At 52.6% G+C, this 70,733-nt stretch overlaps 1 protein-coding gene across 1 annotated transcript; it reads right to left on the bottom strand.

The window, feature by feature from the left end:
* Positions 1-23,897: 23,897 nt before the first annotated feature.
* Positions 23,898-41,236, bottom strand: CTTNBP2NL (CTTNBP2 N-terminal like). The gene is made up of 4 exons (XM_009819978.2): positions 41,110-41,236; positions 30,288-30,518; positions 27,852-27,959; positions 23,898-27,045 (listed from the first exon to the last, which is right to left on the bottom strand). Exons 1-4 carry the CDS (start codon positions 41,206-41,208, stop codon positions 25,564-25,566), a joined length of 1,920 nt encoding a protein of 639 aa, XP_009818280.1. The 5' UTR covers positions 41,209-41,236; the 3' UTR covers positions 23,898-25,563.
* Positions 41,237-70,733: the final 29,497 nt, after the last annotated feature.

The following is a 70,733-nucleotide window of genomic DNA, read 5'->3' as shown; positions in this document are numbered from 1 at the left end:
GGTCACAGCCCTGCGCGGGAGGTGCGGGGGACCCCAGAGCTGCGGGGGTGCGGGGGGGTGTCACAGGGCTGCGGGGGTGCGGGGGGTCACAGCCCTGTGCAGGAGGTGCGGGGGACCCCAGAGCTGCGGGGGTGCGGGGGGGTGTCACAGGGCTGCGGGGGTGCGGGGGGTCACAGCCCTGCGCGGGAGGTGCGGGGGACCCCAGAGCTGCGGGGGTGCGGGGGGGTGTCACAGGGCTGCGGGGGTGCGGGGGGTCACAGCCCTGCGCGGGAGGTGCGGGGGAGTGTCACAGGGCTGCGGGGGTGCGGGGGGTCACAGCCCTGCGCGGGAGGTGCGGGGGACCCCAGCGCTGCGGGGGTGCGGGGGGGGTGTCACAGCAAGCATCAGGAGGTGTGGGAGAGCTCCCCGCCCTTGTTGCCTTTCTGAGCTCTGGCTTGTTAGTGTGACTTGGTGAGGGATGTTATGAGCTGGTGGGGGAGCCCCCAAAATGCTGCTTTACTGTCAAAGTAACTGTGTTCTGCTCTGTCTTTTAGGGCAAATGGCTTTTGAGAAGACTAGAGGTGCTGGCAAGAGCTGGTGACGTACTGGCTGATAAAGCACATTCCCAGCAAGGTGGCAGAATGAGTGGGACCTGGGATTATCCCTCAGCCACAGGTAAGGTGAGTATGGTTTGACCTGTGGTGTCAGCTATAGCAGGAATTTTCCTCTGGTTAATGTAAGCTCTGCCCAGAGTTAATGATGCTCACAGCTGTGCACAGTTGTGTGTGAAGAAGGAGCTGCTTGTATCTACCAAAATATCTGGTAATGCAAATAACCAAAAAAGTCCCAGTGTTTTATTTCCATATGCATCTCCCGATCCCTTCAAAGGTAGGGACAAAATACTGCAGCTTGTCCTGCTGCAGGCTCTGTGTTGAGCGTGCTGGCTTTGTTCCCTGGCTGGGGTTAGGATGCTCCAGAGACGGATCAAGTCTCCTGTGCAGGGTATTTTTCAAAACAGGCCTTTTATTTTTCGTAGAGCAGCTGTGGGACATTTCAATGTATAAAATAATTTTTTCCAGCTATTTTGGCAAAGCAAAGTCTTTAATACAGATTCCCTTCAAAACTTAAAAGAACTTTTATCTTTTTTTTTTCTTTCTGTGGAAGCAAAAGTCACTTCCCACTCTTGTGCTCGGTCCTCTGAGCGGCGGTCCAGCTGGGATGGCTCTCCCACACCCAACTCCATCCCGCTGTCAGTGCACTGTCCTCTGCTTGATCTTCTCGGAGCCTTTCAGAGCCATAATCTGTGTTTATTCAGTGGTGCACCGTTAACCGTTCCTCACTGGTAGTCTAATGTCTGTAGGAGATAAAAACCTGCCCGTGCACAGCGAGGGCACGTGTGGGTGCACACGCCTCCATCCCTGTCTTCTCCAGGGTTTAGCTTGGGTCTTTCTCTCCCCACTCCAGCCCCTCCGAGACGAGGGGGTGGGTTCACAGGTGAGCACCCAGGACTGGGTGCTGTGGCCAGGACAGACACCCTTCTCCAGCCTCACCCCTGCTCCTCCCTCGCCTCCTGCCCACCGTGAGAGATGGTCACCAGCGAGGAGGCTTGGGGAGGAGATGGCTCTGGGTGCCCTGCTCTTGCACGCCGGTGGTGGGAAGACGTAGGCATGGGGCAGGATCCCACCGCCGCTCCGGGGGGAGACAGCCGGCGGCGGCACAACAGTCCGCAGCCATCAATCGCGAGCGCGAACTCTGTGTTTGTTTTTGTAATCCCCCTTTTTTTTAATTGTGATTTTAGCGGTGGTGAAAGGTGCTGGATTGACAAGCCCTGGAGACGGAAGGGCCTCTGGACTCCACTGAAGTTTACATTTACAAAGGACACAGAGAATAAATAGAAGACAGTGTTTAGAGTCCTCTGTAGACACTTCAGACTTGCTTATAATTCTGCGGCAATTCCATCACCTCCGAAGTGATTGATGCTCTCTATAAAGTCTTGCCTTAAAACATTTTCCTATGTGTCAGGGGAAGAAGTTTATTACACTTTACCGAAAGGGCAGGATTTGAATTGTGCTGAAGGCTGAGTCCTTCCCAGCCCCATCCTCAGGATCAAAAATAATTGGAGTGCTGGAAAAAAAGAGACCGACCCAAAGCGCGTATGTGGCTTGTGGTTAGTCAGGTCTGAAGCTGGGTGTTGAGATGGAGTTCTCCGTGGGTGCTACAAACAGGGGGAGGTTTAACAGGTTTTCATCAAATTGTTTTTTTCTACAAGCTTATATTTTTGTTCAGTGGAAACATGAAATGTGTCTGCTTTCAACAGAGAGGAGGTTATATTTTTCATTAAATCACCAAATACATTGGAAAGAGAATGCTTCGGGACAGAGCTGCTTGTGTTCTGATCAAAATACAACAGATCACAGGCTTTAGGTCTAAATTTCAACTGAAGAAGTTGTTTTTATTTTTTTAATATGGAAAATTCAGAGCAAGGTTATACTTTTTCTCCCCGTGGCAGGGTATCCCCAGGCTGCAGCACCGGGGGGGCTCTGCAGGGAGCTTGGTTGCTCCCAGGCACTTGCAGCAAGGCAGTGCAGGTGAGGTTGGGAGCTTGGATGGTTTTGCAGATGTAGCCCTCATTGGGAACGAGGCTTCCCTTCTCACCCGGCTCTGCCACCCCGGCGCTGGCGGGGGGCTCAGCAGGGCGCCTGCGGGAGGGCACCTCCGATGCCTGGCCGGGCTGGTGGTGGTAAGCGCCTGCTTTAAAAGACAAGGAAAAGCTACGTAAGGAGTCACTTGGTGATGAAATCATCCAGAACAGACGCGGCACAGTCACCGACTTCACCTCTGCTAAAGGCGGGATCCTTTGGGGATGTTAATTTTATAAACCATCTGAAAACAGCTCACATCTTACCGCCCCCGACACTGGCTCTCGGCCGACCCCGACGTTTGCCCAGTGTGGCAGGAGACGTGTCAAGAGCAATGAAGAAAAATAGCGGCGTGTGTGGAGCCTGTCAGAAGAAATAAATCTCCTCTGCTGCGTCCCGGGTGGGGGTCTGCTTTGGGAGAAGAGAGCTGACAAATGCAGACCGATACCATGGGGATTGCTTCCATCCCGTCTAGTACTCATGGCGAGAGGGATGCGACCCTGGGGACCGCGAGGGCTGCGCGGGAGCTGTCTCATCCCCAGCCCCGGCCAGGGCTGCCTCCCTGGCGCAGGCAGGGCGGGCAGGGCAGAGGGGCTCCCAGCCTCTTGCCTGGCCTCTCCCTGCCTTCTGGAAGGGGAACTTGGGACTAATCCAAGTTTGCTTGTTTCTACAGGCTCATAGAACTCTTAGGAAGAGCAAAAACTGTTTTTGGGGCAGGACAAATTGCCGTAAGCACTAGATACCCTTTTTATTCCCCTCCGCCGAGTAGTTTCTCTGTAAAGGACGTGCCCTCCTCCAAAGGCAGGACCTAAATACACCCAGGCTTGCCCTACCAGTGCACTCTCTGTGTATCTTCGCAGTAAAAATTTCCAGTCAAGCATGCTCCTCGTGTGCCTCCGCCCAGCGGGATCGCTGGCTTTGCCGGCTCCGCAGGGCTGTAAGAAGCAGGTTTTTTGTTTAAAGCAGGGAGAAACAGCGGGAAGGTTTCCTGGGTCTAGTCCGGGCTCCAGAAAAGGGGTGCCCTCGCTGCCAGGGAGGGCTGGGGTGCACAGACTGCTGGAGGGACTTCCGTGGGCACGAGCGCTGTGGTGAGCGCCAGGCGGCCCTTGGTGCACACACAGCCCCGTGCGAAGCTCCGTGCGGGTGAGCTGGACTGATGTGGGTGTCAGAAAGGGACAAGGTCCACAGGCAGTGTGACCTGCCTGGGCGGGCAGCCCTGCCGGGTCCGCCTGTGCCCCACGGTGCTGACGTTCACTAACCTGGGGCTGCCAGCAGTTCTTTTGCCTTTAATACAGTAATTGATAAAATACCCGTTTTCTTTAAATACTTGTTGAACAAAGTCAACCCACATTTCAAACCGAAGCACACACAAAGCCCTTTGTCACTGGCTCTGGAAATACGGAGCAGATGCTTTAATGAGGCATTGTTTTTTGAATCGCATACTTTTGATGATTGCCTGAAACAAGCGCTCGGTGGCTTTTGGTGGTGGCGCTGGCGTCATCCTCCACATGTCTGGTTGCTGTGCTGGCCGTTTGCATCGACCTCGCTCCTTGGCCTTAGAAAGCAAACTGGGGAGTGCTGACGTGAGGCTGATGGTGCTGGCGCTGGTGCTGGCAGGAGCTGGGGTCTCTCCCGTCCCGCTCCTGTCCTGTAACATCGCTGGGGATTAGGGCTGTATGTGTCTCCCTGCTGCCTTCTGCAGGGCAGCCACAGGCGCTGATTTATCGCCAGACCCACTGGCAAGGAATTAGCCATGTCTGCTTACGTTTAATCTCTGTTTTGATGTTTTAGGGAGAACCTGATGTTAGTTCAGCTAATTGTCTACTAAAGACTCTGCTCCTTCCCTGCTTTCGTGCTAGATTCACCTTTTTTTCTTTCCTTCCCACAATACCCTCAGGTAAAAGACAAATTGCAACATATAGAAAAATGACCCCAGTCACTTAATTTGAACCAGAGAAGACAATAACAGTCTGGATGTAGAGCTGGATTTATGCCTTTCTCTCCAAAGGAGCCCCCCTCCTCCAATGATGGCTGTCGAACGGCGCGAGCAGCATCTGAAGCAAATTGCGGGTAACCTTTCGTACCGCACGGATCTTCCAGCCGGGTTTGCCGGTCCCAGGGACATCTGCAGGCCGCATGTTGGATTTTGGCAGCCTCCAAGCCCATTGTCAGCCAGTTCCATTGCATTAGCTGGTAATGGATAGAAAGACGTCTGCCAAGTCGGCCCACGCACGTGGAGCCACGCGTGGCTGGGAGCATCCCCACCCCACGGCTCTCGGCAATGGGGCGCGGGGACGGTGCTCAGGCACATCCCTGGCCGTGCCGAGTGTGCTCGCATCAGGGCCTTTGCAGCTGCATTTCGCAGTCTGTTCACCCACCCCACGCCGCAGCGCTCGTTCTTGTCTCACCTGTTGAACTCCTGGGCTGAGCGTGTGTGAGCAGGTCCCTGCTCCCCGGACCTGGCACGGGGAGGAGTGGGGAAAGCAATTAGAGTCTCGCCCTGCCTGCTAATTCAAAGGGATTTTTTTCCTTTTTTTTGTTTTGATTGTGTCCAACAACATGGAAAAATGTGAATGATGCAGATCAAAAAGAGGAACTGGGAAGCTTAACCTCTGGCTTGCAAGCTGTTGGACCAGCAGCTCAGGGATAAGAAGCCAAATGTCAGACACATGATGCCTGTACTGCACTTGGGGGTTTAGGGGGTTGTTAATCAGTTTTTCCAAGTTTTGAGATGTTTGACTGTGCATCAGTCACAGCTGGGTCACTACGACAAGCTCCCTCTTACACCTGGTCCTCGGTCCCGGGGGAGAGGACGGGCTGTCCCTGCTCCAGTGCCTGGTGCCAGGGCTGCAGGTTCCCCTCCAGCGGAGGAGAGGCTCAGTTTTACTTCCAGGGTGAGATGAGAGGCAGTGTCCAAGTGCTGGCCATGCTGCTGGCTGTGGGCAGCCAGGCCCTGTACCTCTATTTCTGGCTGGCCCCTGCAGTTGGGAGGACACGGTTCAGACTGTTGCAATTAGCTCTTGGCCAGCTCTGCGGCGGCTGCGCCTGTCCCTGGTAAACACCAACCATCGGCTGCTCCTTCCAGGGAGCCCTTGCGAGGCAGCGTGCTGCAGCCCTGAATCAGTCCATAAATCACGCGCTTCAATGTGGTTTCATTTTGATCCCTTGATGTTTGCTTCTCTTCCCCGGCCAACTTTCCCCCGCCGCTCCCCGGGTGCCAGGGGCCGGCCGGCTGGTTTGTCACACCTGCGCACCCAGCCGCCACCGCGCTGGTGCCGTGGAGCTGCTGCAGGCGATGGAGCCACCGGGCTTGGTGCATTCCTGCGGCTCTCTGCGCTGCATGGGGTCCCCCCTGGGAACACGGGGCAGCCTCAGCCCGGCAGCCCCCGCTCCCCTGCCGGCCCCTCCACCCTTGCTGCATAATCTGCATATCATCAAAACTTCTGTTGCATATTAAACAAGCAGCAGCAGGCAGGGTTGGGGCTGGCGCTGGCAAGGGCACGGGGCTGCTGAGCTGCAGGGAGCACCCGTGCATTGGGGGCGGCGATTCCCTCCCACTTGGGACTACACCTGTGGGGCGTTTCCTAAGCATGAATGTCACGACTGCAGAACGCCGGGGACAAGCAAGTGCTGAACCCGCCAATATCCATGTCGCTTTGTTGCCCTCCTGGCCATCCCCTTCCCTTCAGTTCTCCAGCTCCAGCTCATTTTCTGATTTATGATCAAAATCATACAGTGACCGAGGAGTGCCATCAGGACACTTTATAAAACATTTTATTGCATTTCATAACCTCTTTCCATAAACCATCAGTGGCGTGTTTATAAACTTCCCATCTCGTTTCCTGGCTCTCACAGCAAACGCCCGCAGAGCTGCGGCTGTGGGGCTGTGACTGTGGTACCTGGGGCAGCACCGACTATAGCTGCGGCCATGGGAAAGCCTGGGCTGCTCTGTGCTCGGAGCTGAGCCGGGCTTTCCTGGGGTTGGGAAGGGCTTTGGAAGCTTGGATGACAAAGTGACAAGATCCTCTGAAGTCTAAATTCCTGTTTTCCAAAGATACAGACCAAAATGAAATAACCCCCCGTGAGCTGAAGAGGCATCAGCATTGTTGCAGCCAAGTGGTGCTGCCAGGAGGGTTTTAAGATGACTGTTGTGGACAAGCGCAATGCACCCATAACCCGGCAGCGTGGCAGCGGTGGCACAGGGGATGCTCGGCAGGACGAGGGTGAGCGCTCCCCTGGCCTCACCAACTGAAAACTACTCTGAGCAGGAAATTGCTGTCTCAGTGCTTGTGGACTCAGTCCTGTCGGCTTTACAAACGTTCCCGTGGAGCAATGCAGCCACCCTGCGGACCTCGGTGCAGAGCTGTGCCCTGCATCTGTCTGCGAAGAGGGCTTGGGTGGAACACCCCTGGGCAGAAGGGGCTTTCTTAGCCTGTGGCAGTGACCATCATATCTGGCTGCTTTGCTAATACTGTCCCTCTCACCTCCAGGATTTTTTTCCTCAAGGACAAGGACTGAGGTAGGGATACTTTCACCTCCAGCCTGATTTCTTACACTGACGGATGATCCAGCAAACAGTGAGTTGGAGGGGCAGGGGGTCCTCCAAGAGCACAGGTCTCTGGAAGCCCTCCTTGCCTCTGCCGAGCTCCTCCTGCCTCCTGCCCTGCTGCTGCCGCCCCTCGAGGGCACCTGAAGGCTGCCGTGATGCTTCGTCACCCCTCAGGGACACGAGCCCAAATCTCCATCAGCCCGTCTGTCCAGCTGTGATTTCCATGAGCCCTGGTCTCTGCTCCGGGCTGGGACTGTCTTCCTTGTGCCTTGGCTGACGGAGGGGCAGGTCAGTGAAATGTCAGCCCCATCCCCGACCCCAGGAAACAGCCGCGTCTGCTGACACCCGAAGGCGCAGGCACGCTGGAGGGGTGCCCACCAGCCAGCTCGGCAGCCTCGCAGAAGTTTTGCTGTGTCCCCTATTGAGGCCCTGATAAATCCCTACTCCTTTTTTAGCTTGGAGGATTGCTGCAGCTCTCCACTGCCTTTCAGGGTTTGTTTGTTTGTTTTTAGCACAATATAAGCAAACTGGAGATTGCAGTGTCCTCAGCAAAGTGCCTGACTTGTATGGAGGAGTTTTTCCACACAAAAAGTAATGACAAAATAATGGTCTCATTCCCCAGGATGTGAAATGTGCACAGATAAGTTTTATCCAGAAGGTCAACAACTTTTAACTTTCAGCTGTTCAAATCCAAGCCGCTTTCCCAGGAAGTTCAGCTGCGGGTGGCTCAGGAGGCTGCAGGCGCTTTGGCCAAGGAGCTGCGAGAGGCTGCTCCAGGCTCCATGCTCCATGCTCGATGCTCCATTGCTCCGTGCTCCATGCTCCATGCTCGATGCTCCATTGCTCCATGCTCCATTGTTCCATGCTCCATGCTCCCTGCTCCATTGCTCCATGCTCCATTGTTCCATGCTCTATTGCTCCATACTCCATTGTTCCATGCTCCATGCTCCACTGCTCCATGCTCCATTGCTCCATGCTCCATTGTTCCATGCTCCATGCTCCATTGCTCCATGCTCCATTGTTCCATGCTCCATGCTCCATTGCTCCATGCTCCCTGCTCCACCGCTGCCTGCACACCGGCTGCAGGGTTGGCACAGCCGTCAGGGCTGGGTTCCCCTGCGCACTGCAGCCCGGCGCTGGTGCTGCTCTTGCTCTCTGCTCAGCAAACGTCCCCTGCGCTGCCGGCCTCCCTGCAGGCAGCCCCGGCTCCGGGCAGCGAGGACGGGTAGATGGGGCGACCGGAGGGAGGGCAGCAAAAGCCTCGGCCCCGGGGTTTCGGCTGCCGGCATCGGGTGCTGGCAGGGAGACGGCTCGCCCGTTCAGCCTGAGCCCAGCGCTGTGCTTATGGTGCTGCAGTAACGCTGTAACATTATCAGCAGCAAATGGCCCTCAGTGTGTCACTTATAGGAAGCAGAAAAACAAACAAATCCTGAATAATAGCCAAAACATCTTTTGTGGGACTCGCAGCTTTCTAACTTTATTTAAAAAAGAAGGAGAAAAAAGTAAATTTTCCCTGTCAGAGAATTGCTATCATCACGCAATGGCACTTAGGAATAGTATAAACAACTGTGTCGGTTTATAGGGCTGAAGACGTTTTCCCGCGGCTCGCACAGCTTCCCTCTCCCAGGCGAGCGAGGCAGGACGGCCAGGCGGAGCTGTCCGCCCCGGGGCCTGGGAAATAAGGGATTAGCGGAGGGGTTTGTGCAGACATCAGGGCTTCCCATCGGTGCCTCGATTCCTCCTGAAGCTCTCCTTGTACTTGCTCTCTGCCCCCCTCCTCGGCCACGAGCATCACTTGCCCTGGCCGGCTCCTTGCCGGGGCTGCGGTCCGCCCCGCACGGCTCTGAAACCTCCCTGGCAAAACCCTCCTCCTCTCCCGATCTGGTCCTCATTTTCTCCCAGATCAGCACTTTCTCTGCTTGTAGCTCTGTCAGATGGCAGGCTGTAAATCAGAGCCCAGGCCGATGTGGCTGGGCTTTGCACGGCCAGGGGGGGTGAGGAAGACATTGTTTTAGAGGGGCCGGAGGAAATTATCTCGGCAGCGAAGGAAACCACCCCGGTGCGTGTTGCTCTTGTCGTTGGCCCTCGCTGCACACTCAGTTATGGTTTCCTACACAGGCACAGCTGCTGCGTGAAGGGTTTTTCCCTGCAGCAGAGCACCGCCGCTCTGGGCGCTGCCGGCTCGGAGCCTCGCGTGCGATGTCTGTAGAGGAGGACGGATGCGCGCGTCCCGCCGGAGATGCCTGCGAGGGCACCTGCCCCTCTCTGCTCCTGTTGCGCTCAGAAAGGAGCGGGTCTGCTGCAGGCCTGCTACACAATGCAAAAAAACCCAAACCTACTTTATTCTGCATGTCCGGGACTGCAAACCACGTGCTCTAGCTGGATTGCTGCGCTCGCTTTCGCCCCTGCGGTCCCTTACCTGGCAGATGGAGCGTGTAAGACACACCCTGTAATGCTCTCACATCGAGCTGCGGAAGATTTATAAGATCAGTACGTGACTGACAGATAAGGGACTCCCACGGAGCAAAGATGAGAGCGGGGGAACCAGCAAGCTGTATGCTTGGACTTGATTCAAGGAATTTGCAGCCCCTCTTGTTCAGGCAGGTTCTAATAGAAAATTTGCCAAATCAACCAAACACCATAAAAACGTTTCTTGAGGAAGGGTTGGGGCAGAGATGGGTTTACAAAAAACACCCACCAAAAGCCCTGTGTCCCACCCTGGTATTTATGAGATGCACACGGACGGTGTTGATAGCAGAGACATTTTTGTAAGTCAATAAAACGGAAAAAGAGATTCCACTCGGTTAGGAGGGGTGGTGACTTTGAACACATCGAGGGCAATGAAGGAGATCATTCCATTGTTTTAAGATTTCCATAACTCACTGTGCTTAAGCACATAAAAATGTAGACATTTTGGCAATAAAGTTTGGGTAATTTTTGAGTATGAATCAAAAATCTCTCCCTCATGCTCCCCTCCCCTTCTGCCTTTTGTTGTTGCTGCAGGCAGCTGCCCCCCCGCTCCACCCGCTCCACCCCGTGGCCTCATGAATGGAAAAATGTCTTCAACAGAAACCTCCCAACTTTTAATTTTCTAATCGGCAGCATCTGTGCCCAGCCCAGGCGCTCCTGCGGGCTGTCATGGCGTGTCCTTTCCCGGGAGCTCACGCATGCACGCGCGTGCAGGTTGAGCCTCTCTTCCCGGGCAGCGCGGCCGACGGCGGCGGCACCGGCAGCCTCGCCCGGGCTCCCACCGCTGCCTGCCACCGCCGGGGAGAGGGCTTCGGCCGGTGGCTGGAGGCGAGGTGATGGTCGCTCAGGCGGAAAGCAGTGCAGGGCTTCCCGTCACCAGGGCGGCTCTCCACCACCCAGCCACCTGCCCGCGGTTTGCACTCCTTACACCCTGCAGAGAATTCCTGCCGGAGAGATCAGGTTTGGTTTTTTGTTTTGCTTTTTTTTCCTTTGCGGCACTGGATGCAGAGCCAGGACGAGCTGCAGGGCCGGGTCAGCACCCCCTTACCTGACGGTGACGTGGGAAGCCCTGGCCCCTTGCAGGTAGCGGTGAGCGCGGTGGCGGCAGCAGGAGTGCCGGGGCCGGGTTCCTGCTCCCGCTGAGGCCACTTTCCCCATGTGAAGGGCGCATGTGGCAGCGAGCCCGAGGTGGATGGCGGGTGCAGGTCCCTGCAGCGCCCCGGGTGCAGGCAGCGAGCGCTGTCCCGGTGCCCTGGGGTCAGCAGCTCATCAAGCCCCGACAGCCCTGGTGACGGCCACTTCACCACTGCTGACCTCTTCGGTTTGCCAGATGGACACTTTTTCACCAAGAAACTGGACGGATGGGGGGGTTTCGCAGTGCCCCGTGGCAGGGGACGGGCAGGCTGCCCGGGGGCTCGGTGCCCGTGTGCCTGGGGGTCCCTCCTGCCAGCGCCAGCCGCTCTGGTGCAGGGCTGCTCCTGCACCGGCTGTTTCCTACCAGCTGTTTGCGTGAAGGGCTGAATATTAAGTCCAAATATTTTCCACAAAGAGCAAACTTGTTTGGGTGAAAAAAAAATTGTTTTGTCAACATCTAATTTTCATTGGAAAACTAGTTTCCTGGGCGGGGGGGGTCTGGCCAGCGCTCCTGGTCCCTCTTGGGCGGCCGTGGCACGCAGCTGGGCCCACCGCCCCAGCACGGAGGCGGTGTGGGATGGGGGGGCCGCCCTACATCCCCCCAGTCCCAGCTGCACTGCTCCCCCATGGCACATCGCCTTCGCTGCTCTTCCTGCCCCACGCACACCTGCCCTGGTGCTGGATGGGGCTCAGCCCCGTGCCGGCATGGCGGCAGCTCTGCCGGCCCTGTGCCGCGGCTGCTGGAGCACAGCAGTACTGGTGGTTTGCGTTATGCAAAACAGCGAGGTTTTAAAAATCCGTGTGATTGAGAACAAACGCCACCTCCACCCCACCTCGCTGCCTCCCAACACCACCCGAAAACGCTGGTGTGTGTGTGCGTGTGTTAGCGCGAATCAGGACGGACCTTACGAGAACCAGATGATGGCAGAGCCAGGAATGCGCTCGCCCATTAGTCACTTCAGATAAATAGAGTCATCTGTTTCAGCACTATGAGGCCTTCGAGATGAGCCCAGAGGGGCAGCGCACGCGCTCCCGGCAGGAAAGCTGCAGGAACCTGGGCTGGACGCGAGGCGGGAGATCAAAGGGCCATGGGTGACACACACACGTTGTGCTGCTGTTACTTCATCTTGCACTGTGCTTTTAGCCTGCTCTAGGGGTGAAAAAGCCATGGAGGCTTCAGCCGTGGTGTAGAGCAGGCGCTGGTGGTGCCAGAGCCATTGTGCCCGGTGCTGGGCGCATGGCAGCGACAGTGCGGAGCTGGGGCTCTCGTGATGCCCCATGTCTGAAGCACCCCACTCCTGCCCAAGTGCTGGTGGCACCCCGGCAGGCCCTAGCACTGCGCCACTTGGGCTTTTTTTTCCCCCTTTTTCCTCTCTTTTTTTTTTTTTTTTTTTGCAGTGAACAACTTTATTTCCCACTTTGACATTTTCCAGACCCACCTGGGAGCCTGCCTGCCAGAAGGAGAAATGGCACAAGAGGAAATACATCTTCACAGCCTTGAGAGAGGAGAGGGTTGGAATCCGAGTCCGTAAACAGCGTTGCTGTGCAGTGAGCAAAGGCAGAGCAGGTTGTGCTCTGGAGAGTGTAAACCCACCTCCGCTGCTCCTCTTCTGAATTAAAAAATAAATAGGAGAAGTGGAGCCTGTTTGTTTGTCCCTCTCAGACTGGATGCTGAAGGCTTGGGGATGCCGCGTGGGGACGGCCGGAGAGGAACCGGCTGGGCTGCAAAAAGCCCTTTCACAGACTGTTTGGGGAGCTTTTGTCTTGTGACCCCCCCCGGGGGCATGTGATGGCTCTGACCTGGCCTGGCTGGGACCCGCGGGGGAGCCGCTGGGCCAGCGGTACCTCTCGGTGCCCATCACTGTGGCCTCCTGGACAGCCAGGGAGCTGGCACCCACGGCTCCCAAAAGCCAACATAGTGGGCACAGGAACAGCGCTCCGCAGTGGAGAGGCAGCTGGGAAGAGCAAACCCACAGGCATGAGATGGGGACACTGCACCCTGAACTGCGCAGCGCACCCGGCATCCCACAGGGCAGGCAGGTGCCCAGGATGAGGGCCTGCAGGATCTCGGGACGCAGCGCAGGTGGCTCGGAGCGAGCCACCCCCCGGAGCCGCGCCGGTGTCTCAGCCAAGCTCGTGGCGCCTGTCAGTGTGGTTGATGCTGCGCAGCACTGCGGGTGCCCTGGCACAGAGGTGAGAATAAACAACTCCCTGCGGCACAGCCAGGCTGGCGGGAGGGCGGCAGCAGCATCCCCCAGGCAGCAGCATCCCCTGGGCATCACGGTCGCACGCCGGTGGCACCGAAGGACACTGTGGGCCAGGGCCATAGGACACCTGCAGTGTGTCGGGTTACCGACCGCCTGGCCAAATCCAGTTTCTGCCTCTCTGGCTGCATCAGCCCGGCGCACGGTGATGCTGAGCGGCCAGGGAGGTGACGGAGGGCAGCCACATCAGTGGCCACCCCTGTGAAATACTTCCCATGCCAAGGGGCGGCGAGGTACCTGGTGCCTGCTGTGCCCAAGGGGAGCTCAGGGCAAGCCTCACCCTTCTCGAGCACGTGGTGGGACGAGGCTGCCAGGCGTGCAGGGGGCTCTGAGGACCGGTCTTGCAGTCTGTGCATGGGCTGCGGCGGGTGCTTGGGGCAGAGTGAGTCCCAGCGGCACCAGGACATGCGTTTTGCTGCAGAGCCCCACGCAAACACCTGATGAACAAGGCTGACATCCTCCCAGGACGGGCTCTGCTGTCACCCATGTCCCTGCCACGTGGCCAGCCGGCTGAGCCCCAGCAGCTCACCACACAGCTCCGGGGTGGGACGCGGGGCTCCCCGGGGGTCGGGGAGCTGGCTCCAGTGAGGAGCCACGAACAACGCCCGTTTCTGCCCCGATCCATCGGCCCCACTCCTTCCACCACCCCGAGCGTGGCCACCAGTGGGAGAACACATGGCCGCGGCCCCCCCTGTGAGCCGTGTTCTCCTCCTGCTGCCCGCGCTGCTGCTGCCCTGGGTCGGCACCGCACCGCCTTTTCTGCTGCCCACCGGCGGGGAGGTTTGGCTTAATTGGAGCAGCGCTGTGGCAGGGGTTTACCTTTGATTGAAACAGGTTTTCTCTGGCTTTGAACAGGGCTGGTTAGAGCGGTGGTTACCCGTGGATGGCAGGGAGGTGTCAAGAAGCTGCTTCCTTCAATGCATTTCTTCTGAGCTTTTTCCGCCTCTGATCTCTCTCCGCTCGCCTTCCCTGGGCTCGCTGGGTTGCCCTCTCTTTCATCAGAAGTGAACTTTCAGCGCTGGAGGAAACCACCTGAGGACAGGCCAGGGGACCACGCATGCCTCCCCCCCCCGTCGCCTCAGGGATGGCAGGGATGCTCCTCCATCGCAGGGCCAGTCGTCCCCGCAGCCCTCCCCGGCACTGCGCTGCACGGGCAGGGTGAGCTGCACTGCCATGTCCCCCGCGGGATCCTCCAGTGCTTGGGGAGGTCCGCGCTGTCCTGCGAGCCTGGGGAGCCTGCACACGCACATGGGGCTCCCACCACAGCGCTTTGTCGCATCACCTGCCACCATCCGTACCGACGGCCCAGAAAACATGAAAAATCAGTCTGCAGACACACTGGTGTCAAAGTCTGATCTTGATTAAAGCCCCTTTGCAGCGTTGCTGGTGCCGATACCTGGTAACCCGGGGCTGTCCCCGCCAATGAATTACAAAAGTATGGAACATAATTTACTCTCCCCACACCTTCACCTACCACAGTGCAATAGCATTTTTCTGTGTCCGCAATTGCCAGGATAACCCTGTGCATTTGTCACGGCCGATACTGAAATGACAGATGTGGCACGGTCGGGGAGGAAGCGCTGCCAGGGCTCCTCGCAGTCAGACCCCGCAGCCCGCGCCGTCCTGCCCCGCCGCAACTTTTATCCCTTCACCTCTTTTTTCCAACTCACTGAGCAGCAACTGTCATGTTTATAGTCTCGCCCCCCAGTCCTGCTCTACCTCAAGGATTAAGCTTTCATCCTTCATTATGAGCTTCTCCCCCAGGCAACATTTTCCATGAAGAAAAAGGAATTTCTGGGATTTTGCTTTTAAGAGATTATGTTACTAAGCGTGTGTGTTTGTGCTGCGGCGAGGACCTTTCTGCACACACACTGGTGATTTGTCACATCCTGGGGCAACGCAGCGAGCGGGGCGGCTCTGGCGGTGGGGCGGTTTGGGGAGACAGGCCCCCGGGCGCTGCCCGGCCCCGGCGGCTCACGGCCCTTCCTCCCCGCATCCTCCTCTCCGGCTGCTGGCAGGACAGCAGCCCCGCGCTGGCCGGAGGGTCTGGCCCCGCAGCCCTGGGGACCGGGGGGTGCCACCACTGCGCTGGCGCTGTCACCCCTCTGGGATGGGGGATGGAGCATGGGCATCGCAGGGGATGTGGGAAAGGAGGGGGCTCCGCCTTGCTCGCTGTTTTGGGGGTCGCTGCTGGGGCCCCGCCATTTGAGCCAGAATCACCAAATCTCGGTGCTTTCCCCCTGAGGCTGAGCTGCTGCAGCTTCGTGGCTTTCTCCGTCCCCAGCACCATCGCAGTGCTCCCGGGGGGCTCATGCCCCGGCAGAGCTGGGAGCCACCTCCTGCTCCTGCGGGGCGAGCACTGACCTCGCTGCGCTCTCGCCCGTGCTTACACAAAACCTCAGCTACTTACAAGGAGCTTATACCACGCCTGGAGGCTTGGCGTTAAAAATATTTGGCTGTGCAATAACTGTTGAACAAGGTTGTGCTTTCGTTGGCAATGGCTCTTGTTATTAAATCCTTTTCAGGAGCTCATCTAAGCCCAACAAATTAACATAAGGGAAACATGATAGCTGGTGTCAACCTACCAAAATAATCCAAATCTGTAGTTACAACAGGGAAGGCGTAAACACAGCCTAGGAAGAATAACTGCATCACGTTTAGCCTCAGCATCTGGGCTGCTGCTGCTTAGAAACCAGTCCAGTTTTGCTAGGAAATAACCAGGAGAAGGTCAGGTGCCACCTGTGAAAACTGCCAGCCCCTGCCAAACCCTCGGGCACCCAGGGACGCGGTGCGGGGCCCCTCTGGGGACACCCCAGGACAGCCCCGCCACGGGCACAGGGGCAGGAGAGGCAGAACCCTGAGAGCCGCGGCATCCCCACCCCTGTTTGCATCCTTGCATGGGCCGGGACCCTCAGCGGTGCTGCAGCCCTGGGGGACCGCGGGGCAGAGCCCGACCCGGCCGCCTGCGCCTCCCCACCCAGCGCCGCAGAGCCTGGACTGCGAGCAGCGGCTTCACCCGGTGAGTCACAGTGCTGAGTCAGACCCTGCCCATCCTCTGCGCATTAAATACCGCTTATCCTGCGTGTTCTGGGGGACAACACGAAGATATGTTCCTAGAGAGATAAGAAGCTTTTCCGTTGCCTTGACTGTAGCCATTACACGCAATAATTAAGCTGCGGTAATTGGTGATTGCTTACTCTGAATGCCCAAGCGTGGCCAGCACGCTGCCCTGCTGCCGGAGCAGCTGCCGTGACCCTGCTGTTGGGAAATTAAACAATTACCAGCTCTCCGCTGCTTTTTGATAAGTTGTTTTCAAATTTCCTTTAGAAGTCAATAAATAAAAATAGTAGACTCTGATGGCCCTCAAAAGATGTTGAGCTTAAAGGCATAAAAATATCCTTTCTTCTACACAAACCTCCCTGGTCTTTCTGACAGCACAGTGCCCTGCAGAGCTCAAAAACAAATGGGAAAGTACATGGAAAAAAGGCTCCTGAATGCACAGGCAGCCTGCAGACCCCCCCTGCCCCAAACCAGGCATAACAGTAGGTCTGTATCACACATGCAGACACACACTATTGTGGGTATTAGAGAGCCTAAATCTGATTAAAGCCTTTCTATCCCCACCAGTGGTCAATTCCAGAAACCAGCTCACCCAGGAGGCCGAATTCATTTCATCCCCGTAGTCTAATTAAAGCCATTAGTGTATTCCTTGTCTTTCTGATAACATCAAAGCATTCCAAGAGCCAGTCATTACCTTATTTTCAAGACAATTATACAACGTATAGCATCGATTTATTCTGCCTCCAGCTGTATGCATTTATCTCTGTCTATCATCGGGTAATCTGTACCATCAGACACAGCCCAGCCCGGGCTCTCAGCTGACAAGGGCCCGTGCTCGCCGTGCTGGGTTTCTTTTCCACCCTCAGCTGCAAATTAACATCCGAGGCATCGCTGGGTGTCCAGACCCCAACGCCCATGGCCATGGTGGGACATGGGCACGTCCAGGCTACCGTGGCGGTGCTCAGGCAGCCAGCAGTGACCGGCTCCTACGGCGCACGCTGGGGCCATGGAGAAGTTGGGATGCCCGCTCCCCCAAAATGCTGCCCCCGGGTCCCCTCGTCCCCACTGCCCCCTGCCTGACCCCGCACAGCCACGGCTTTGGGCAGGAGGACGCGGCTCTGCAGAGCCGGGAAGGCTGTCCTTGCCACAGGGACCCATCACGGAACCAAGGCGCTTTGCCCAGCCCCGCGCTGCCGTGGCTCACCGGGACCAGGGGCTCAGCGCTGGCGGGGGCCGGGCAGTGGGGCAGCGTGCACGGGGGTGCTTTCCCCTCACATAAACACATCTCCAGCAGCTCACGGCCCCTGCAAGAGCAGAGCTGTGAATTTTCATCTCTCAGCTAATCAACTCGCCTGCTAGTCCAAACTTGTCAGGAGCTTTATCCCTGCCCTGCCAGCCTCCTCCCGGCCCACGAGTGACAGAAGACGTTCCCATCCCTCCCCAAGACACATCCAGCTGCTACAAAAACAAACATCCTCCCGATGGCGATTCCTCCTCGTCAAACAGCCCTGACCCCGCTCCCCGCGGGCAGCCCCTACAATAACATCTGCGCTGCGCCCGTGCCCAGCAGTCGGCACATCCCGAGTCACAGTCAGTAAAAGGGCGATGTTTACGGCGGGACGGCAGAGCCGTGTTACTGCCTAAGCCGGGGGTTTATTAATTGCTGGTTCTCCCTATTCCTCTGTGACAAAAGATTAATCACTGGGCCACGGCTGCGCTGCCTGTGAGGCTCCTGCAGATGAGAGGCAGCTGTGGCAGAGCCGGGCTCCTGTGCCGGCTGAGCTGCTGGCCCCTCGCTGCGGCCGGGGAGGACGGGGCTGCCCCCTCACCGTCGTGGGGCTGTGCTTTCGGGAGACTCGGCAGGGTCTGGGCAGGTTGCACACCAAGAGGCTCCCAGGAATGTGGCTGGGAAGCTGCTGTGGGCTGTAGGGGAGAGAAGGGGGGGCCGGTCCCGCTGCCCTCGCGCTCATGGCCAGGCCATGCATCTGTCTCGGTCCATTTTGTCACCACGCCACCTTGCATTAAACGCCCTGAGCGCTGCGCTCTTGCTTGGCCCAAAATGTGGCTGTGGGCAGCTGTGGCTCCAGGACAGCCTGGAAACCCCGCTCACCGTCCTCCGTGTCGCCAGGGTTTATTTGGGGTTTGCAGCCCTGCCGGCCCCCATGCACTGGATAACGTTTCACCTTTTCTGGCACCCAGCTGTGGATGCTGGCGGCAGCAGACCTATCCTTGGCCGGGGCGGGGAGCAGGTGGGGAGCACTGGGCAGCACGGGGGCTCGGGAGGGGTCTCTGCCCGTGGTGTGCGGGCGCAAGGCAAGCTCGTGCCCAGGCCCAGCAAACGTGCTGCTCCTCAGGCTCTCCACGAGCAGCACATGGAGCTGCTTCATTAACATGTAAACAGCTCTTGGACTCCCACGAAACAAATTCCCCTCTTGCTTTCAGAGCAGGATGGAAACCATCAGAATCAGCTCTTCAGCCGGATTCCCTCTTCCGCACGGCACTCGAGAGCCGTTCACCCCGTGGGAGCGTGGCACAGGGGACGGGAGCCTGTGGCGGGGCACTCCGCAGTCCCCTGCCCGGGGCAAGCCCTGCGTGGCCCGAAACCCGCCTGGCCCGGGAGTGAGCTGGGACCAGAGCAGCCAGCCCGGATCCAGCACCAGCTTCAGCTTCCAAAGCATCGCCCGGGCGCATCCAGCGCAGCTCTCCACGAGGCTCAGCAACCCGCCTGACCACTCGGTGCAGAGCTGGCCCCTCGCCACCCCTCAGGTCTTTTGGCCAGAGCCAAGAGCAGTCTCGAGGCACACGGTACATGGGAACAGTGGCCCAGTGGAGCCAAAATTGTGCAGCCATGGGGGAATGTTTCAGCTGGACATCCACCGATTCCTAGTTAGATGAACCAAAACTGGTTTGTGTAGCGATTACATCCCTACAACCACCGCTGCAGCCATGCACACGGATTTTACAAAGGCAGTTTGCAACCCTGCGGCTACAGGGCAGGAACTGCCTGTGACCACTGAGCAGGTACAGCCGCACGGGGCCGAGCAGAGGACCCAGCACAGGGCAGTGCTGGTGAGCACACGCCAGCAGGATGCACAGACTGGAAGCAGAGGACTGAAACCCAGGCATGTGGCATTTCGACCTCCCAATCCAGACCTGTATTTGCTACTTTCTCTGTCCTCGTCCCAAAAGATATGATCATCCCCAAACTGATTTTCCCGGACCCTTTAACCTGCTGCTCCGACTGCTGCGGTGGGTTGTTGCCCACGACTGGCAGCTGACGGGTGATGAGGCCGTGGCGGTGACTGCGGCGCCTGGATGGCGCCCAGGGGTTATCAGCAGCGGTGGCCGAGGCTGAAATAGCAGGGCAGGAAAGCGGGGTAAGCAGACCTCAGCTTCTTGGCATGTTTGCTTGTGCTAAACCTGTAGCATGAAAACTTTTCACAACAACACTCAGCGCTTGAAGCCTTCCTTGGCTGTGTGCGCCCCGGCGGAGGGCGAGAGCCAGGTCTGGCTCACGGCCTGGATTGTGCAAACAAAGTGCGTCCGCAGGCACCACAGCCGGGACAGCCTGAAGCCGATGCTGCAGGGTGAACGCACACCAAAGCAAAAGCTCTTTCTCCCAGCAGAATTGCAGGTTACGGTGTCCGGGGGACAGCCATGCTTCTCAAGGGACGCTCCCGGGAGCTGCAGTTACACGACACGCTCACCCTGGCCCCGCTCTCGCCACCACCCAAGAGAGCCTCACCAGCACCCTGCATCCCTCAACACCCCACTGCAGCCCCCCCCGCAGGTTTCTCTCCCCAGTGCTCTGTCATTGCTCCAGGGTTTTGCTCACCCTGGGCGTTTCGCACCGCTAAGACGCTCTGAGCAGCGCGGCCGGGCACCGCGGCCGGGCACCGCACCCGCCTGTGCGCTGGGGCTGCTGACTGACCCTGCAGCGCGAGCTCCCAGCCCCGGGGAGAGGTGCGAGCGTGCAGCTGCCCCGAGCACGTGTGAGCTGAGCCCAGACAAATCCATCCCTGGTTTGCCAATGAATTTAGCAAACCGAAGCTCCTGGCACCTGACGGGAGGGCCGGATTGGTTTTGCCGAGTGATTCGGTTACAGTTTCTCTTGGCACTTCCGTGATTACTCTGATAACAGTCGCGCTGATGGGATCAGCTGGTCAGCCATCACCCGTTTTCCAGGGAGGAAAACTGCCAAGCGCAAGGCCGGTAGCAACGCACAGCAGCTCTCGCAGCCCCGCCGGCGGCATGGCTCCTGGCAGAGCGGCTCTGGGCCGCCCTGCCCTCCCTGCCCGGCAGCCGTGGCCCTCCCAGCACCCGGCATCACCCCGCCCTGCACCCCGCGTCCCCGGCCGTGCTGGCACTGCTCGCAGGCTCTGTTCCACACCGCTCCCCCTCCGCTGGCCGGAGCGGGAGGGCGGGAGGTGGCACTTGAAGCCAACGCCTCGGCAGGACGCGCAGTGTCCCGCCAGCAGCAGCCCCGGGAGGCGGCACGTTTTCTTGGGAGCGCGGCGGGGGGCCGGAGTCCGCCAGGGCCGCGCTCCCGCTGGGGACGGAGCAGGGAGCCGGCTCTTGGCGCGAGAGCTGGGAAGAGCTGCCGCGTCGTGACAGCGCGGTAAACCCGTGTCTGCCCGGTGGGACAGCCTGCAACAGCGGGTGCCCCGCGGGGGGGTCCTGCGGCGGGAGGGGTGCCCGGTGGTGGGGGTGCCCTGCGATGGGGCGGTGCCCTCCGGGGGGGGATTCCCCCCGCGGGGGTTGTGTCCTGCGGCTGGCGGTGCCCTGCGGGGGGGCAGGCGCAGCCCCTTTCCCCGCCCCGGGGAGCGGACTCGGGAGGGGGCGGCCGCGGGCAGCCGGGCGAGGCCGGCCCGGCCGCAGGGAGCGGGCGGCGGTGCCGCCGCGGCGCCTCCCCGGCCCGTTCCCGGGCGCAGGTTTCCCCCTAGCGGCCCGGCCCGCCGCGCGCCGCCCGCCCGCCCCGGGGACGCTCCGCCCGCGCTCCGCCCTCTGCCGCCCCCGCAGCCCGGGGCGGGGGGTCCGGGGCCGCCCGCAGCCGCGCGTGCGGAGCCGGCGGGTTCGGGCGGGGCCGGGGGCGGCGCGGGGGCCGGAGGGGCGCGGCGGGGCGGCTCCCCGCGGGGCGCGAGCGGGGGCGGGCGGCAGCTCCGGGGCGCGGGGCCGGCTGCTCGCGCCGGGGCGGGGCGCGAAGCCCCCCCGGCCCCTCTCCGCGCCCCCGGCCCCGCGCCCACGCGCGGTCCCGCCCGGCGGGGCGGAGCGCGCGTGGGCGGGTTCTGGGGGGCGGACAGGCGCCGTGTGCTCGAGGAGCAGAAGCGTGATGGTATTCAGGTATTCCTAACAGCGCAAGGCAAAGCCGACGTTTTTGGGTGATTTGAATTGCATTCATCCCATCGAAAGTTCTGGGTTTTCGCAATAAAGTATAAATGCACCAGGAACTCGGCCAAATTGCTTCGCAAAGTAAGCAGCAGTAGCAGCACCAGGCAACAAATGAGTCCTTCCACCCGAGAGTATCGTGGCAGAAGCGGCACCGCAGGACGTGGCTCAGGGGGTGCGGTGGCGTTGGTTGGACTCGATGACCTTCCAGGTCTTTTCCAACCCTAGTGATTCCGTGAGCTGACGCACCCCCTCCTGCGCAGAAAATGGCTGCGAGCGGGTGCGCGGGCCGGGCGGGCTCATGGCACCACGAGTGGGCTCAGGGCCCAGCCACCGCTGGAGCGGGGATCGACGCCCTCGCTCACCGAACGCAGCACGGCGCGTCCGAGGGCGCGAGAAACGTGGCAGGGCGGTGTTTACACAAGGGTTGGCCGGCATTCCAGCCTGGGGCAAGGACCTTCCACCACCACTGCTATAAAAAGCGAGCAGGGCTGTGGCTGGGATGCGCACCAGTTCCCATTCCTGCTCGGGGAAGGGCTCCCCAGCTTTGGCGTCGAAGATGGCTACAGGAAAGGAGCAGCGCTTGTTCAGTGGCTCCTGCTTTCGGCTGCACGGAAGCAGGTACTATTGCTGGCACAGCAATCCTCTAAAATGTCATCAAGCCTGAAGAGATTAACAAAGAGCTTCTTCCCAGGTTGCTGTAAAACCTGTTCAGCTGAACCGATGTAAAGATAAGAAAATCAGGTCACTATTGAGGTATGTATTAGGGAGACAAAGCAGCTGTGGACTCTTCCCCACGGACAGGCCAGGAGGCACCCGGAGCAGCCCCCGGCTCTCCAGGGAAAGTCAGTCCTGGTTCCTTGTGTGGACCCGCTGCACCCCGGGCCAAGGGGACCCTTCTGCAGCCAGCGCCTTTACTGGGCTGGGACACGCGCAGCTGTGTCCTGCGAGGAAACTGAGCCGTGCCCCTCCGTGGCAGAGCTGTGCTGACGCTGCGGGGGGGATTTCCATGAGACAGTCTGCATCCTGCTGGAAAAAAATCAGCAGGGCACTGGCACACCTACTTCCTCCCCAAAACCCACAGTACTTATTAGTATAATACCCCCGAAGTATTACCAGTTTAATATTGTAACACTGTGGCAAAGAGGTACTCTAGGAAAACTGTTTTTGCCTAAAAATGCCCAAAAGGCACAGCTGCCCGGCGCTTGCTGTGCCGCAGCACCTGAAGGACCGGGCTGTCACAGAGAACCCCCCGAGTGATGGCAGCACCGCCTTCAGCGGGGGGAGATGGCCGGGCACCACAGCCCAGCCTGCGGCCAGCCACAACTGCCCCTTACCTGTTGTACTCCGAAGAAATCTGCTTTCTTCCGACATCTCGGAGCACACACTAAAGCTTCAGTCACCACCCGGGCTGGTTCCTGCTAGGCAGCCTCAGTCCACACACAGTCCCCACTCCAAACACTTGCTTAAGCGATTTGCACATCTTAAAAATAAAATCCTTTATTGATAATATGAATGTTTAACATGTTTAATGCCATCAGCTATAAAAATGATTAAAGACTTCAGCTTGGTACATTTGGCTTTACAAATTTACAAGTGTTAATGAATTAATACTAGTGTGTACATTTTGCACTTCATTATACTCCATTAGCCAGTGACGAACTCTGCAACAACGTCTGCTTATAACAGATGTGAGTTATAGAAGAAATATTTAGTTGCTTCCACACAGAACCTACATCAACAGTTAAATACTAACTCTAAATGTCTCACTGCATTAGTTGGATCCATTTTAATATCTTGTGCTTAGTTTCTCTCAGAAGATAGGCTACTAGCAAAAATACATTCTTTTGCATACCCCTTCCCATATTATATTTTAGAAGAAACAGTACTCAGTGCATTTCCTAATAGACTTCATCATAGTATATAACTCTCTCTATAGAGCTATTGATAAAGAAAGGGGATAATACCATTTAGATTAATGTAAAAGCAAAGAAACACGTTCAAGCAGTGTATACAAAAGCCTCACTTTCGAATCGGAAGCGATACATGGGCCGAAATCCATCTGCCCATCACTTTTTACAGTTACTCTCACCAAGAGGAAAAATCTGCTGTGGATACTTAAAAAAAGTAGTAAATGTGCTTCCGAAAGAGTCACTGCCCATTTGTCTCTAGGCTGCCTCTGTCTCCCTACTGTTAGTACACAGCCCGTTCCACGGGATTAGGAACAACAGCACACGATACCACAATTTAAAAGGCTACTAAAAGGTCTGTAAAACCCTCTTGTTCTAGTCTAAATACCTGCTGTGGCCGCGCGGGAGAGAACAGCAGGGTCACTTCAGACAGCGGCCACTTCAAAGCAGCAGAAGAGCTCTGATGTCCTACAGAACGAGACTCAAAGCTAGAAGGAACCTATCCGGTCAGGTACAGTAGTGCGTCCTCCCAGCTGCCGCAGGGATCCTTCCTACAATAAAGGTGGATGTATTTTGTCTAATCAAATATTGAAAAATGACCAAGGAGAAGGCGTCTCTGGCAGTGGGAAGCTGTGCTCTGCGTAAACGTGACCCTGCTGCAGAGGGAAATGCTGAACATCGACTGACACTGAGCAGCGAGTCCAGTTTCTAAATTTAGGATCAGTTCAGATACAGCACCTGAGATAATTAACTCAGGGTTGTGCTCTGCCACTGATTTGTGGTGCGTTTGTTTTGCCTTTCTCACCGCAGTGACTCAGACAACCACCGTGCAGCACGTCTGCGGTGAAGACTGCGCTTCTCACAGCAAACGCTTCTGCGCAGGAATCAGTCACTTCTCCCCTCCTGGGCGCAAATAATATTTCACACACATGATTTGCCTCAAACTTAGGCAATTCCTCACTAAATGACTTTTTTTAATCTCAATGAATTCCCACATTTTCTTCATATTAGGCAGATCACCAAGAACAGATAAAGATTTTCCTAGTACACTGCGTATTTAGTATGTATGTGTATGAAACTACTTACACACATATACATATTCAATTACATGACAGTAATGATTTGGTTCCATATTTGCAGCCAAGGAAAGCCAGCAAGATCCCATTGCTAACTAGTGGGTAAAATCCAGGTCAGCCAGACACAACTGATAGAGACGAGGAACAAAATTATTGCTTTTGTTTCTAGTAGAAGATCCCATGTTACTGTTGCAAAAAACCTGTATCCTATGGACTAGTGTTTTTTTTTTCAAGTAATAGCGAGATCTTTGTCAAGTAATAGCAAGATCCTTTTCTCAGAAGTTCTACACACAACAGTAGAATGCTTGAAGAGCTTGAAAACTCAAGGTGACACACCAGAAACCAGAGTTTAGTCATCTAAAGCACACAGGCATCGCTGCAGAATGTGTTACAGGAAAGCAAGAAGAACTACATGGGCAATGAATACTGAGAGAAAAGTAATCTGGATTGTACTACGACTAAATTTTACCCCAAGAAACTTTTGTGTGCTTCCTCAAATAGCTAGGAGCTGTGTCCTAAAGGACAAAGTGTGGCTGGCTGCGTCAGTCTGGCGGTCACCTTACAGAATTTGTAGCACATTTGCTAACTTATTTTAGCAAATGGGAAGAATTAAAACGAAAACCAGTGTTGGTTTCAACATTCAGGACTCTCAGAAGAATTTTGTTTCTGCATTTAGATGGTCCCCCTCCTCACCTTTTTCAGAGAATCACATTCATATTGCAGGCTGAAGTTCAGGCACTTTATATAAAAATGTTCATCTGGAGTAAAAAGTCTGCAAAAGTTATTTCTGCATAATTTAAAAGTAGCACTTCAGTCCCATTAGAGTTTGATAGTTAGGTCCCACCACATGATTATGGTTCTTGTTATCTCTAATGATTTGACTGTTGCCATGAGACGTTTTGAGGCTACTGTATAGCTGTAGTTAAGGTTTCTTCATAAACAAAAATATTTTCCTACCTATTAAAAAAGAAAAAATATACTAAATGCTTTATACAGACAGAATCTGCTACTATGGAAATAAATAACATGGAGTGGAAAAACAGTGTCTTAGCTCTAGGATGCTAAGCCATGGAATGTCACGTTCACATTCTCTGGAGACTAGCTGCTAGTTGGCAGGAGGATCTCGATGTCTTTGCCATTTGACACTACAGTGTTGTTAGAGCAGCTACTTGCCACGTCCATGGGGGCACCCAGAGAGGGTGCCTGGGAAGAGGTTTTGGTTAGTGGAGTAGGAGCAGCGGGTGACTGAGCGAGGCCGGGTTTCTTTGGAGGAATGGGTGGAGGGTTCCCCCTTTCTGCTCTAGGAATGGTTGGTGACTTAATTCCAGGAGACAACGGGCTTAGTGGACTGGAGACCTTGCCAGGGCTTGGAGAGTGACCAGATTCGTTTTTGGGGCTCACAGCATTTGCCAGATTTCGATAGTCCGTGCCAAAAGGCGAGCTGTTAGGGGAGACAGGTTTAATAGGTCCCTGCTGGCTGGTAAATCTGGAAAGGACCTGAGTGACTGTATTGCGGGCCAACTGCTTGGCGGCAGAGTTATCCGCTAGAGTAGGAGACAAATCCCGCGACGGCGGGCTCTGCAGACCACTTGACTGATGGTCCTGTTCAGCTTGGGACTGAAACTTGTGCCGAGCTGCATGGAAACGTTGATTGATCCCCACCTGGTAGGATGACTGGTAACCAGGGCTGCTTGCTGAAGCTCCCACTAAGCGTTTAGTCAGAACCGGTGAGGAGCAGGGAGAAGGTGTTAGAGAGGAGGCAGCTGTGCCACTCGGAGACAGGGAGACCCCACTAGAAGGGAGCTGGGACATCAGATGCACCGGTGACTCTGTTCTTACAGGAGAACTCCCATTCTCAACTGCGTTTTCTGAGGCTGCACCAGCAGATTTCTCTTTTTGAACTTGGTTCTCTGCTGCATTTGTCTGCAGTAGCTCGCTACCCGTCTGCATGTCTGTATCACAATGACCATTGGATTTTGCATAGGAATGAGTAGGTGTAGTAGGGCTGGGAAACACGCTGTGTACAGCTTTGCCTGTGCTGGCAGGATTTGCTCGGTCTGCCTGCAGACACTCTGTCTGGCAAGACACGGACTTCACCGTGGGACTGTCAGTTGCAACACCTCTGGACATCACCGAGGGGCTTGCCTGCAAAGGCTCGGTAGGACTGTGCTCCTGGCAAGAAGCCTCCAGCTCTTTCAGGGCTTTCTTCAGGCATTCCACCTCTTCTTTGAGTGCTTTTGTACGGTTTTCTTCCCTGTTCAGCTTGGCTTTCAGCTGTTCTCTTTCAATGTCAAACTCTGAGAGCTGCTTTTCTACTTGTGCTTCCATCTGTAAACCCCGCTTCCTCTTGGACGCCAGCTCCTCTTCCAGTTTACTCACCTTACTCTTCTCTTTTTCCAATTTCAAGCTCAATTCTGCTGTCTTCTGCCCCTCTTCAGCTGCTTTGGCAGTGGCTTTCTTGCACTCCACTACAAGCATGGAAGACAGTTGCTTGTGGCGTGCCCTCTCCTCCTCCAACTGGCTTGACAGCTTCTTCTGTTCTTTTTCAAACTTTTTCACTTGGGATTTTTCAAACTCCAACTGAAAGAACAAAAAAAGACTGTAAGGGAACCACAAAACCTCCTGAAAGTAAATGAAGTATAATGCCCTAAAAAGGAATGGGGTTACTATGTATCTTGGAGAAATTACACGGTAAAAGATAGCAATGGTGAAGAAAGAGGTTCTTGCCCCAGGTATCTGCAAGACAGTCCTGCTCTATGACTCAGGTTGCACGTATGAAGAATTATTACTTACTAGTAGTTTTATCACGTATGAAATTCAATTGACCTTTAGTGAGATACACACCCAGCCTGCCATGCACTGACTGAACAGGCGATTTGGAGCAAAGCTTCCTTCCACCTCATTTACTACTTTGTTGGTTTGCCTTTTAAAGGCATTTAGACTTTAAAATGCTGATGTGTTATGTATGTTTAATAAAGTCTACAGCGCTTGAGTAACAGAAAACAGTAGCTTAAATATTTATTGTAATCTCTGAATAACCCCCCCAGGAGATCTTTCATGACTTATTCTGAATTTTGAGTACTAGAGAGCCCTATCATTTGTAAGTGCAGCCCTGTTCTTGAGAATTCAGATTTCAGGCTGAAGTAAGATTTCAAAGCATTTGATTGCCTCTTAATGGCTTTCAGCACCGCTCAGCTACCGAAACACCCCAAAAAGTTAAGGTTGTTTTTCATATCGAAATGATAAAAGCTAGGAGCGCCTTACCGAGGAGGGAGGTCCCTACTACTCTTTCAACATGAAGGTGCAATTAGGCATCGCTACCGAGTTCACCACCCAGGAGCCCGGGGTTTCTGTGGGTTGGGTAATTACCAGCTACCAAAGCGTACCTGCTGGGTGAGCCGCTCCCGCTCCTTCTCCAGCATGTAGGTGACATCATCCCCCTCCGCCGTGTCCTGGGCGTGCCGCTGCCTCTCTTCCTCCAGGTCCAGTATCACCTGCCAGACAAACACCCATCACCTCAACGCCCAGGCACACTTACAAGCTGGGAGAGATCAGCGCCTTCGCGCACGGTCCAAAGCCAAACGACACGGGAGAGCAAGCCCTGCTGCCTCAGACATCCCAATCCAACTCGGCATCACATAAAAGCAGCTTTTCGACAAGTTACAGTACTACGTTATTATTTGGTATAGTTGAGTCAGTTTGCGAAAGAAGTTAGGAAAACCTCACACTGGATCTATCTTCATGTTATTATTAAATAGCCAAATTGCGTGCTTTTCCTCCACACTGCGGAAGAGCCTTGAGAAGTCCTTGGTTGCATGGTGCCCTCCTCAGAATTCCCTGGCAGGCCCATTAATGTGAACCCCAGCAGGAGCAGAGGCGCTGCCCCAGAGGCCGTGCATCCAGGAGGCACAGGGCACTAACAATTACAAGACGACCAGCCTCGCCACGGTTTCAACAGTAATTCGCGTACAGGCTTCTCCCCCAGTTTCTTACAGGGGATTTGAGGACTGCAGTGCAAAGTTTATTTTAAAGAACATTAATTTGTTCTTCCACTTAAGAACAAGATGAGCTCTTGAAATGAAACTGCTTGCCATAAGGACCCAGTTAAGGAGCTCCTTCAGCTTTAACACTGAATTACATGAATAATTGAAATTCTATTAACTCAACAAAAAATGCCAGAATACAAACTTCCCAAGAGACTCTGCTGTATCTCACCACCAAAACTCTAGGCTCTCCCAACACACGCTCCCCATGAGTTTAGCAGCTCCTCAGTCTTCCTGAAAATTAAGCTTCCAAACAATGCTTAAATATCTTTAAGTACACAAGGAACCTTTTGCAGGAGACAGGAAGGGTAGAATGAGAAGGGGAAAAGACATCTGACTGTAATAGAATGATTTAGCTAGATGCTTGGCTGAAAAGTGAAACACACAGCCTTGGTGTTACTTCCAGTGACTCAGAGGACAGACCGAAAGCTGAAGGTACCTCCAGCTGCCCACCCTAAGCACATTGTCTGTGATGTAAAAGTCAAGCTGGCTTATGTCATAGTAAGGTTTCTGCAACAGAAATGCTTCAGATTATTCACAGACTGAAAGGAACTTGCTCTATCTTATTCCCATCAAAACAGATTATGGGAAAATAAACTTTAACCCACACGCTGCTGCTGAGCAATGAAACAGAGGGTTCAACTTTGAACCTTTTGATTAGAAACAGAACATGGCTACTTGTATTTGAGATCTTTGTACGTGACTTAGTAAGTTTTAATCAAAGCAGGAGTGGCATACCTGAAAAAATACAGGATGGTACTGGCCCAAGCACAGGCACTAGCCAAAAGTACACCTAGATCTGATATTGTAAAAGATAGCTTCTAGACACCAGAGTAACGGCACCACCTCACAGTCTGCCACTGACGCAAGTAAAAGCAAAAATCCCAGCTACTTAAGATGGAAAAGAAGTATGAGAGGAGGTTAAGACACAGTGCTGCAGTGCCGGTGACTGCAGGGATGCTCCAGAGAGCTCCTCCCAGTCACAGATTCCAGCAATGCACTCTCGGGCAATTATTCTCTGCCCTGACTACGTAGCAGGGACAAATACAGTAATTTTGACTTCTTTAAATTTACTGCAGGACAAAATAAACACGTAAACATGGTTTTTTTTAAAGCTAACTCGTTACAGACAGAGAATATGTCATAGTAAGACTCCAAGAAGCAGAGTTCCGTGGCCTCTTGCTTTCAGACTTGTGTGCAGCTTTACACTCCTCTGGTAAACTACGGAATGCCAGGGGAGCAAACCCCTGTGGAAGTACAGTCTGAGACGTGGACCAAGCATTTCACTGGTGTCAATAATGTTAAAGCTACACATGAAGAACAATAGGTGCTTTATTAAAGAGGCCAAACAGCATGAAAAATAGTTTTGATCATGCCATACTTTCTTAGGAAAGCAAAGGAGGTACACTCCTGTGAGCACCTGGTACCAGCTCTTCAACAATCTTTGAGAAGCCACCTGCAGAACAGTGATATGTCTGCTGAGAATTCAATCTTCCAGAAATTCTTTCTTACATTTTGCTAAGCACTATACCTCCCAGCTGTGAATAAACTAGTTCCTTTTTTGTGTGTCCTAACAAAAACATCTTGCATATATTTCAAATTTTGGAATTACAATTAATAAGCTTACCACCTGCATCACATTGAGTGAGAAGTTTAAACGCAGGTGCAAAGCCCTTTCAGTTACCAAAACTGAAGGCATTCAAGTGTTTTTGCTGAAGTTAATGTATTATCAAAATGCAACTATTAACTTCTGCACATCGTATTTGAAGCAAAACCTACCTTTCTGTGCCTGCTTTCCGCAGCAGCTAGTTGGGATAACATTCTTTCCTGCATATTCTTGCAATGTTTCATCACCACTTTCAAAATAGATAATGGATTGGAGCATACTGGTTGCTTTTCACCGTGATTTCCCTCTTTCAGGGTCTCAAAATCTCTCTGCAAAGCCATTAATGGATCACTGATGTTGTACTTCCCATAGCGTTCTTCAATGAACGTGTCTCTATGCTGGGCCTGCAATACAAAAACAAATTTGCATTTCAATATACTTAAAATAGAAAACTAGCTAAAGAAGAAAGTACTTTGGAGTTAATATTCCTCTTCCCCAGTTTTCCACTTCGAGATAAAGAGATCTTAACACAGTCTGATTCATATCCTGTTATCTGCTATAACAGTAAGAGTACTCCGACAGGAAAACCCGCAAGTGTGTCACGTTAAAGGTCCTTGCTTGACAGACAAGAAAGAGACAGCAGTTCGTAGGACAAACCAGGTGGTCTACCTGCTGCACAGCAGAGCAGGCCGTGCCACCCGTGTCGTCTCCAAAGCCGTCTGGACCTGGCCACTTCCCATCAGACCAGTAACGAGGGGACAGACACCATGTTTTTCACATCTGAGGTGCATATACTATTCCTCTAATGGCAGACTCTGATCAAGTAAGTTAAGACTATGAAAAGTTACGTGTATGGTGAGGACAATAATCCCTCTATCATCAGAAGGGATTTTGAAACTGTTAACATTGAAGGTTTCAGCCAGGCTCCCAGGGAATAAAACCCCTCCATTAATACACTTTAGCTGGGCAAAAGTTGATGGTCCCCCACTCATAAAGACACAAAAATCCAGAAAGATCAAACACACACAACTGAGCCCAGCTCTCGCAGGCTGACTCAGCCCCGCACAGCTGGATGTCCCCCCTGCTTCACAACTGCTGCTGGAAGCCTCCTGCTCTCTGGGTAAGATACTCGAGTCTTAAAAAAACTGCAAAACACACTTGCATTTCCACAGCTGGAACACAAGCAAATACATACTATTCACAGGCAGTATGAAAAATGTCGGGGGGGGGGTGGGGGGGGGGTGGTGGTGGTGGTGGGGTTATATGAAGCATGTGCTCGATGAATTTCTCACTGTCCCTCCAGTTGGACAATGTCTTTTAACCAAGTGGCCCCAAACAAACGAGAAACAAAGGGAAGTCTTGCTTAAAAACACAGCATCTCCACAATATATTCAGTCTACTAACATCCTCATACCACAGCTACCTGCTATCTATGACCCTGACTTGCATTCCACAACTGTGCGGAAGGAAAGAAGGTACGTATCAATTCTTGTTCAGCAAGAGATTTAATCATTTACTGTTGTTTTGGAAGAGCAGTTGTGTGGTTGTCTTGATTATGTCACCATCAAAGAATTTCATGTTGAGCAATTAAAGAGTTTTATTCTCGCAATAGCCTATAAATCTGTAAACTGTTAATAAAATCCTTAATAGTCTCATCCAGACTAAACAAAGTTTAGTTTCTCAAGAAGCAAGACAGGAATGATTAGGTTTCTTCTGGTGACGGGTAAGGATTAAGGGAACTCACACGTACTAGGCTTTACATGTACAACGTTTAGAATCAGCCATTCCAGCTGGAAATCTGTTTGTTAGGATACCAACAGCCTTACCCTACTGCAGGACTACTGTGAAGTTCTAAAAAACAAAACAAAATTTCATAAACACACAGATATTAAAATATTACCTACATGTTTACCACCATGATAAGAAACCATATGAAAACAGATATCTGTGCAGCAAAAGACGTAAGAGGGAAAACAGAGCTAGATTCAAGAGAGCCCTCAGAGCTGACCTATCTTGGCTCCACAAAATCTAATCATTGATTTCGACTGAAACAGTTACGGGCTAAACGCTATGCATTTGTGAAAAACCTGGGACGGTGTTTCGTTCCAGCATGTATCACCGACAGCACAATCCCATGCACGGCGGAGCTGATGCATCCTGCCAGGAAAGAATACCTTCCACATCTGAGGTTTAAATTTGGGTCTTCTTGATTCATTATAATCATGGTAACCAGCCCTTACGAGATAATTCATACCTTCGCTTTTCTAGAGCATATAAATGATTATGCGCAGGCATGTTCTTAGCGAGGCCATAAAGACGTGGGCTTTCCCCTGCACCGGTTACCTGCACCACCTTCCTCTGAAATGCCAGAGCCCCAGTACCTTTAACCAAAGCGTGCCACCACCTCTGAGGCAGTTTAAAGCATATTTTAGCATGTTTAACTAGCAAAGCACTGTGTGACCTACAGAGGGGAGTTACGATACCAGCTGCACTTTTCTTGACAGAGCACACACATGACATGTTTTTGCCTCGAGAGACTGCTCCAAACAAACGCTGCCTGCGTGTTACCAGGCGTGCTTCGGCTTTCTGTGTAGGCACCGCTCACATCTGGGCATCCTTAGCGTAAACAGAAAGTAAGCCATTCCAAACGGAACAGTAGCTTGTCAGAGTTGGTGAAGGTTGTACAAAAACCTTCTGCCAAAAGGATGATTCCATATAAGAAAAATGATGCAATGCCATAAATTACATACTGCATTAGCTGTATTACTTCACTCAGCAAAGCATGGTCGCTGGCAGCTGTGGAGAAGTGCTGCTCGAGGACAGACACTGTTCCCGTGAGCGCCACGTGGCCACAGCCACGAAACAACGCTACCCCCGAGAAGCAGAGAATGGTTGCCACAAGCGAAGCACATGGCACTCCTCCCAGGCACTTCAGGCAACCTTCAAAGCACCCGTGGCTGGCTCTCGTCGCCCGGGCCGAGCTTAGCACAAGCTCCACGAAGCCCTGACTCTGCTGACGCTGTGAAACGGCATTCAGCCGTCGCGGGGTGGAAAACAAGCTATCTGCTCTGAATCCAGAGCGCAACGGCGTCAGCCTCGCTGCACGCTGAATCCCTTTCAGCTAACAAGAACAGCAAACGGTCAGTGGCCAACTGTTACCCATTTCCTACGGGACCGCTTAAGGACGTCGTCTGGATAGCAAAGACCAAGCCTGACTAAAATGAAAAGACAACTTAGAAGCCAGTATTTATTGGAGTGGCTGTTTTCTGGTGTCCCAGTAAGCTGTATCAAAACCGCAAACACTTCCCTCAAGCGTACAAGAGCAACAGCGATGCTCTAGACACCACCACACACCGGTCGGCACAGATATACTGGAACAGAAAAGCAAACTGCTGTAACTGAGCTTTACAGGCCAGAGGGCTGACAGATAAACAACAAAGCTTTGCTTTACTCAAATAGCTGATGAGATTTCCTGGTCCTGCCTATATTCTAAGACGCAACCGTGTGATTAGCACAAAATAAAAAGAATAAAAGTCAATCTCTGCTCTCAGAGGGAGAAGTGTATGCATTACCTTGGCATAAAAACCCCAAAACAAAATACTTTTCTTTCCATATCTCCTCAGTGACCAAACCCAATTAGGGACATTTGTCTGTGATACTGGTTTGGAGTTGTCTTTTAACCCCTGCAGTAAACAAATACAGAGGAACAGCTCACACTCACCAATACCCCTCCCTCTTTATCAGTAATATCCAACAGGAACGGTGGATACCTTTGATCAGAGCTTAAGATATTGTTCTCACTTTACATAAAGAAAAGCAGAGGAAGGAAAAAGATCAGCCCTGGAAATGGGAGGGCGGCCCTGGATAATGAGCTGCCCCTGGTTTAATGAATCACAGGAAAAACTACGGCTTTTTTTTTTTTGAGGGGGAGGGAATCTTCAGTTATTCTGAAGAATTTATAAAAATGACTCAACCAAACCTCACTACAAGTGTGTAGGGAATTTCTAAGTGACTCAAGCATTAAAAAGTCTGTAAATACAAACTGGGATTTTCATCCAGCTGGCCTAGCTGCTTTGACAGATGAGCTGCTCTTCCCATAAAGCCAACCCGCCGCGGTGCCGGTCACGCCGCAGCCACACAGAAACACGGGAGAAACCCCTCAGAAGGGCACCCGCGCTTCAACAGCGTCCGCAGACAGGGGACGCTGGAAAGTCTACTTCTGGGCAAGTTCCTTCTAAGGAAAGCTTGAAGAACAGGGATTCAGGGGACACCCACACCTACAGCCTCCGATTCCTTGCAAGTACTGGAGGTGTAACAAAAGCCGTGTTTTCCGTCGGCTCTCGCAGCGCGGGGCTCGGAACGCCACTGAATTTAGTGGGGTGGTTTATTTCCTCTCCAGGAAAGAACAAGAAGTTCTTCCTTGCTACTTTAAGCAAGTAAGTATTTTCCTGAACTAGCATGACAAACAGATGAGACTATCACAACATTAACAGCTTTCTGAAGTCCAGCTATTCTTCTTTAGTAGCCAGCAGAGCACAAACATTTAATTAAAAGTTGTCTAGACTAGGAAAAGTCTTCAACAGGTCATCCTACACTGACCACATCTAGTTTACAAAACCAAAGCCACTGCTTCGGCATTTGGGTCACCACGCACTTGCAAATGCAAATACGGATTTTCAGGCTGCTGCCCATGACGCCTCTGTGCTACAGGTCCCACCGAGCAGCCGCCTCTGCCGCTACGATCATCGGGACAGCTCTCCTAAAATTAAGTCAAAGTGCAATAGTCTACACAGGTTCTTTTATACAGGTACTGAACTGTCACATACACGAGTGACTCCTCCCATGGCTTATGCCCCTCACAGAGGCAACTCTCCAGCTCAACTTCTTCTACTAGTGCTGAAGGTCACATACAAACATCCCCAACAGTTTCGATTGTTCCGTCTGAACTGGAATTCAGTCTTAAATACAGGTTTTGTTCAACTTTCAAAACAGAAGCAACCTGACGATGGAAGAGAAATATTCTATAAACGAGCCCCCCCCCAAAAAAAAAATCAACTCAGGTCTCAGATCCCAGCATCAACCTATTCAAACACACAAATCCACAGGAAATCAAGCTTCAATAATAAGGAAATAAGGTTACAAAAAGCATTGTTAACTTAGGAGTGGAAAATTTCATCTGGAAAACCAGAGAGGACATACATGCTTCCAACAACATCAATTGTGCTTTGAAAGAAGATGCAATCTTCTGCAATTAGAAGATCCGCTAATTTAGTATCTCCACCTGTATCATCTCAAACATGCAGACTTACGAATTTCCTATCAAAACACTCAAACTCCAAAAGCAACTAAAGGGACTATTCGGTGATTTTGAAGACTATCAAATTGCCCTCCCCCAACAGGAAAAAAGATAACATTTAAGTTTGGGCTGCTCTTGAAAAAAGGAAGCAGCTACGCACGTTAACTACTCTTAAAAATAAAACTCCTGACGATCAGAAGAATTCGGCATGCGCAGAGAGGGTACCACTTTAAACGGGCTGGTTTTAGCTCAGGTTAGGGTAACCGACCACTGCTAGTCCACGTGAAAGGAGGTGATTCGGATTTTATGGAGCAGAAGCAGTATCTGACACAACTGAAGAGCCGTGACCTGTGCAGGCAGGCAAAGCAAAGGCTTCTCTTTGTTAGGGAGAAGTTACTGTTTCCTCTTGGGATTTCTAGACTGGTTTGGGATGAATGTTTCCCATAACCTATTTGTGCAATTTTTTTTAATAAAATACTTCCTTTTACTGAAACCTTGTTTATGAGACAGCATTTGCTCTCTGCCTTCAATAATCTCTACAACTTGTTTTACTGGAACATCAAACAGGGAATTTCCAAGACTTGTTTCAAGTATTTCTTTGGACACAAAGTAGAATATTACTCTTGCCTGTAATTTTAGAGTTCAGGTTTTAACCCTCAGCACAACACAAACACACTGTTAATTCACCACAGCTACTGCGTATGCAGTTCTCCAGTAATAATCTGCACAGAAGTTCCTCCTTTATGTTGCAGAGAGTGGTACAATCTTTAAATAGCCTCTTACCGCCTTGCACTTCCCTATTCGCGTCTCTCCCCAGAGACAGATATTGGGAATAAAGACAAGCTGAGGTCACCGCAATCGCTGACAGAGAGAAGGGAAATGGGGGTGGGGACCACTTGCTTTGCACGAAAATAAACGTCAAAATGCTGGAGTGGGATTCCGAGTCTTACTTTAGCTCCAGCTCGGAAGCAATGCCTAGCAGAGATTCACACAGCAGAAATTATATTGCTCAAATACAGTACCTGTCTTAATTGCCATCATTATAACAAGTGAACAAACCAGATAAACGAGAGCTATACAGATTCCCCCACATGAGACCTGTTACCAGCTTTGAAAAACGTAAGAAATTTTCTTGGGAAACGTCAGGCAGCACAAAATTGTAACTTCTCTCCCAGGGAACTTTTGGTCCGTAGCACAGACAGCACAAACCCCCGTGCGAGCTTGGCCACGCACAGCTCCCAGCACTCGTGACGATGGCCCGGGGACTGTTCCGTGCTCACGAACCGCACTTCGGTCACCGTTAAAACGGGAGCCTGACGACACCCCACCGGCTGAAATTCAGAGCTGGAGCCATTCCAGCGGGGAAGCCATTCCCACACCTCCGTTCCTCATTCAGGACCTATCTAGGCACTAAGGTAGAGAGAATCAGCCTTTCAAAAGACACTGGCAAACAGCGCTGCTTCAAGCAAGAAATAAACAAAAAATCCCCTAAACTTGCAAGAAAAGCTGTAAGAAAAGCCTGCATTCCAGCAGGACAGCGCCCATGGGAACGCTGCTAGGTCTAAGCTGCTTTATAAGCGATGCAAAAGCCCATTTTGCCCCATCTGTGAAAGATTTACTAGCATCTGCAGTAAGGTTTTATATTACTGAATTTTTCTTTTATTTAAACAAGAGGTAGACTTTCATTTTTGGAACTGCACTGTAAACTTAATTTCTAAATCCACTGACAAACGAACGCTTCATTTTGCAAGGCTTTAATACTGCTTCATAGAGTGAATCACTGAATTCAGAAGCAAAGCAATGAACACGGGCTCCCAGTCATTAACACAAAATAGATAGTTTCTATTCCAGGGTAAGTTGCCTAAGGCCTTATTAGCGTAAAAGAATAAGCCAGAAAGCTGCTTCCTGTTCTCTCAAAGTAAACAGAACTTCATTTCTAACGTATGGAAAATTCCCATTTAAAGAACAGGGGACAGGGAGCAAAGTGCTCCAACACGGCGATGGAGACCTGTTTAAATGGTGCGTTGTTTCCAGTCACGGTGGGCTGTTTTAGAAGGCTAACCCGTGGTTCACGCGTGCAATCCTTCCTACACGGCAACAAGGACTGAGAACCTAGCCCTTAGTGTTATGCAACGCTCTGACAGCATCTGGTTTTTTGGATGATTTAAGTACGATTATAACTACAGGAAAAGGAGCACAATAAGAAGTGAGACTTAAGGTCTGCTCTGAGGAGAACATTGAGATTTATGTAGTGGACAGGAAACTACTTGCAAGAAAGCAAAAAAAGTTTTTTTTCAAAGAGGTTCTCAAATAGAGGAAGCAAACCGAAGGACTGGAAAAGCGGATTTTGAATACAGCAGATTTGTTCGCTTAATCCTTTATACTAGTGTCTCGTTGCATCAAAGTAACATTGCAAGTTGAAACGGATGTCAGAAGTCAAGACCAGGTCCACTGCAAATGCGCAGGGAGAGATGATGGTCCCCATCACAAACACCCAGCGCTCCGTTAAAAACAATACCCAAGAAAAAAGTAAACCACAGAAAAAAACAGCGAGGGAGAGAAGGCAGCAAGGGCAAGTCATAATATGGTAGAGGCATCGATTCGAGGTGACCTAACAACTGCCCTCTGTAACATGAATGTGAGCCCCAGAGAAATGAACCTCGGGAGTCAGACCCTTCCTCCCAGCACGCGGAGGAGGGATGCTGCCTCCAGGCAGGGCGCAGAGAGACACCCAGGGAGCATGGAAGAAGGGGTAAGGATTTGGGGAGGGGAAGAAAAGGGAGGGAAGTGAAGGAGCAAAGTAAGCAAGCAGTCCCTGGAAAGCCAGGCTCGGCAGCTCGATTTTGCCATGCTGAGAAACAGGGCCAGCGCCAGCCAACAAGTGGCCTGATAGCACGAGGGAGAAGAAAACTATTTTAGGCTTTGTCATCTGCACGCACAGATTCCCTCTGCTAAATGCCAGATGCTAAATGCTTTTCTCTAAGCGTGCAGGAATATCAATTATTGCAGACTGTACTATAAGCAAATTACACGTTTACAAATTAAGGTACTCCTTCTCTGCAAGTGCTTAATCTTTCCTATAATGTACCAAAGGATCTGCCTCAAACATCCGGAGAGTTCAGAAACATTTAAATCTGAATTAGAAGTCAAATCAGCCCATTTGCAGGGGAAATGCATTTTTCTTACTATATGGGAAGCAAACAGGCAGATAAGCCTCTGATTTTGAACCACTGACATCAATGTGTCCAACGTAACTGCTGGAGAAAACACTGCCGTCGTTTAAGATCATGCAATCCCTAACAAAGCTCAGGTTCCACCCCGCCTCCTCCCAACATACACATGCCCCTAACAGAAGACCTTCACGCCTCCACAGAAATCCGACTGCAGAGGCCGATACACTGTCCCTAACACCCAGGGAACACTGAGGCAGCTGCGAGCCCACGGCCAGGCGATTCCTCCGGGCACGAACAGCCAGCGCTTCCACCAGCCCCGGGCGGTTCGGCCCCGCTCAGCGGAACTCACAGCTCAACTTACCCAACGTGCGCAAGTCAAGCTAAATGCTCTCAGAGGTTCAATCTTCCCTTTGGTCTTAGACGGCTTTTTCTTCAGGGCAGCATTTTTATAGGTATCAAACTGTGAGTAAGCAGATGAGCAAGGTGGGTTTTCCTTTAATTACAGTCACACACAATAAAACTATTTCAGCTGGTGAAGCACTGTAAAGCTGTTACCACGGTCACGATCAGTAAACAAAAAGCACAGGAAGGCCAGGATTTCTCTAACTGTATATTCCAAACGAACGGACAAAGCCAGGCTAGGAGTTTTCTGCCTCTGAAACTCTGTCCAGCCACCAGATAAAGCAGTTACACGACTTTTTCTCCCTCCACGTATCGAAAGGGCAGCGCAGCCTTCTCCCAGCAGGACGCCGGGCTCGAGCTGCGGCATTAGTGAACACAGCTTTTGGACCCGAGTAACGGCACAGCTGGAGACCTGCCCTTCTCCCGCTACCTCCAGCATTCCTCACCTTCTCAAGACGGAACATTACAGCATACCCCATACAGAAGGGGGAAAAAAGCACTAACCTTTGATTAGCTTGGTATTTTATACTACATAATTATCAAGTACAGGTTACAATTTCATTTAGTTTCTTCTCAGTCATGAGTACCTGACAAATTATGTCAAAGGGTATTCTAACTATATTAATCTCCTCGTGCAAGAGGGAACTGCAGGTTAAATTTCAACAGAAAAGATAATTGCTTTATGCTATTGGAAGGTACGTGACAAAGAGCCTTTGGAACAGAGCTGCTGCATTCCTTCCCATCCGTCTCTCTGTGCTCCACTACACACACTTCACACTGCAGCACTGAAGTGACGCTTGTTTTGGTAACACATTCTGACCACGCAGAATTAGAAGGCTGATCCCAGGACAGAGGAGAGATTTGCAAGAGAGGAGCCAAGCCTTCCTCCCATCGACAGCTTTGAGAGGGTAACAGTGTTCCTCCAAAATAAAAAGATTGTCTAAATGCCAAAACAATTAACGATAAACACATCAGCATCACGGCTGTTTTGGAAGGGGACCTCCCTCCACCCCCCAAAAGGTGTTTGTATTTGGAATCAAGCTACAGAAGCTGCTGCTGGAAAACCAAGTCCCCGCAGCGCTCAGGCCCGCGGGCTGCCATTCCTCTTTTGAAAGAGCTGGAAGTTTAAACGTTATGGGCAGTGAGAGGCCAGCTTGAAAAAGCCTTCAATATTCAACCCTGTCACAACTCATTTCTTCAAAAATTGACCCTTTCCATCATTTATACCACTATCTCTTTTCCACCTTACTGAGGCTGAGTGTCAATTAAGCACCTTCAGAAAGCAGCAGTATTACACATAGACTACACGCTTTTGAAGTATTTTCTAGGCTCGACGTTAACACGCCCAGCTGGCACGGAGCGCCAGCCCACACTACCTGAAGGAGGGACGCAGCAGCACAGAGCCAACACTGCCTACGCTAACACCACTTCGGCCACAGCTCCCCTGCAAGAAGAGGTTCCGCTGGCTCCAGCACCACCCCTGCCTTGCCCCGTCACAAGTGCTCGCACAACCGCGACGTCAGCTGCGCTGACGCGGGTTGAAACTAACTTTTTTGATGGGTTAGTTTTAGCTGCCATCTGCTTCACGGGAAGGTCACACTAATGCTTGTGCCTGCAAAGGGGAAGAGTAGTGGAGCGCACAGCTCTCAGCAGCAGTGCCAGCTTATATTGGCTCAGTACAACACAAAGCCATGCATGCTTTTTTCTTAGTGTGACGTTCTTCTCACTAAAAGACTAATCTGTGATCCTCCTGGCGAGAAGAATTTCTGCTTTAAGAATCCCTCCTTACCAAAGGAGAACAAAACCAACGAAAGAAGGCTGATTGACCTTCTACATTTCTCACGGTAGCAGAAACACTCGGTTCTTTATCAGAAAGAATGAAAGCACATGCATAACACTGTATTCCAACACTCAAATGCTTCTTGCAGCCAGCTTTCAATTACGAATTCCCATTTGTAGAATGATACACAGCATTTATTACCTAAGACCTCTGGTATTAAGATGGGATTCTGAATCAGTAAAAAAATCTTTGCCCCAGAACTTCACTTTGGATGCACACGCTCTGCAGAACCTGTAGTAATACTGTTGTCATTTTTGTCTCTTATCATGGTACTTACAACATACCTTTAAGGCTTCTATGACAAGATCTCTTGCTTCTAATTCTCCCTCAAGAATGCTAAACAGCGTCAGTAGTTCTGGTTTGCTGAGTTTTTCCAGATTCATCCTGAAAACCTGAAAAATGGAACATAGTTTACCAGGTATTTCTTTGTACATTAAAACAGTATTCTAAGCTGAGACATATAATCTCCATTTAACTTCAGCTTCCAGTTTTTTGGACTGCAAATTGCCCGGGGGGAGAAAGGGGAGAATACACAAGGCAAACATTTTCTCTTTAGCTTCCAAGACCAGTTGCAGGAGATGCATTTTTCACCTTTTCCCAAGGGGTAATGAACACATGTGCTCCCAGATGGTGTAGGCAGAATGTACAGGCCAAGGCGACAGTGCAATATTCACCAGGAAGTAGCCGAAGTCAACAGGAGAGGGGAAGACGCGGATATTTAAAAGCCATACTACTGTAAATTACACATCTGGGTCACACAGCTGCAAGCATCGCTGAAATGAGACCGAAGAGCTGTGATGAATGCGGTCCAAACCGGGCACCTACACAAACCTAACGGTAAAGCTAACATCTCGGTGCTATGATACGGTTCCTAGGAATGCCGTTATGCATTACTAATGGCACAGGCCCAAACCACTTTACAAAAATCAATGGCACAAAGAACACACATTTAATTACTATTCTTTCAAACTGTTTCAGTATCACCATCATTTATTAAATATCATTTTACTGCCCACTTAAGAACAAACATCCATCGTCTGAACTGCATATACAAAAAGCTTTTCTCTCCCCGAGTATCTTTGCCGATACACTTAACATTGCCTAGTAATAAGCCTTTTTTAATTACATTATTTTGTTAACAATGGCAATCATTTCACAGACTGAATCCTTGTCTCTGATGCAGACATACCCGTTGATGATACAGTCTTGTGCTTCACCCAACAAATACACTTTTCTGAGTCCAAGTCACATCCACCTTTCACCACTCTCTTATCAATCAGAAAACGCTACCGCATGAAGCGGCTACTCAGAGGTATCAAACTCCCCTTCATTGGCAAGTGATAAAGGGTTAACTTAACCTTTACTAGGGAAACCTATCCAGCTGAAACATTTAACTGAACTCTAATTTTTCTGAAGTCACTGCTACTTTGCAACTGATTTGCATAACTGTGCCTTGGAGAATTATGCACAAATGCAAGTTCTGTCTTGTTTATGCTAAAGCAGTTTTCCAGTTGCTGGGAACAGAAAGTTCTGCTTCCAGAGAGGAGCAGGTAGCCTTCAGACAGCAAGGGAAATCAGAAGTCTACTTTGTACCCGCTCTGCTAAGAGGGCAAGTTTCTCATCATGCACTCACGTTCTTGCTTCCCGCAGCATTTTACATGAAATTCCACAAAGCAGCAACATTTCTTACGGACTTTTCCAGCCAGCCCCACCATCGGCATGGGCTGCGCAAGGAAGCTTCAGTGGAAGCAACCGCGCCTGTGAGGGGCACGGAACCAATTTAACTGGACACCGCGGATCTGCCAGCACTGCATGTATGCTCCCTATTGCAGATCCGCCAGCATACATTCAAGAGGAAAACACATGAGTGGAGGGGTTGGCAAACCCCTTCGTATCTGTCCTGATTTAAGAAAACAACCTGATCAAGACTTGACACCAAAGTGCAATTTAGGAAACTCGCTCCGTGGACTCAAAGCACATTTCAGCGGGCCAGGGCAGCGCTGGTCACTGGTCAGCAACAGCTACACCTTCAGATCAGCCGACAGGCCTCGACGGAGAGCTCTCCGGGACGGGAACCTGACCATCTCCCTCAGCCTCGGGCACGTCTGCTGACGGTTCTGCCACCACGGGGAGCCCGGCTAGCCGAGATCACATGGAAGGAGCGTGACTTACAACTCGTTCATCTCATACAAGGAGGGAGAGAGTGCAATAGAAGCAGCAAATTAATCCTAAACCATAAATAAGCGGCCATACATCACAAGGAAAGAGGGGTCCTGGTTTTAGCCTGTAACATTTACCATGCTTATGTTGGTACCTAAGGCTGAGCTGCATCACTTCCCTGGGCAGGTTTTAAATCTGGAACATCTGAACGTCTGCTCAGGAGATGCACGGCTTAATTTCAAAACCATCTCAGTCCTTGCTCAGACTAAATTCACAGGTGCTAAGACTGAACCAATACGGATGGGAAACAGCAACGTTTTTTGCCAGATACTCACCAAATTCTATTAGTTTTGTGGCATTATAAGCCACAACTAAAACGGAGAATTTTTCTTTTGATATCTTAGAACAGGTGTATCATCTAACTCTGTTACCCCAGGACAATAAATTCTGAACACGGACTTTCAATGTGACTGCGTCTGTGCTCTTCTCTCAAGAAGAGGTGACATGGGAACGTGCAGCTGCAGCTCTCCACTAGCTGCCGAACGGCACTCTCTTAAAGCGCGGACAGCTACCAACTGCGGTTTGATATTTTAAAGCTATTAGTCTGGGCAGCAATCGTTTCTATTCTATGTTCTAAACACTCCCATTGTGACTTGTACTTCACAGTGTTATAGAAATAAGCCCTGCTATTCTTAACGTGCCTCTATGGCTATAGTCTTTAATCAGCTTAATACCATAAACAAGCCCTGTCCTAAAATATATGGGTAAAAATACTTGCAGAACTAAAGAGCAGGAGCCAGTTTGCACAGCAATCATTTATACAACAACAGGCAACACTAAAGATACGTATGTGGTACAGCCTCGGCCTCCTTATGTGCAACCTGCTGCTACAGAACACCTGCAAACAGCAGTTGAAGAGGTTATCCCATGCTGCTGAGGCGACGGACTGGGAGCAGATGCTACAAATAGTGTCACTGCCCTAAAAAGACCCACTAAATTGCACTTGCATTCTGCACAGATTTACAGGGAACTTTTCAGTGCCTCAGAGCACACCTGGCAGAGAGCCGTTACGCTGACTCTGTAACGATCCCAAGCACTCCCTCTTAGGGCCATGCAACATGAGGGAGCTGAAAAAATGGAAAAAAGCTCTATTCATTTTACCTTGTTATTTTACAAGAACAAGAAGCATCTCTGGATCAAAGAGCTAATAAGCACGTACCTGAGCTCCTCCTCCCCTACCCAAATCAGAATCCCTTCCCGGCCCTCCGGCGTCACAGGCTCCCGAGCTGACCTTTCCAAGACTACTTTCTGGATACATTGTCCCTGTGCCTTCCCTCGTCCCACTTTTTAATGTGGGATCACGCCGACCCTACTCAGTTACCCTGTTCTCTCCCTTGCAAACGGTCCCATTCTGCCAAACAGATCTGCACTCGTCAGCTGGGGAACCGGACCCATTATTTCAAAGCCTTTTACCGAGAGACAGAGTTTCACAGCATTAGAAACAAGATCTAGAAACACCCAGGGCATATTACCCCTTACACCCAGTGAAATACCCTGACCAGCCCAATCACACAGATCACAAACCACAAGGACCTCATTATTTAGTCTGATGGTGTAAATATTTTCCCTGAGTCTGAGATATACCCCCATTTTTGGACAAAAAGCAAAAGTTCAGAGCATAAACAAAGATAATTACTTACTGCTTGCCTAAAGGTAAACTTCCTTTTAGCTACGCTGTAGACCATTAAAGAGTCTCCCCAGCAGACCCATACCTACCCTTGCAAGAGATAAAACTCTTCTTCTGAAAGTTATTTTCAGTTAAATACTGGGAAATAACTATCAAGACCAGCTGAAGTGTACGTACAACCATGCAAGCTAACAAACCAGGGGAAGTTATCTTTGGCATGTGCCACTTCAGGAACGAAAGAGATAAGCTTCTAGACCGTGGCAGCTCCTCCGCGCACTGAATCACGCCACGATGATTATGAAACCATTAGAGGTTACGTTTCGCTTGGGCTCGCGTACATCTCGGCACGAACCAAGTTAACCAGCGCTGCCAGCCCAGAAGAACCTCACCCACCAACCTCAGCGCAGGTTTGCGTCCCCAGGCAGCGGGCACCAACGGAAGAGCGCGCAGCCCGAGGCACAGACAGGGGCCTTTGTCAAGTGGAAGCTTCAAGACGCTCTGCAAGCACTTGGCTCAAAACTCTTCTACTTTTTAAAGAATACTGTGAAGAACGTAGCTTGCTGTTCCTTTTTTTCTCTGAAGGAGGGTATTTCCTTGCCTTTCATAAGCCACGGTTACAGCTACGCCAATGCGACAACGCCTCTACGTCTATAATCCTGAACCAGCGTCGCTTTTTTTCCCCCGTCCCTGAAGAGGAACTGATATTTTCCAGGAGCTTGCATGGGCGTAATTGCGTTCATATGGGAACCTAAACGAGTAGTTTGAAAACTCCTGATAGACAAGTTTTTAAAAACGCTGCTGCATGTGTAGTGTGCTGTTTGAGCTGTTAAAATAATTACACGATACGTTTGTATAATAAAAACGCTAACATACACTTTATAATTGCGCACCCACAATGCTACCTGGCGTTGCCTCAGCGCTGTAGAGAGCCAGGTTAAAGGAGCAGTGTCTCAGTCCACCACCTCTGTACCTCAGAACTAAAAGAGAAAGGGCACCACCCCCCACAGTCCCCCGCACCCGGTCACTGCTTGAAGTACAACTTCGGATGAAGCGAACAGATGGGATTCCCGTTCAAAAGACCGCTGACGTCCTGGCGCAGCCACCGCGGCTCCTTGGAAGAAAACCATCTCGCTGTCACCCGGCTCCCCTGACCTTCAGGCGCCGCAGCACCCCGGGGAGGCGGGCGAGGGAAGCCCCCCCCGTCGGGGGGACGCAACCGACGGCCGAGCCGCCGAGCCTCGCCCCTCCCGCCGCCCGGTCCGCCGGCAGCGCGGCGGTGCTCGGGGCCGGAGCGAACGGCCGGGGCCGGCCCGGGTGGCGGAGCTCCCCCGGCCCGGGAGGAGCGGGAGCGGGGACAAGGCGCTGCCCGCGCCCTGCCGGGCCCGGCGCCGGGGGCACCTGCGCCGGCCGTCCCGGGAGGGGGGGGCAGGGGCCGGGCTCGGGCTGCGCTCGCTCGGCGACTCCCGGTACAACCGCGGCGAACAAAGGGCAACGCCGCGCCGGAGCCCGCGCCGGCCGCAGCCCGGGGAAGCGGCGGGGCCGCAGCAGGGGCGGCGCGGCCCCCCGGCCGCCTTCAGCGTCCAGCGCCGCCGCGGGGCACGCTCGGGGGCAGCGACCGACTACCGCCCTTTGGCTGCCGCTCGCCCCGCGGCAGCGCCCACCCGCCAGGCCCGGCCCGGCCCCGGGCAGCGACGGCCGCGGCGACGCCGAGCTCCCGGTAACGCCCCCCGGCCTCCGCGCCCCCCGGTAACGCCCCCCCCAGCCTCCGCCCCCCCAAGTCCCAGCCGCGGCCGCCCCCGCCCGCAGCTCGGCCCCGCCACCGCCCCTCTCACCCCCACCGGCCGCGGGCCGCGCCGCCCCGCACCTGCCGCGGCGCACCCGCGGGGGCAGCGCCAGGCCGGACCGGACTGCGCCGGGCCCGGCCCGGCCCGGCCCGGCCGCACAGAGCGGGGCCCCGCCACCACCGTACCGGGGACCGCGCCCCCCGCCCGCCCCACCGACCTGGCCCGCGCCGCCGCCGCCGCCACTAGCGCGCTGCTCCGCTCCCCATCCAGCCGCCCCGCCCCTTCGCGCCCGCCTGCTGAGAGACGGCGCGGTCGCCAATCAGAGCCGCCGCAGGGCGCGCCCGCGGCCCAATCCGCCGCGGGGGAGGCGGGGCGAGGGCGTGGGCCGGCCGGCGGTGGCGGCGGCAGCCAATCAGGCGGCGGAACCGGGGCGAGGAGGGCGGGGCGGGGGCTGAAAATCCCTTTTGTTCGCGGCGGCGGCGGCGGAGCGAGCGGGCGGCCGTGATTGGCGCGTCACTTCCGCCGCGGGCGGGCAGGGCGGGGGCGCGGCCGCCGCGGGCGAGGGCGCCTCGGCCGTGGGCGGGGCCCGGTGCCACTGCCCCCGCCCCGTGGCGCCGTCCCGGGCGGTGTCCCTCGCCCAGAGCCCGGGCGGCGGCGGGAAGCGGCTGTAAATGCCCAGCGAGTGCGGCGGCCCCGGGCGGGCGGGAGGGGGGGGGCCGCGGGAGGCCTGGTGCCCTCCCAACGCCTCCCGGGCCTGCTCCCCTGGCAGCGCCGGGCCTGCTCCCCTGGCAGCGCCGGGCCTGGCCTCGGCCTCGCTCTGGAGGCTGATGGTTTGCCCGAGGGTGGTTCACGGTACTCGTGGTTTATTTGCGAAGGAGCACTACAAGGCGTCCTGGCTGGCAGCGTGACTCACCTGGGCAGGCCACGGGTGCGGGTGGGCGCGTCGCTGTCTGTCACAACTTCCCTCCACCCAACTTTCGCCAGCGCTGAGCGACACTGCGATGGCAGAATCGGGCGCTGCGCAGAGGTGCTGTGGGAAGCTCGATGTATTTAGATCTATTTACCTGCTGCCAGCTGAGGAAAGAGCCCAGGATACGTTGGAGGCTGTTGCTGGAGGGAACGTCACCCATGGGTGCCTCAGCCGGAGCAGGGCACTGTTGAGGGCAGCAGGTTTTTTGCTGTCGGAGCTGCTTACCCAGCAGTCTGCTAAGCTGGCATGGCAGCTGAAACGAGAACTAACCCCTTCTGTGGAGAACGTGGCAAATCGTTCTGTCTCTGACCTTCCTACGAGATGTGCTCGGCATTGCTGATGCGCTCAGTTCTGAAGAGCTGAAAAGAGTTTTTAACGGCCTTTCCCCCTCAGGAGTCTGACCGCGGGGGAGCGCTGGCTTCGCACGCTGCTGCAGCACAGGGCCCGCACTGTGGGCTGGTGGCATGTGCTACGGACCCAGCAGCTTCCAAAGCGGAAATTTCTGAGTCCACTGCAAAAAAGGAGTGTCACATTGTGACAGAACTTTACACAGTGACAATGCCAGCAATAAAACTCACTTCTAACCGTTGCAGTCTCCTGTCTAGTGTGTTCAGAAGAAGGTGGTTTTGTCTAGGCAGGGTTGTCTGAGCACTGTGTTATTTCCCAGCCTTCATAAATATTGGAACTTTTGCAGTGCCTCTGGTCTAGCTATCTCAGAGCCATGGGCAAGAAAAGCATGTGGGTTACCTCTCCCGAGCTGTGCTAGGCTGTAAGTGCCCTTGCGGCATTGCCACGCAGCTGGTACGCTAAGACCTCTAATTGTGATTGCCTTTCTCCTGCACTGTGCTTCTCCTGGCTCTCTGCTTTTCACCTGTTGTCTCTTCTTTTACCCTTGGAATATGGTTTTAGGGCAGACCTTTCATCACGTACATGAAAAATGGTAGCAGCTCCGATCAAGGTTCCTGCCTCGCAGGCTTTTCTTTACTTCCTATGCATCGTTTTCCACCTCGACTAGAGAAGTGACGGTGCTGGGTGAAGCCCTCGGAAGAGCGAGGATGGGCTGGAGAGGGTGTAAAGGAGGGGGGGCTCCGAGAAGGCCAGGCAGCCCCAGGGGGAGGGATGGCTGCTGCGGGGTGGGGTGCGGGTGCTGTGCTGCTGGCGGGAGGGTTGCTTGGTGTCTGTGGCTGGAGGCAAGGGGGCTCGTGGAGTGCCGCAAATGAAGGAAGTTGGACAACAGAGAAGCTGACTTAACTCACCACATCCTGCGAGTGCAGGACACGGAGCCTGCCAGGGAGATGTAGGCTGTAAGCTGGCGTTGCGTCTCATCTCCCTGGAACAAAACGGGCTTTAGGGGAAAGAGCGGGTAGAGACGACGCGAGCCATGCCGAGAGGTTGCGGCCAGGCGGGGGGTTCACGCTCGCCCATCGCTGCACTGAACACCCATTCTGAGGCGGGGGGCTTTCCCCACGGCCTGCGCTTCTGCCTCGGCTTTACGAGGTCACCAGCGTCTGGAAGTGAAGCGTGTCCACGGCTTCCGAAGGACCAGGCGGGCGGGGGCCAGCCCGGCGGGGCGCACCGGCCGGCGTTGGCGGCCCCGGCCCTCCCCGCAGCCCCGCTCAGCGGCCGCAGGCCGGCCCCGGGCCCCGCCGCCCGGGACGCGGTGGGTCGCGGAGCCGCTCCCCGCTGGCGCGGCTGCAGCTCCCCCGCGTGTCCGCAGCGCTCGCTGCACGGCGGGGCCGGCGGCGGGAGGGGCCGCTGCCCGCCGAGGCTGGACGGGAGCTTTGGATTTCGGGAACCGCCGCCGAATCGTTTCTCCAAATACCGCAACACGCGAGTAGACCGCTACTAAGGTGTGCGTCTGAAAACAGCACGGGAGGGTTTGTGCTTCCAGGCTGGCCCAGACTAAATGCGCGGCAACGTCCGCTAGCGGGTCGGTTCTTCTCCGCTGCTGCTGCCAACATTCCTGTCGCTGCCCAATCCCACTCTTGGAAACACAGGAGAAAGGAGACCTTTGTGCGGAAGGAGCTTTGCACGAGGCTGACGACTGACTGGCGATGAATCGCGCGTGTGAAGGTCACAGATGCGTGAGTCACATCGGGGAACATCTGCACCAAAAGCGCCTCTGTTCTGGGGCTTGGCGAGGACGTCCGATGAACCCAGCGCAGCTGAAGAGCAAACATCTGAAGGGACTGAGAGTCCTAGGCGCCCTGGGTGGTCTCAGGGAGGGCAAACTGAACAACTGCAGCCTTGAAACCCAGCAAATTAGCACAGATGAGAGAAAAAAAACAATTTTTAGCAGAGCCCATATGCCCATGCAGAAAAAATAGATTCAGTTGCCCGCTGGTCTGCATTTGGGGGAAGATAAATCAGCTGCACGGGAGGAGGCAGCTCTTCAGGTCTGGAAGACATCTCTCTCCAGGCTGGCTGGCCACCGCCTTTTTGTTGATTATTTTTAGCATGCAGCTGAGTGCCAGGTGTGTCAGATACGGGCAGGAAAACGAGGTCCCTGCCCAGGAGTGCCCGCAGCGGGGACTTCTGATGTAAGGAAGGGGCAGAGCAGTGCCACGGTGAGGGCAGATACAGATCGCTATGGTGCCTGCCCGTACATCAGGCTAAGCACAGGTATGTGCAGGCAGTTCTGGTTTGCCTGTATCTGTTCATAGCGTGTGACACAGGTCAAAGATAAGAGTGAGGGGCTCTTCAGAGTTGTGCCGGGGGGCTGTGGGCTGGCCGGGGCGGGGGTCCCGCAGGAGCAAGGGGTGGGAGCGGGAGGTCTCAGCTCTGCGGGGAGCCCAGAGGAGGGAATGGGCCGGGGTACAGCCCCCCTCAGCCAGCACGGTGCAGGCTCCCGTCACGCTGGGGAACGTGAGCAACCAAGAGTGCTTCAAACACCGAAGAGGAGGGAGCACAGCAGTAGGAGAGAAGAGACTTCTCCTGAAGTCTCACGGGCAAGAGCGAGAAACCACAAATGCAAACAATTAAAAAGAAGCACATCTGTCATGTTTGTGACGCTGTCGGAACAAGAACCCATCTGGGAAAAGAGCCAGCCCTGCATCCCTAGGAGTTATATATTTTTTTCTTTTTAAATATTGTATGACATCCATCTCTATAGCTGTGTGTTGTTCATGCTGGCATGTGGGTGTGTATTTCTGAAGGCTCCCCATATTAGCAGAAGATCTATAGTCTCATTCTAGAAATTTTGCTGCTATAAAAATATATTCTGTTTTTGACTGAGTGTTTTTTTCTTCTCTCCTGAAACTCTGCAGCCATGTAAAATAGCTTCATAAAACTTGTAGGGCTTTTTAAAGTAGAAGTTACTGCCTTGCTTTGCTTTTAAAAATGCACCCTTGATTTTAAGCGTTGGGGTATTGTTTTCTTCTAAACAAGTGAATGCTAAAGAAATGCTATAAACTCCTTTTTTATTTTGTTGCTTATTGAGAAAAATCCAATTATACCTAAGGGAAACAGGAATGAAGCATTTCATAAAAATCTATGTAATACAAGCAAACAAAGCCTCAGTCTTCCAAAGTAAGTGTGCAAAAAAGGGAAAATGTTTTCAGCATTATCCCTTGAGTACATACCCTCTCTTGGGAACACTGTGGTACCCGCATTACCAGCACGAGCCCTTCCTCAGCACCAGAAAGGCCTTTGACCGGCATTGGCTTGCTCGGGGAGGAGCGAAGGGTCGCGGGAGCCCCGGATCCAGCCCCGGCATCCCTGGTTGTGTCTGGCGGCTGCTCAGTGGCTCGTCGCGGAGGAGGTCTCAGCCCAAGCGCTGCCAGACTGGCATCCCCAGCTCGCACCGACCGGCCACCCCCAGCGTCAGGCCAGGACTGCAGGGAGGTGGGGAGCGCGCCCTGCGCCGTGCCGTGGTCAGGCTGCCGACGGCCGGCCCTTGCCTGGGCCACCGGGGCTGCAGCTGCAGGCACCTGTCGTTAGCACAAACATCATTATAAAACCCGCGCGGGAGATCTTGGTGCGGCTCCCAGCCTCCGTTACGACCTTGTGGGAAAAGACGCTTGGCTCAGCAGGAAAGCGACTCTTGGCCAAGGTTTCCCTGCCTGCGAAGCCGGGCTGTCGCTGCTTACGTCTCTCGAGCATTCTGCCTTTCAACGAAGGATGCGAAGCACTGGAGTGAGCGTATTAGAGCAGCTAAGAAGCAGCTCCAGTTCAAAGGATGTTTGGAAAACCCTTTTTCCAATCAGGCAATTTACAATTTCAATTGCTAAGTGTTCCCCTTTCATTCCTTGGCACTCTAGCTCCATCTGAATTGGCTTTCTCAGCACTTCAGAAAGGCTTATGTTACATTATGTAAGATTTAACAGCCATCACTTCTCCAGAGGTAATACAGAAATGTCTTTTTTATGACACAAGAGGGAGATTTCTCATTTGGGAAGCTGATTTTTTGTTGTTACCAAATGACAGCTTTTGGTGCATCCTTCACGCAACTTTGATCTAATAACTATTTTTTTCTATGAAAAAAACTAAAAGAAATGTTGTTGATATTTCTGATAAATGGCAGTACCTGCTGAAAGGAGATAAAATTTGCTTCTTCATACGTACAAATCATACATATTTGTACGTACATATTTACATATAAAGACCCCTCAGGACGCTGCCTGCATTCATGTAATTCTGCAGCTGAACAGACTGGTCGTTATGTCTCCAGTAATGACTTGTTCACCACCAGCTTTGCCCTACACATGCTGTCTCCCATGAAGCCGACAGATAAAGTCCTTGCCCAGCCCTGTCACAGACCCAGCCCAGGAACCATCCCAGGCTTTCCACTCTCTTCAGATCATTTCTCTTTCTCTCTGTGAGCATTTATGCATCCACTGGCCTTTCCCGCAGACACAATGTCCCTTCGCTCGGAGCAGAGGGGCAGGCTGGAGGAGCAGCTGTCCGGGCATCCCGCAGCCTTTGCTTCTGAGCGCTTGGCATTGAGCTCCCTCCCGCGGGCCGGCTCTCCAGCCTTGCTGGAGGAGGACAGCCACACCAGCTCGGGCAGGGAGCTTCTTGCTGCACCTAAAATATTAATTACAGGCAGCAAGAAGAAATGTCACTTTGCTCTCCTGAGCTTCTCTAGCAATTTACCAGGAAAAAGCACTCCAGGAGCTGCTGGTTTAGTGGATGACTTTCCCGACAGTGATTGAATGCTTTGATAAGAAGCAGGAGTTTGTTTGCCACCTCATTTACCATGCTGAGCTCTTTCTGCAAAGCACGTAATACTGTTCTTACCAGACCAGGGCGTAAAAGAAGTAGAAAACAGAAATATACTTGGAAATGACCCTCACCTAACAACACAGCCCATGGTCCCACTTTCATTGAATTACCCTACGCTCTGCGTGTTGGGAAATTGCTTTCTCTGATGGACGATTGCTTGCCACAGCCCTGGGACCCTGATTGATTTCTGTGCCTCTGCAGTCGGGGGAGCAGAGAGGAGAGAAGCGTGAAAACCAGGACAAGAAATGGGAAGGAAGAATTGTCCCTGAACTGACCAAGCAGCGGGCTGGCTGGCTCATGTTTTCTAATCATCCCTCTAAGCGGAAAGGAGGGGGAAGACCAGGAACTGTGCGGTGCTCACACAGCTTCATGGGCAGCAGCAGTGGAAATTAGTCCTCGCTTTCAAAGCTCGCAGCAATTCTGGGTCCTCCTGCACCAGGCCGTCCTTGCGACCGCAGGCATCTGCTAGGGAAACGCAAACTTGGAGCTCACCTGCCAGGGCTGGCTCCTACAGAAATCCCGGGACTAGGATGGATCATTTTGCCGAGGGACCACACAAGAAGGAGGAGTAAAAATGACATTATATCCAGAACAGGCTTGTCAGCCAGCAGTGACGGTACACTTACACAGAAGCTCGCCAGAGGTGACGTGACCCACAGTCTAGAAGCAGGTTGTCCTAACGAAAGGAATCGGCTGTTCGGCACAGTGACAGAGCCGGGAGGGGATAATTCTTCAGCAGTCCTCCAGTTGACTTTCAGTTGATGTGAAAGGCGTTTATTAAATCAAATTATTCTAAAATGCAAAACAAGCACATGAGCATCAGCTCCTTGGCCAGTCCAAACTTCCAAAATGTTTCTCCCTGTTATAATTGAAATACTTCATATTTGAGTTAGCTAGGGTCAGGGGTGACCATACCAAATTGTGATTCTCTGGAGAGGTTTTCTGAATCTGAATTTGTGAATATTGAAGCTTTTTGAACATTTCTATTGTATCTCCCTTGCCCAGCATCTCCTTTGCAAACTGAGCAGTCATCATCTAGTTAGGACGTCTTCATACAGAGGTCTTTCCATAAATCTTGTATCTATTTTTGCCCTTCTCTGTCTCCTTTCTAATTCAACCCAGAGCTTTTCTCTGAGAAGGCGTGACTGATACCGCATCCAGTATGTGAGATGCAATCTCTTCAACTTATACGCAAACCTCATACAGAGTACAGTTAGATGCACAAGCTAATTGCTAATGGTAAAGCATTTGCAGAAGGGTTCTGCATCCTATTTTCAGGTCAAAACAATGCCAAATAAGCTCCAATTTTTTCCAACTGGCACTGGGTAAAAAAAAGTATATTGCTTTAACTTTGTTCTGGTTTTTTGATTAGATGAAGGCAAATTACATGTTTTTCCACCAGCCTATTATTACAGCTTAAACTCTCCACAGTTTTTTGAATAGATGTGTTTTGCTCGCAGAAGATAAACTTCCTTCTCTGGGAAGATAACAGTACAATTGTGTCCAACATAGCAATTTCTTAGCCATTTCTTTAAAAATAACCCTTTTCCGACCAATGGTACAAGGCATCTGCTCAAGGCCAGCAAAGCCGATGTAGAGTGCAAGATCATCTGCTGCTGCGGTACCTTCTCTCCCTCCTAGGGCAGGACGTCCAGCACCATTGCAGGTCTTCCCAGAGCGACAGGTCGCGGCACTGGCCAAGGAGCACGTCCTGCATGGATCGATTCAGACCGCAGGTCTGGGTGTTCCCAGCAGCTTGGCTGGGAACGGGGCTGTGAAGCCCCTTTATGTGGTGGGAGGCTGCTGGGCCAGGCTGGAGGCACTTGTCCCTGAGACACCAAGGCAGGAGGAAACAGTCGCATGCCTAACACGACAGCAGGCAACAGCAGCAAACTACAGATGACATCTCGGTCTGGTCACAGAACCTCCTTTTGCTTCATTTTTATGACATGCATTTTTCTCCTGCCACAGACGACTGAAGGAAGACCTCCCTCTGCTCTGAGCGCGACATCCCCCGGGATTTCAGCAAGAGCAGGATCATGCACGTGGTGGTCACGGAGCTCATGTCTTTCATGCTTTGGGAGGGCATTGCATCATGAAGAAACTTTCTTATATATGGGCAAAATACATTTTTTCCGAGCTAGACTCAGGCATGCTTCTTCCACCACGTGCCCCAGGAGTTGGCTCATGGAGCTCCATGAGCTCCATGAGCAGAGTTGGCTCGTGGAGCGTAACGGAGCGGAGTCCTGCCGCTGAGGTGAGGCAACACCTGGCTTTGCCTAGGGGAGGCTTTCACGGCAGGGTCGCAAATACAGAACAGGAGGGACTTAAGTGGAGGGAAGAGCCCTGCCACTAAACCGGCTAAAAGGCAGCAGCCTCCTGCCTCGGCACCGCCAAGTAGCTGCGCTACCGACAACGAACCCGATTCATGAGAGATAGTAAAAATAATCCGTTCCAAAATTAGGCATGCTGCATTAGACAACTTCTACACCTAGGTGAAAATCATACTTTTAAGATGCGGAGTTTGAAGCGTGGCTGTTAGTGCGCGTACTTATCATCTCCTGATCTGTCATTTCTTTTTGAATGATGCAAAACAGAGCGAGTTCTGTTGGCTTTCACACAGCGATTGCCACCTTGTTACCCAGAACAAAGGATTTTACTAGCTTAAATAAGTACCTGCAGGACAGATGCAGTATTTACAGGTTGTTCAAGTGTCTATGTTGTTACTTTCCTGAGTAATCTGGGGGAAAAAATGGCTCGCTTTCTGTTCTGTAGCGCGTTGCCTTGCTGAGTGAGGCCCTGAAATATTGACATTAGTTACTGCAGGTAGTGGACGCGGGCTCTTCTCTTTTTCAGCTTATTTTTAATTTGACTATTTAAACCTAGTCAGTTTTTGAGCAATACATTTCTGCATGGCACCTATTCTTGCCATTACTCCCAGGCTGTATTCCTCCTCTGTCCCAACTACCTGCCTTCACCATGTGTCACGGATGAAACACCTCAGGCATATTAAAAAAAAAAAAATCTATTAAGACTTTTAAAATCACTGCAAGCCTGCTTTGTACAGAGGAGGTTTTGGAACTATTTAACATAATTTTTCTAGTTCTGGTAGCTGGATAGTGACAGTTTGAGTGCGCACGAGTACATTTGCACAAGTACTGCCAAGAAAACATGTTCGTATTTTCCAGTGACGTTTCTAAAGGTAAATTGATATGTACCAGCTTCTCCAGTTAGGGACCAGAGCTCCCAGGCTCTATCATCTTAGTGAGGAACAGAGCTGAGCTTAATGAGTGAACAGACGCAGTCGCATTGAGGTTTCTGGTGTTCACCAGTTGTTTCTCCCAGAGCAAACCCTGGTCGGCTCCCGAGTAACGCACTTACCCATGGCTTTGGTTTTGCCAGCTAGCGGGGCTCTGCCCGCTTCAGCACACAGCAATCCAAACCAGGCTGCAGCACACTTCAGACAGGACTATCTGGAAACCTTGCCAGGGTGTCTTCCTTTTTCCCCCTATTTTTCCAGTTCCGAACTGCCCCCAGCCTGCCAGGCTCCACGTCCTGCACCTGCCACAGTTCCTTCCCACACGGAGGCAGAGGCTGCGGGTCGCAGGGATGCTGCGGCTTTGCCTCCCTGGGAAAGCTGTGCTAAAACATCGAATGCAGGCGTAACCAGCCCCGGGCCCCTCCGCACCCCCGAGGGGGATTCGGCAAACGGCATCTCTCAACTGTCCTGGGAACAGTAAAATGTTTCCAGAGCCTGTCAGCATTTACTGGTGAAGACATAAAAGCATCTCAAAGTAGGAAGAGCTGCTGTGTGTCCCGAAAACCTCTTCTGGCATTTCAATTAAAGTCTCCAAGCAAACCCTTTTCCCTGCCCCTGCCAGCCCAGCCTCCCTGCCCCCAGCACCCTGCCTTCCACTTTTATGGGATTGATTTCCAGGCTGACCATATTTGACAATTGGACATTGCACTCGCAATGATTTTTCCTCTGCTTTAATTGAGAGGCTTATGATGAGAAAATAACCTCAGCGTGTGCTGGGGGGGGCTGTGGTCTTTACACAAGGGCCCTGCAACTCCCCCGGGGCCGGTGCAGCACTGCGCTGGGGCACTGTCTAGCTGCGATGAGCACTCATTAACATTTTTCCTTATAAATATTCTGTCCAAAGGTGTTTTTCAGCAATTAACAGCCGAGGTAACCTTTCAGGGCTCTGCGCCATTCATCCTCTGCAGACGGGTGCTCCCTGGGGTAAGGACCCAGCCTGGATTTTCATCTGGGATGCATCTGGAAACACTCTTGGTTTGGGCTGTGTTAGCTGGCCATCAGGCAGCCTGCTCGCCCAGCGGCGCACCCCGCATTCGCCCCCACTGAGGAGCACCCCGTGGCAGCGGCACGGCTGAGCCGGGGCTCCAGCCCCGCACGGGGGGAGCTGCACCGATGCTGCGTCTGGAGCAGCCGGGACGAGCTGAGCTGAGCTGCGCCTGCAAGCTGGTTGGTTTTATTTTATTTCTCCCTCATGGAAACTCATTTATTATTTTACATTACTGTCTGAAGCCTTGGAGCATCTCTTCCTGCATTTAAAATAGGAGAAAAAAACCTGCCTCTGCAACATTCGCATGCAGGGTTAGCTCTCCCAGCCTCACTGCACAACTCGGAGATGTGGGATGGGGAGGCTTGGTCGAACCCATTGTAGTGAGCAAAGCGATCTCAATTTAAATAGCAGCTAATAAAAGATGCCTATACAAGGGCTGTAAGCATCCTGACACTTGATTAATCGTACTACAGCATAGTACACCTAACAGCACTAAAACAAAGACACAAGCATTCAAAAGGAAGTAAATTAACTCAAAAACTCAGCCAGCTGGTACCCCGCTACGTGGAGAGCTCTGCCAGCCCCGCTCACGGGGAGCAAACAGCTTTTGTCGAATGTGCAGGTTTGTTCCGCTTTGCACCTCGCTACGGAGGAGCAAAACTCACAGGAAGGGAGGTTTGGACCCGGGGCCTGGGCTGCGGAGTTTCTGAATCCCAAGGGAAGGATCCGGTGGAGGAGTCCAGCTGCACGCCGTGGCTTTTCAGCGCTCAGTGAGGCTGCAGCCTGCGTGCTGCCGGGCAGCATCCTCCCCTCATCCCTCGCACGTCTCTGGCCCCTGGCTCGGGGGAGACCCGCGTGCGAGGAGCTCTCGGGAGCAAACACCAGCCCGGGGCGAAGGGCTTTGCTGGCCATTTCACAAGCACTGAAGGGGGATCACAGAGCAGAAAAGTTTCTAGAAGAGGAACCTGCTGAAGCACGCAGCTCACCTACTGAAATACTGCCGGCGGTGGAATCAGCACTGCAAAGAGCTGAGTCTGGGGAATACAGGGGAAGCGCTTTGCCTGCCATACGTCTTCTGGTAACGCGACAGACAGAGCAGACAGCCGGTTACCAAGGATGCAAAAATTAGAAGTTACGCTGCATCTCAGGGTATAGAGGAAATCAGTAGAAAAGAGCTTTATTTTCTATGGGTATTATCTGAAAATAAGAAACGCTGGCTGCCCTAGGACCTCGGTATTTTTAGGGAGAAGTCTGCACCTTTGGAGAGCAGGGAGCCTCTCCAGAGGAGGAGCGCACCTTGCAGCACAGGCAGCAATGGCTCAGGGCTGTGGGCTCCTTGCCTGTGCCTAACTCGCTGTAGGAGCACGGGGAGGACTCTCCATCTTACTTCATCTGGGAAACAGAAAATACTCCTGCAGACAGCTTGCAAAATGTGTTGGGTCTATCACTGAAGGAAAAATAAATAATGCTAATGCTAGGTCTTGGTTTAGGCAGCAACACAACCAGATAAAGTAACACCCGGGGTAGGAACTGCTCACACTTCAGCCTCTCTTGCAATGCAGATACAGAGGTGTATTTTCTTTGCAGGACAGCAGCCAGTAGTTTCTGTGCTTCCCTGTGTTTTGTTCATCAAAACAAGGGGTTGAAGAGCTGGTGCCTACAGTGGTAACCTCATGTTTCAGTGGCATTCATACCCATGCATAGCAGAGCTCCCGCACTGCCAAGTGCCGTTCACACTGATGGTTAAGAAGGTGACTGGCCCACGTCCCGCAGTGGAGGAGCCAGCCCAGGACAGCCAGGTCTGGCACCGCAGGGCCACGCGTGACCACCTGCACCTTCCACGGGGCACGTCAGTACCAGAAGGACAGCTCTACGGACAGGCTGATGCTTTCAAACACACAGGGTGATCAATAAAGAAGAATTAACAAAGGAAACCATGAGGGCTGTCGCACAGGGCATGCCAACGTTTCACTCGGGACAGCTACTGAGGACTTGCCCCAAACTCGGCCACGTTGCGCAGCTCCGGCTTGGTTTCCCTCCTTTGCCTGTTCAGTCGATGTGGTTCGTGCGCTCTCTGGAGCGGGGACGGCACTGCATGGTGTGTTTGCTCAGCCCTAGCATAGCGGGGCCCTGATTTCATTTAGCGTTCCCTAGGCATTACTGTAATATAAATGTTAATTAATAATAAAGCTTCTTAAAATCCCACATCCTTAATGATGTATGTGGCCTGACTTTAAATATGTCTTTAAAAACCCCCTCACTGCATCTCCACAAGAAATAAACTCGGGATTCAGACCTCTCCTCTCAGCAGCAAGAGCGCTGTAATCCCAGACTTGCCCTTGGAGGTGTGTATTTATATCTTTCTGAAAACCTCGTATGTGGGGCTTTACAAACCAAGCCTGCAAGATCTAGACTTTCCTCCAGCCCCTTCCAGAAATTGGTTTTTCCAGGCGTCCCCTACATGAGACCTTGGGAAACTGCTGTCACGGGAGAGGGGATAGTGCTAGGAAGAGGCTGGATCCAGCTTTGCAAGAGCACATGAGCTTGGGGTTTTTCTGGTCCTTCTCCGCCCTGGCTGGTGCTGTGCACAGCCGCCTGCGAGCTGCAGGGTAGGATCTTGCTCAGCACTGAATTCCTGACACAGCCCAGGCGAAGCTGGGAGTCCAGGCTTTCCAAAGCTGCTCCCGTGCGTGACTCTCAGATCCCAGCGTCACATTATCCAGATTATCCACTTGCACCTTCACGGAATGTCTCTGCCCACAGAAATTTGGCCCTTGCCTCATCCCTAGCCTCTGTGTTTCTGAGCTCTCCACACTAAGTCTGCCAGCAACAGCAAAATCCTCAAGCAGCTCCCTCTGAGTCTGCGTTTCTTGGCTTTTGTCGGTTATTTGTGTGCCAGCTTTGCTGTTACGTTAATGTGCCGAGAAGGGTTTCTCTCAGCAGGCAGCACCGCACCGAGGGCTTTCCTAATGGGGATCAATGGGGCAGAAAGGAAACAGCGAGCCAGTGCTCTGCAGCATCCGTCCTCCAGCAGCCCCTCGCGACCAGCTGCCGTTGTGCTGAACCCCCCCGCCAAACGGGGAAAATTACACTACGGCCAGAAATTCTGGGTTAATTCTCTCGTGGCTACTTAGACCAAGGATGAGTGTGCCGCAAGGTGGTTTCCTCTCATCTATGAAGTGCTGTTGAGATGCAGAGTTGCTGGGGGTTGGGAGCAAGCGGCAGAGGGGATTCTGCAAACCCACAGCCTGGGAGGCAGCGAACTGCCTCAAAATTTGCAGTCCCCCCTCTCAAAGCCAAGACTGGCAAAAATGCTGAGAATAACTAACGCCCGACACTTTTAGCATGCCTTCTAGCCTAGCTCCTTGCAGCTGCCCGAAGCACGTCCTCTGCCAGACGGCTCGCCTTTGCCCACACCTTGCACCATAAGCGGGAACGCTCGCGGTGCGAGTCCCGACCCGGGGTGGGATGGGCAACGCCAGGCCAGCGCGGCCACAGCAAGTGATAGATGGCTGCTGATCCAATTTATGTACTGATTGACGAGCAACATTAACATACATACACAACAAATATATCCTGCAACAAAACAGACCTTTGGACTGAATTACGGAGCGGCTGTGCGCATCCCGGAGCACAAAGAGCACAGTGGCGGAGCCGGGACACAGCCCCTTCCTCCCGAGCGGTATCTTTATGAAACAGCAACTTCAGCCACAACACACACAGTTTTCTGAAATGGAGATAATATGAAAGAATATAAAGAAACTTTACTTCTGCCTGGGAAGATTTTCTGAATGTTTCTCGGTAGCATCCGTGCAGGGAAGGGGCGGGAGGGGAAGAGCTGCGGGCACTGCGGGACTGGGGAAACATTTCCCTAAGACTCCGTCCGGAGAGCTTAAAGCAGACATGGGGCATTTCTGAGCCATTTAACGTGCCAGGCTCCCTCCCCTCCCTTGCCCCTAGCAAATCTCTTATCCCAAGAGCCTCAGGGAGATTCCTGTTTTTCGGAGGAACATGACAGACGTCAGCCAGCACTAATGCGGCTCTCACAGAGGAGCAGAAGTCAGCAGAGAACACGGGTCCTGCTTTGATTATTTCTGAGCTGGTGAAGGGGGAATGGAAGAAGAGAAGGAAGATGTGAAAGGAACATTTTAAAGGCCATGGGCAATGAGGCAAGTCAGGAAGAATAATAAGAGCCCCAGTCTATATTAGGACTTCACTTATAAATAACTTACAGAAGGCAGCTATGAGATCAATGTGATTTCATACCCGATTAAACCGTAGTGCACAGGGTCCGGGAGGCTGCTTACAAGCACAATTTCTGCTATACGCCACTCACGGACGTAATGCTCCGATAACATTTACTAATTATGTGTTTACTCTGTCCAAGTGCTTCCTCAGCATAACCGGGCTCGGGTGCGACCGGTGGTCAGCGAGGTGGGGACACCCATGTGCCCCAGCTCCTCCGTCCCCCAGCTCGCCCTGCCAGCGTCCTGGCTGGCACGGGAAGGAGCCGTACACCGTCCCCAGCACCGCACATGCTGCAGCGTAAGCAAAGGTGAGAGTGGGCAAAGCCACGTTGCCAGTGGCGTTTCACCTGCAGCCGGACTGGCCGTTTGGATGCTCCTGCTCAGGGAGAAGAGATTTGACTCTCCCCTCGCACTCAGCATTTCAATGAGGCACAAAGCAAGAAGCAGATTTTCACAGGCATTTTTCTTGTTTCCCTTTTTACGGAGCCCTCTGCCAGCTCTGGCTGTCCCAGCCCGGCCACCCTGGAGCCCGCCGCCAAGGGCTCCACAAATGAGAGGCAATTAGGGATTAGTTCGACGCGAGTGTGGGGAAGCGAGATCAGAGCCGCCCATCTGACATTTCTCCCCCTCCACCCCTCATTTCCAGGAAAGGCCTAGAGCAGACGTGTCTCTGGTTATTGACTTTCAGAAACCTTTGACATTCACAGGCTCTGCCTTGTGCGGGGAAGGATTCCAGCAGCAGCTTATTCTAAAATTGCCAATATAGATAATCCGCAACCCTCGCTCTTCATCTGACCTTGGAGCGATGCCCCAAGCTCAGGCAGCCACACGCTGCTGCTGTCCCAAGCCCCGTGCCCCCGCTGGCCTCCCCTCCTGCCGACGGCCGGGGTCCCCGTGTCCTCGTGCCTGGGTCACCCGGATGCTCCAGCCACCTCCCAGCTTCTGCATGCCCCGAGAGCGGGGAGAGGGCTGCACGCCCCGGCCGGACCCAGGGCTGAGCCGTGCAGCTGAGTCCCACCAGCCAAAAGCGCAGCTGGAGGGTCCAGCCCCCAGCCCTCCCCGGTGCCAGCTGCCTCCCAGGTGCTGCCAGGGGTGGGATGCATCTTTGCTCACAGGAAGCCACAGCGTGATGGATATGCAGTAACAGACGGATGCTTTTTAATGCTCTGGACTCTTATTCTGCGCCTCACAAATTGGTTGTGCTCTTGTCAAACCTCTCATCCATTAACCAGAGTCGCTGTTTCCGCCGGAGATGAGCTGAAGTGGACCCTACCAAAGAGCACAGTGCAGCAGCTCAGCAGTTTGTGATTGAAAATGGACAGTTTTACAGGCAGCAGCCCCATATCCCCAGCACCCGCTGCTGGGAGCGACGTGCTGAGGACCACCAAGCCGCTGGCTCTGTCACCTGCAGCCCCCCCTCTTTGCAGAGGGGACATCACCAAGCTGTGCCAGGCTGCAAGCAGCCCGCTCCCACTGCCAGCCGAGCACAGACCTGAACACTATCAATAAATAATGACAATAACAGCGAGCGTGAGCTGCGCGGGGCAGAAAATGTCCGTCACCCACTTCTGCACCTGGGTGTTAGGTCAGGGCTGCTGACACGGTGCGTTGCAGCTGTGAAAGAACCACTCTTGGCGTGCCCGTCCCTGCTCCTCAAGCCCGGGGCTGTATCAGCTCGTTGTCCGTCAGCAGCACAGGCTGACGCATCCAACCATTGCCAGTTGGGAAACGAGACCCTGCGAGCGTAACGCAGAAGGGCACAGTCATCGCGAAGACCTGCCAGACATTAACGGGAGGGAAATCAAGAGCCCTTCTGCGTGTGCGCTCCACAAAGAGATTAAAACGCAAGATAAACAAGAGAGTCAAACACCAGGAGTGTATTTAGTTTTCCTCTCTCAGGCACTTGCTATTTTCACAATGGCAGTGAGGGCAAAAGAAAAAAATATTTCTGAAAACAAACCAGCCCAAATAAGATCTGGGCAGCAGAAAAACCCAAGGCTGATATTTCCTCCCTAACATATTTAATAAAACAAAGGCAGAAGGAAGCAGCAGGGCCAGCCACTCAATAATATTTCTTACTCTTCAGATTTAGATCTTAAAAAATTAATACGGTGACTGGTGAAGATCACTTTCCTTCTACAGATGGAGGAGCAGAGGTGCAGCAGGATGGCTCCAGCGAGTTGTCAGTGCAGGAGATGGAACGCAAGGGCAAGTCCTTGTTTAAATATGAACACCGCAGGGAACGGGCTAATGCATTACAGGTACGAGTGAGAAACACCTGGGAAAGACACGGGGTGACTGTTTCAATCTGGTAGCTGTAAGGTTTAAAACTCTCTCATTAAATGCATATTCTTTTCCTAGAAAGCATAAATTACCCTGCACTTCAGCAAAGTCACAATAGCATTAAATCAGTGTGAAAGGAGTCAGGCTTGAGCCCTCTTACATGGTTCAGGAAATTGCTGGTTCATGGGGAAGCACCTACAGCATCAAACGCTGCCGCACAACAGGGAGCTGGAGCCTCTTCACGGGTGATGGGTTGCGTCTTGGACGCTGCTCCAGAACTTGGTCAAGTTCTCATTTTATTACATCTGCTGAGAAAATACAGCAGAGTTTTTATTACACAGGAAACCCTTTCTCTAGCACGTATAATAGTTTATTGAAAAAATGACTCATTCAGTTTAATAATGAGAGGACACTTGTGTGGCCACCCCTATTAATTCCAGGCCAGCCTTCCTACATCTCCGAGTCTTTGCTAATTCAGCGCTGAAAGTCCCTGGGCTTGCTAGTGGGCATGCAGAATTATGCTGGCAGCTCTGCTGCAGCCGTGTGAAAGATCTTCCTGGAAAACCACCAGTGCAAAAGGGAGCTCAGAGGCCAAATTTCCATAAAGCCAACGCAAGTAAATCCAAGGGCTGCTGTCGAGGTAGCCAATGCTCCCTGTGAACCAGTGTGCAAACTCTCCCCGACCAGTGCTGGACAGCACTCCCCGCCCAGGCAGAGAGCAGGATGGTTAAGGAAAACGTCCAAAAGGATGTATGATAGTGTTATAATATGTATAATGTTGGAGGGAACTGAACTAACAGCAGCTGAAGGAGATTTTTGCTCCACCCAGCACAGAGGGAAGCAGTGGTGCTCTCCAGTCAAGAACCTTCATACTACTAATGGGCGATTATTTTTGGAAGTGATGCTCCTCGTTTGTTATCTTTCATGGAGCAGAGAGGCCACACGCTGCCCTAACGCAACCAGGGACCTCCGAGTGCTGTGTCCTGCCGGGTGGTTTGGAGGGTCAGCGGGAGGCTCGCGGTGCCCCGCTGCCCACCGGCCGGTCCCTGGGGCCCAAGAGAGCATCCAGAGCCCTTTGCTGGTACAACCAGTACTGGCGGAATGTCGTATCGCTCAGACGCCGGTTGGTGCCCGGAGCACGAGAGCTGCTACGACGTCCCCGCTGCCCCCGGCGCAGTCGGCTCCCCGCGGATGGAGCCTGCAGGCGCTCCCTGCTCCCTGTCAGCCCAGGGCTGGGATGGGAAAAGGAAGAAATTCGAATGGAAAGATGCTGTCGTTGATGGCTTCACTGTTTCTATTTTCTTGGATGAAAGGAGTTATTTCCAGGCATGGCTTCGTGGTCTCCAAAATAATTTGCTCAGCAAGAAGAAAGGATGGCAGGGGGTGCAGAGGCTACTCGGTAACGGTCAGCAGCTGCTGCAAAAAGCCAAATGCTCGTGCGGAGAGCGATGCTTAGGCCCTACAGCACAGGGGACCAAGGGAACTGGCCTGATATTATCATGCATGTCAGGCTTGCTACATTTAGCGGATTATTTTAGAATTTGCATTCAGGCAACGTAAGTTGAAATAGCAACCACAAACTTTATCAGTCTAATATATAAGGTGATTTGCATAATTTCCTATTTGCATGGGGCTTCTATTTAATTTTTTTCCCCCCTTGTATGATCAAATACACCTACTGCCAGATGAAATGTATTTCAAGTTTAGAGGATTAACCTGCCTGCAAGAAGTGACAATGCTGACTGCTTGTTATCTATAAAATACTACTCCAGGATCGCCGCAAGCTGGGGAAATCTCAGCTTTCCCCATTCCTTGTCACAGGGAGTTGCACCACCACCACTTCCAGGGGGTTGAGAAGAGTCTCGTACAACGCCTGCCCAGAACCCTCTTTTCTCCCCCTCTTTTTGTGCCTGGGCTGCACGTAGACATAGATGGGGATGCTATAGATCACGAAAAGCTCATATATGTCCACCCAGAGATCCCAGGTTTGATGTCCAAGGCTCCCACTTCCCACAGGGGTGCAGCATTGCACCTTCTGCCCAGGGGGATGGAGCTGCTTTGTCTCTGCCAACACTTCAGCTCCCTCTCGCACAGGCAGAAATGGGATTCAAAGCTGCATCTGAAGGAAAGCAGCTATTGGGAAAAGAGCAGCTTTGTAGCTTGTCTGAACGACACAATCTTTAGGAGCAATGCGTACTAAATGACTGGATCAGTAACTAAGATAACACTGGCTCTGCTACTCTTTGGAGGGCACAGAAGAGACGTGTCACCCCTGCCTGCCTCAGTTTCCCCACATCAAGTATGAGGACGGTAGTATTGGTTGACAGTACAGGCAATGCAAGAAAAAGGGCATTGCTGAGGTTAATCAATTATCAGGAGGACCGAGCTCCTCAGACAGCAAGTTCAAAGCGGTACCCAATGTTCTGCTTGAGAATATGCCACCTCCACCCATGTCTGTCACCTAATCCATGGACCCATCAATCAGTGCAACTCACGGAAGCACTCAGCCCAAGGCTTATCGCTCGCTCGAGGAGGGGGAACTCCTCAAAGACGGCTGTGCCCTATTGCTGCCAGGTCAGCGAGGTGCCCCGCATGCCCCCGCCGCACCGAGCCTGTCCTCGTCACCGTCGCCCCTTGAGAGCCCGCATGGATTTTCCATCTGCGTCGCCCGAGTGACGGAGACGAAATGGCTCTTTGTCTAACACGGATTAATATTTAACGCAGGCTTCTTCACACCTGCCATGCTGGCTGGACAGCCTGCCTTTTCCTTCACGGGCAGAAAAGCCTACATTGATCTGCTGCTAAAAATAGGACCTCCAAGGTTCAGAGGCAGTGCCACCAGCTCCCCCAGCGAGGCAGCGAAAGGTTTCTTGCGTCTGTTGCCTGGCAGAGGCCCAAAGTATTTTTCTGGTACAAGGGGCTTTTTTCATGCATCACCAAAGAACAGAGCTGCTATTTTTAGCTCTAATAAGCATATTTAATTTCCTCCTGCCTCATTTCAACTGTTTTGTGCAACCAGCATTTCTGAGCATGTCCCCGGGGACCACGGCGAGGAGCAGCCCCGTGCCGCGGGCCAGGCTGAGCGCGGTGCTTTGCAGCTGGTTTGTGTCCCTCGAGCATCCGAACCGATGCTGTTCCTCTCAGCACCACCAAACCCCGCGATTCAATAAGGAACAAGGTGCCAGGGCCGCCCCAGCTGTAACCCTGGGGCTCCCACCTCCACCGGGGACTGCAGGGTCCTCTGGGCAAGGACCCCCACACCCCCCGAGTGCCCCCGTTACTATCTGGGGCAGCAAAGCGCTCCCGTTACACGAGTAATTAATCAACACAACATCAAAGGTCACTCATTTAAAGGTATAAAATGCAGAGTAAGGCCCAAATTTTGCAGTTCAGAGTCATTCCCAATTAAAAAAGAGCTGCGCTAAGAGCAGGAACGGTAGAGCCATTTCCCAGTTGGAAACGCTGCGGTGCAGGGCAGAGCTGAGCCTGCGGAGCCGGCTCCTGCACGCTTTGCTGTTCACCGGCACCATTCCTGGACCACACAAGACAAAGTCACTCCACAGGCCCCACAGCCAGAATACACAGAGGATTTCCAGAAGGTTTTTTTTCCTTGATTTCAGGGAGAAAATAACCCAACAACAAAAATATCTGTCCATCTCTCCAGGAGAGGGTTGGCAAAAGCTCTGCAGAATAAACCTCCCACTTGCGAGGAGCTGGGGTGTTAGGAGGGACTGGGAGTCTTGTGCAGCTGCAGAGGTGGGAATCCGAGGGAACAGATGAATACAGCTTCACAGGAGCTGCGTCTCTTGTGCCAGAAAACTGACCCCCGGAGACGAGCGGGTCCCCTCGGGCTGAGGGCACTGTCCTGCTCCACGTGTCCGAGCAGCGGAGGGGCCCCGCTGCACCACTTCTGCCCCCGAGCCAAGCAACCGCTACAGGAACAGGGAATTTTCGAATGTGGGGAAGAAGATTCTGTGGCTAATGAATGCCATTGCAGTACCAAGAGATGCTTTGCCATTTCCCTGCTCCTGCACAGGCCTAGCAAAGAAGAGTTAATGCCTTTCAGTTTCCATTCAGTTTGCTTAAAAAAGAAAAAGTAATTTCCAGCAACACCAAACGTAGCATGCCTCCTTTGGAGCAGAAAGGCAGAAACACGCTGGATGCAGAATGAAAAATGCGTATGTCCTGGTTTTGCAGGGATCGTGTGCTCGGCTTCTCTCAGCAGAGCTGTGGCAGCCCCGACTGGCACTCTCCGGCACAGGCTGGCACGGTGCTGACAACTGCCGGGCAAAGAGGGGGAAAAAGTCCTCATCAGACCCCAGATGCTGAGGGAGTGCAACGTTCATAAGGTTTGGCATATTCATCAGAGCAAGGAAAATTAAAAACAAAATCCTATTGCATTCAGAAGCACCGACAAGAAAATAACGTGGCCATGGTGTGCTGTGCAGCTTTCTCAGCCGGCTCTGAAAGTCACTGCACGGCAGCGTGAGAGCTGCCACGAGCTGTTCCCATCACTCGGGGCGCGCGGAGGCTGGGGGCTTCAGGGGGAGAGCAGGGGAGCCGGCAGGGAACGGGTTAATCCGGGCTTCACACACACAGGTGCCCCACGCCTCTGTTTTCAGGCTGAGTGGGACAATTTTAATACTTGAACTAATTCCAACTCTCTACCAATTTATTTCTAACCTCAAAGCAGACATCAAATTCCAAAGCAGGGACACGCACTCACTCCCCCCCCCCCCACACTTTCTCCTTTAACGGGCAGAGGCCGGCAGAACCGTGCTGTACCGACTGGTGATGGACCTTCCTTTTGCAGATGTCGTAACTCCTAAACTGCCGCTCTCATTAGCTCGCGAACACACCGGGCTGTGCTTCCCACCAACATCTCCTTAGATGGAGACAGCATTCAAAGCAGAGTCCAAATGAATTCTCCATCCATTATTGATTTGGGTTACAAGGGAGGGGGATGCAAATGCTTAACCGTGCTTTATGTGAGAAGTAATGTAACAGCACACATAACTCACTGTCAAGTCCAGGCTGCAAATACAGATCTAACAACTAGACAAATAAAGAATATGGGCTGTTTATAGCTCAGTCCTTATCCTCCGGTAATCAATATGGCTCATTAGGTTTATGAGACAATCATGTCTTCTGCTACCCTGGCCCAGAACCTCTGAGTAATGGCTTGCCGATGCCAAGTAATTATAACGATGTCTTGCAAGTGAAGCAGAAACAACCAAGTAAACTGATTTAAAGCAGTTTAATCGTGCTGAGTTTTCCTTGAGCTCAGTGTCTTTCCAATGTTCTACCTCTAACTTTTTCAGCCCGAACCTGCACTTAGACACTCTTGTTGGCTTTCCGTGCTGGGGACTTGAGGCACGTTCTGCTTTCAGATCCAGTGATACACTAGGCTATTCCTCTCCCTCTCTCCATTACCTGCTCTCTGCTATGCCTTCGTTTCAGGCATAAGAGAAGGGGAAGCAAGCAGTAAACGAGTTACACGCTGTCCCCAAAATGATGCGGGGCATTGACCCCAGACATCCCCAACCCAGGCTGCTCCTCAGCCATCTTCCCCGTGCCGCAGCTCGCTGCGCTGTCCGTGCACATGGGGAAAGGTGAGAGCAGGAGAAATGCGACAGAAGGCCCCGACACCTCTGTGACTGCCAAGAAGATGCCGCTCTACGTGCGAGGGCAGCCCCCCCGGCACTGCTGGAGTTACTCCTCCTTTCCAGCTCTCTATGTACTGGTCGTGTGCGTACCCTGGGTGCAGGAGACCAGCCTGTACATTTTCATACCATGTTGGTTCAGACAAAGCTCTGTCATTCTTTCAAGCCAAGGTGACAGTTTTTAGGTTAGCAGGTAGTACTTCTCTTACGATGGTGACTGCAAAAGGGCAGTGGCACACATTTTCAGATTAGGACATGGACTCCTTCAGAAAAAGCCATTCCTCTGACAGTGGCTTGGCAGTTCAATGGCTTGGCAATAAATGGGGATGCTCTTGGGACTCAGTATAATGATTAAAGTAACAGCAATTACAAGAGCAACGCTATTACCCAGGGGCAGGGAGATGGTGCTGCGAGTGAGCAGTGCTCCTCTCGACAGCAGGCTGCTCCTGCAGAGATGCTCCTCCAGCCCGTGTCCTCTGAGGGCTGGGTCTGCACCCCACAACTGGGCAGCTACCCCGGGCTCCGCAGCAGGCAGGGGTAGCACTGCCCGTCCGCAGCAGGGCTTTCTGAGCTCTGCTCTTTCTTTGGTTTGAAATGCCCACATGTTGGCCCAGCCTTTGCTGCAGAGGTGGCTCGTGCCCCCCAGCTCAGGAAGGCAGGGTCTGACCAGCCCATATTCTCTCGCGACGGCTGATTCGGGAGCAGCCATTGTACATGAGATTTGCAGACTTTCAGAAACCTTGCATCTCATTGGAAATATTTGGTATTTTATACCACTTTGCATCTGTTTCTTTTAGGGAAGCAGCTACTCCGAGCCCTGCAGCATCTGCAGGGATCAAGCTCACCAAGCCCCTCTAACTCCCTTCTACCACCTCCTCCCTGCAGCTCCCTCTGCCTCGGCACTCCAGGTCAGATGTTTGCCCTAGCAGTGGTGAAGGGTTTAAGTTCACCACGAGCTGGATGCGTGGCTCAATAGCCCAGAGTAACTCCTCTCCTCAGAGCAAAGTGGGCCAGCTAGCCACTAACAACGATCGCTCAGAGAAGGGCAGTGTTAGCGAAGATTAACCCGCTTCAGTGGTACCGGGCAGAGCCCACAGAGCCGGCTCAGGGGTGAGAGTTTCTCTCTCCATAAGCAGCAGCCGGTGTGTTTTGCAGGTGTCCCTGCAGCCCCCACCGCACACCCGTGTCTCGCATCCATGCCCCTGTTCCCCATCCATCCCTCTCCGCTGCTGCTTAGGAGGGACACCCAGCTCCTGCGGGGCTGAGAACTGCAAGCGTTCTGCGGATTACCACCTTGGCAGGGCTTACATGTTTGCTGCAGACATAAGCCTTGTCATGGTTGATTTTATTTATTGTTGTATAAGTGTATTTCCAAATAAAACAGAAAGTGAACAAATAAACTGGGTGACAGAGCTATAAACCCCACGCCTGCTCATTCACTTGAAGAAAAGCCTGCCTCAACTAATTAACCTGTGCAAGCCTTGTGTTGTTCATACACAAGCCATGAATTAATACTGTATTTTTTCAAACAGCCAACATACACCACTAAATCTTTATTGGGCAGCAAAAAAGAAATAGCTCCCC

The sequence above is a fragment of the Gavia stellata genome, chromosome 30 (genome assembly GCF_030936135.1).
Source record: "Gavia stellata isolate bGavSte3 chromosome 30, bGavSte3.hap2, whole genome shotgun sequence".
NCBI lineage: Eukaryota > Metazoa > Chordata > Aves > Gaviiformes > Gaviidae > Gavia > Gavia stellata.
The sequence above is the reverse complement of the archived record's forward strand: the minus strand, read 5'-3'. Positions and strand labels throughout refer to the sequence as shown.

Excerpts from the sequence above, each read along its gene's own strand:
- CTTNBP2NL (XM_009819978.2), bottom strand. The coding sequence starts at position 41,208 with ATGAATCTGGAAAAACTCAGCAAACCAGAACTACTGACGCTGTTTAGC. Across the intron at positions 27,960-30,287 it reads CGGAAAGCAGGCACAGAAAG|GTGATACTGGACCTGGAGGA; the intron begins GTAGGTTTTGCT and ends TTTGTCTGGCAG. Across the intron at positions 27,046-27,851 it reads GGGAGCGGCTCACCCAGCAG|TTGGAGTTTGAAAAATCCCA; the intron begins GTACGCTTTGGT and ends TTGTTCTTTCAG.